General features: G+C 35.0%; 6 protein-coding genes across 8 annotated transcripts; 3 read left to right on the top strand and 3 right to left on the bottom strand.

The window, feature by feature from the left end:
• Positions 1-912: 912 nt before the first annotated feature.
• On the bottom strand, positions 913-5,272 carry LOC107840152 (probable pectin methylesterase CGR3). Of its 2 annotated transcripts, none has more exons than XM_016683900.2 (7): positions 5,053-5,272; positions 3,898-4,023; positions 3,068-3,107; positions 2,839-2,877; positions 1,950-2,324; positions 1,697-1,752; positions 913-1,353 (listed from the first exon to the last, which is right to left on the bottom strand). In XM_016683900.2, exons 2-7 carry the CDS (start codon positions 4,006-4,008, stop codon positions 1,198-1,200), a joined length of 777 nt encoding a protein of 258 aa, XP_016539386.1. In that variant the 5' UTR covers positions 4,009-4,023; positions 5,053-5,272; the 3' UTR covers positions 913-1,197. The 2 variants fall into 2 exon arrangements, with proteins under 2 accessions (XP_016539386.1, XP_016539389.1); XM_016683903.2 differs by having other exon boundaries at positions 5,001-5,140.
• Positions 5,273-15,570: 10,298 nt separating this feature from the next.
• On the top strand, positions 15,571-25,882 carry LOC107840151 (DUF21 domain-containing protein At4g33700). The gene is made up of 11 exons (XM_016683899.2): positions 15,571-16,432; positions 17,163-17,239; positions 17,336-17,419; positions 18,000-18,113; positions 18,272-18,358; positions 18,611-18,750; positions 18,844-18,931; positions 19,785-19,858; positions 25,131-25,258; positions 25,343-25,608; positions 25,716-25,882. Exons 1-11 carry the CDS (start codon positions 16,255-16,257, stop codon positions 25,758-25,760), a joined length of 1,281 nt encoding a protein of 426 aa, XP_016539385.2. The 5' UTR covers positions 15,571-16,254; the 3' UTR covers positions 25,761-25,882.
• A 3,541-nt stretch (positions 25,883-29,423) lies between these two features.
• LOC107840150 (squalene monooxygenase SE1) lies at positions 29,424-33,063 on the bottom strand. Its single transcript, XM_016683898.2, has 8 exons — positions 32,491-33,063; positions 32,301-32,412; positions 32,006-32,189; positions 31,109-31,283; positions 30,799-31,017; positions 30,303-30,584; positions 29,926-30,198; positions 29,424-29,797 (listed from the first exon to the last, which is right to left on the bottom strand). Exons 1-8 carry the CDS (start codon positions 32,716-32,718, stop codon positions 29,702-29,704), a joined length of 1,569 nt encoding a protein of 522 aa, XP_016539384.2. The 5' UTR covers positions 32,719-33,063; the 3' UTR covers positions 29,424-29,701.
• Positions 33,064-35,860: 2,797 nt separating this feature from the next.
• LOC107840149 lies at positions 35,861-39,529 on the bottom strand. Its single transcript, XM_016683897.2, has 4 exons — positions 39,365-39,529; positions 38,188-38,365; positions 36,604-36,865; positions 35,861-36,451 (listed from the first exon to the last, which is right to left on the bottom strand). Exons 1-4 carry the CDS (start codon positions 39,527-39,529, stop codon positions 36,106-36,108), a joined length of 951 nt encoding a protein of 316 aa, XP_016539383.2. The 3' UTR covers positions 35,861-36,105.
• Positions 39,530-41,755: 2,226 nt separating this feature from the next.
• On the top strand, positions 41,756-45,813 carry LOC107840148. Its single transcript, XM_016683896.2, has 9 exons — positions 41,756-42,077; positions 43,059-43,123; positions 43,333-43,394; positions 43,483-44,439; positions 44,556-44,631; positions 44,736-44,852; positions 44,933-44,977; positions 45,055-45,147; positions 45,267-45,813. Exons 1-9 carry the CDS (start codon positions 41,891-41,893, stop codon positions 45,642-45,644), a joined length of 1,980 nt encoding a protein of 659 aa, XP_016539382.2. The 5' UTR covers positions 41,756-41,890; the 3' UTR covers positions 45,645-45,813.
• Positions 45,814-51,244: 5,431 nt separating this feature from the next.
• On the top strand, positions 51,245-69,215 carry LOC107840147 (F-box protein At2g02240). 2 transcript variants are annotated; one of them, XM_016683894.2, is made up of 4 exons: positions 51,245-51,379; positions 64,127-64,398; positions 64,510-64,625; positions 68,432-69,215. In XM_016683894.2, the coding sequence occupies exons 1-4, from the start codon at positions 51,364-51,366 to the stop codon at positions 68,991-68,993; spliced, it is 966 nt and encodes a 321-aa protein (XP_016539380.2). In that variant the 5' UTR covers positions 51,245-51,363; the 3' UTR covers positions 68,994-69,215. The 2 variants fall into 2 exon arrangements, with proteins under 2 accessions (XP_016539380.2, XP_016539381.2); XM_016683895.2 differs by lacking the exon at positions 51,245-51,379 and adding an exon at positions 63,942-64,007.
• Positions 69,216-71,874: the final 2,659 nt, after the last annotated feature.

The following is a 71,874-nucleotide window of genomic DNA, read 5'->3' as shown; positions in this document are numbered from 1 at the left end:
CCACATCATCTTCCGGATTAGTAATACTCATTTTACTCCTAAACAACCTTTTCAAAAGATCATATTTGAGAGATAAAGGAAATAATTGAACCACTATAGGACGCCGACTATATCGCATCGAATCTCCATCATGCAAAACTTCACCACCCAATGTAAATTTACTCTTACCTTATCCATTTTAAAGTAAGAAATAAATAAGATTCAACATATTTTTTAGTTATGAAGTTTAACAATTTTTTTGAGTTGATGCAAGAAATAAATCTCAGCTCACACTCTCTTTATATAGCATCGAGAAGTTGTTACAAGGTAAACATGGGATCCTACCTTATAAGGTTAACGACTCCATTTACCTTGTAGCTTTGCATACACTTTCATATAGATAATAGATAATGTAAACTCACTATTTTACCATATAAGGTAAAATATTTTACCTTATAAGGTTATCTCATCATTTTACCTTATAAGGTAAACTCATCATTTTTGAACTGACGGTGTTAACATTATAATAATCCCTTTTAGAATTTTTCAATATTAGGGTGTCCTTTTGAAATTTTGATTAAAAAAACTTGCCTTTTAGGCTCCGGACTCCAAATTAATGCGTGAATAACAAAAGAGATAGCAGGATGGATAAAGTGATTGTTAATAGACCAAGCTCTAGAGGAACATTAGCTGAATCAATAAAAATCCAATCTCAAAATACAAGTTGACGACTCTCCAGTAGACAAATTGTTAATAGACCAATCTCTAGATGAACATTAGCTCAATCATTAAAAATCCAACCTCGAAATACAAATTAACGACTCCCCAGTAAACAAATACTATCAAATAAGCAATTGTTTCACATAACCTGCATTGCGTGTTCTAATGCAAGTCGGAATTCTAAACAAAATTAATTTGAAAAGAACCCAATTATACAAAATGACAAAAGAATCATAAATTACTTTTTGATTTAGCTTATACAGTACTCATTCTCAGACAATATCTCTGGTCTGGACATGCTAAACCAGCTAATTTTTTGCAGTTACAAGGAGCAATACCAATTGACAGCAAGCTCCTAGCCTATTATACAATACTCATGAATCCTATCATACAGAAACAACTTCCTCCAACAAAAATTGTCAACTTTTCAACACTTGGAGCATGTCATCGAATACAGCTGAAGACGCTTTGCATCTTTTAAACAGAGGCGTTTTACTATCAACGAAGAAGTGGTTTGAGGTGGAAAACTTGGCACGCTGGCTTGTAAGACCTCTTGGCTGCTGCCTGTTCAAATTTCTTAGTTACAGGTTCATTCTCTTCTAAGCTGGTTTGAATGAAAAATCTAATCCACCAGGATGAGCTCCTCAATTTGGCCTACATAGAGAGAAAAATAAGTACAGTAAAGTTTTCATGCTTTACAAAAGAAGAGAACACGCATTAGCCAACAACATCACTCTCTAGCGTGAGAGCAGTTAGGAAACATCAATTACAGTAGCTGTAACTTTTTAAAACCTTTTAGATAGTTGTACAAGTCAAGTTGTCTAGAACAGAACTTGGGAATTAGGTCCGAGTATAGCATAGGAAGTGGAAGAGTTAGCTGTGGTTTAAACAAAGATGTCCTATTGTTGATGAATACAAAATCTACACATAGATAGATGAATATATCATCATCAAATTGTAATTACACCAAATTGAGGAACGGAGATCATTGACTTACCGGTCGGCCAAATTTTGACAGCTCTGCCCCTTTAACCTTTTGCTGACCAGGATAACCTAAAAAAGAATCCAATATTTTAGATAAATGTCAAGCGGTTCTTATTATAACGTCAAAAGTATTTATAAAAGAACTGCCTTCTTACACTAAATAATATCCAGAGTAACCCTACCTCAGTTTTACATCACTAGTTCTAAAATGAAAATCAGCCGATTTATTTAGGAAAATTGAAATGGACAAAGTTCTTAGTGTTTACCAGATAAAAGAACTAAACCATCAGCAGCCACCCTTGCTAACTCTGGTAGAGTTTTGTTAAGGTATCTTGGAGACAAGTAATCCGCTGCATCAGATACTACAACAAGAGAGAACGACTTTGAACGGTAGGGAAGAGGAAACTTAATATCGGCTACTCGCACAATCCCTTTGTGAACAAGAGCCTTGCAGTTGCTATCAGTTTCATCTAAATCGTATGGTTCAATCCCCCAAGCTTCAGTGTCCTCTTCTTTTAATAGTTTAGAGACCACTGAACAAGTGTCAGGTCCTACGTGCAACACTTTCCGCATGTTGTCCCCATATGCTTTCTTCAATACAGGTAATGCTCTGTGAAGCTCAGCTGTGCATGAAGTACCACCTAACAAAGTTTTACGCAAAACAAAACCAATATAAAGTCCAAGGCCAAACATCTAAGACAACAACTGGAATTTTCCTTTAGCAGCAACAAACAATTAAGGAACAGGGAAACTAACAAATAGTGTTTGGCTAAGCATTTCTTAACATCCAGTAAGATTAATATTGACAAATTCCTAGTAGTTACACCAAGCACACATTATATAACGGAGCTTCGAGCCTTTCTTACAAATACCATGTCATAGATATACATGCAATGAAAACTTCAAGCATTCAAGAGAATAGAAAAAATATGAAGAATGTTGCTCATCCCACATAACAATACATCTAGACGAACCACAGCAGCAAGATCATAATTATGCACTACTTATAGAGTCTTGGTTTTAATTTATTTTTCCTTTTTCAAAAGCAGTCTTTTACATCAGTCCCATTGGAAATAGGAAAACTTTCTAGCAACTGAGTCATACACTGTCATGCCAGCAAAAATGCAAATTTTGTTCAGTTACATAGATGGTTACCTTCAAGTCTACTAAAAGCATCTGCTGCACTTCTTCCACCTGTCAGAGAAAACAGTAAAGGGATCGTAATTCAGAAGGCATATAAAAGAATAACCATGTGCAGTAATCTTAGAAAATAATGATAGAGGTGATCATCTTCATCCAGAATCATATGATCAGGAGATTATAATAACATAAGCAACTGCTTATCCGGCATATGATCATTATAAAGAAATATATGGATAAGGACCTGAACCATGATAAACGTAACCAATGATCAGCAATGCTCCCTGAAATTTACATAAAAGTGATCATATCAATGGCTATTATAGGATTGGGATCATTTAACAAGATCCAGAATTTAAGAAAATCAAGACAGGCACACCATCAAAAAGCAACATTTTATTAATATTTAGAGGAATAGCATGAAAAAGAAATGGAGATGCCTAAGCAATATGAAAAATGAGCTCTCGTTAATGGTAAAAGGCCCATGAATGGAGTGATAAATAGAATGCTGATTCAACAAGAGTGGAAACAAGAATATCTATGTGGAAGTAAAATAGATGTATTTTACCATCAAGTAAGGTAGCATCTACATTGAATGGCATTAAGCATAGGTAAGTGAGAACCTTATGCCAATTAAATCAAGTGAAGTACCCCTACGTCTTTGAAGGGATTTTGTTAGTTTCTCATGAGTTTTCTTTACAGTAAACCATACAAGACAAGCCCTCAGTTATATAGGCTTCTCTGACTCTACTTTTTTGTTTCTGCTTTAGCTTCTCGATTTTGGGGATGAATTGATTGGATACTCATAAAGAAGAATTTGCACAGTGAACATTTAAAAGGCATGTTTATGAGTAGTTCCAGTGATCGGGATGCTTCACAATAAGTTCCTTCAGTTATCCTAAAAAACTATAATAAGCCCCTTCTCCTACCAAATTTGAGGGTATGACAGTTTTTCATGATTTTGCTTATCTTAAAATGGACTCTAGTTCCAATTGCATTACTATAGGTACCATTTGATTGACAGTATAGTCAAAAATGTGTTTGCAAGGAAGTAACAAAGAGATTGGCATTTACCACAACAAGTCCTAAGGACAATAAAGGAGATGGGCGTGATTTGGGGTGTAAGGAGCCCACAAATGGAATGCTCCCAGTATCTGCAAAACGGCGAGTTGGCCTTCTTGACATATTGATTAGTGGTAACTGAAGCATATACAACATTAATACAAGTTAATAATAAGGTTATGATTGCTGTTCAAAGTATTGCTATTTCATTTGATGAGTACAGCAATAAAATCAGCACTACTAAACGAGGAAAAAAGAGGTGTGTTGTATAAGATGTCTTATGAAAAGATTGGAGTAAAGCATCATATGAAAAAAAAAAAAATGTTGTATACGTACAAATCGCCATAGAAGACTTTTAACTGTTGAAATAACTTGATAACATTAACTCCCCTATGCAAGATACTTTTAACATTCAATAGTACTGAAAGGCACAACAAGCTTGGTTCTTCATAACAGTATACATAAGCAGATGGAAACAGATCATAGCTAAAAACTCTCTCTTCAGCTGCAATTAACTATCAAACATTCAGACGTCATACAGGACATTCAACTTAAGGGAAAAACATTTTAATAGATCCATATCTGTTTGACCCAAATATGAAAACTTTATGGTTGTTCAAAGTTGGGGATTTCAGTGTTATTATCTAAAATCATGGTGAACTTAGTAGTTGTGCATCGGGTTCTGCCTGAGCCATATATAGAACTGAAACTCAGTAACTTAAAATCTTGGATCCGTCTCTTTCTAACATGTCTATTATGAGATTAGAAAGTAATCTTTGCCAAGTTCTAACTTAGTAATAAATCCATAATAAAATGCTGCAATCATTTCTTATATAGTAACTTTTCATAATAGAAGATCCTCTAAGTCTCTGACTAAACAAACAAGGAAAGGTTGCAACTTAAAGAAAGCTTGTTATTAAAATCAAAATTAGTAAACTAAATAGTACTAAATACTATTCCAATTTCTCCATACTTATCAATTGTAGTTCAAATTTAAGCCAAATAGTAACTGTTCCATTTGCTTTAGTAGATCCTTCCGAATGAAACTACATTGCATGAGAGTTAGTTAATGAATAAAGCATATAAATGAAGCAGTGCAAACTGAAGAGACGAACATTGTGAAGTGGATAAGAATGGAGAATTTTCCGGGTCGGGTTACGGAGCTACCTGGGTTGATAGATCAGTGGGAGTAATATGGAGATGTTGAGGATGAAGGTGGGATCTGGATCTGCTTGCTTTGGATTTTACTCGCCCCGCTAACTGTGTGAAGGAATCATTAAAGAGGGAAAAATGAATTACGCACTCATAATGTTCCTTTTTCTTTTCTCTCTCCTGCGTTATTGCAGGTTTTGGGCCTGTCTGGATCGTTTTTTGGATTAGGACTTCTGGATTGGCAACAATGAACTCAATGGAATGTGAAATATCGGCCCAACACTGGGCCGTTATTAATGAATGGACAAACAACATAAATTTCGATAGTTTGGAGTTTAACTGTAAATTTTTATTTTTTTTTTATATTTGCATGATTACTGAAATTTCAATTTAGAGCTTCGAAGCTCCTAGATGGCCACTGTCCCGGAATTTCAATAATTAAAATATACGAAAATCATGCTTATTTTGCACATTGTTTACTGACTACTAAGAAATAACTCTACGAGTTTGCTTTCTGTTTTATTATAAAGTGTTGTTGTGAATAAAACTGGATCTAGGGGTGTGCAAAAATCGAACCGATCGATAAATTGAATCGAAAAAAATGTTATTGTATTATTGTTATTGGGTTATTAGGTTAACGGTTTTTTAAATGGTTTTATAAAAAAAAATTATTGGGCTATTCGTTCGGTTTGGTTTTTTCTTATTGGGTTATTGGGTAAACCGATAACCCAATAAGAATATATATATATATATATATATATTATTCCAATTATACAATTCTTAATTTCTCCTAACAACATTTAGTTCAAACTTGAAGATTCTTGTAAATTAAAACACATTATATAGGATTTTTGTTTGCAACTAAGATTCTTTTTTTTTTCATGTTAGTTACTACTATTTTTATTTTATGAGTATTTTCTTATCGATTAAACCGAAAATCGAACCATTAAGAACTAAAAACCGAAAATCGATAAAAAAAAATCTTATTAGTTTGGTTATTGGTTTAGCATATTTATAAAGCAAAAATCGATAAACCAAACCAATAATATGTAAAATCGAACCGAACCGATCGATGCACACCCCTAACTGGATCAATAGAATATACCGTGTCACATGATGTAGCCTAAATTAAACAAAAATTATATAACGTGGAGCTTTTTTCATGAGATTATCGTATCAGAGCAAAATATACAACAAGTAATGGTTATTGTGAAATCGATGATTTTAGATGATGGCCTAAAAGAAAGAGGTTAAAATATAATAATTATACTTGGTGAAATTGATTATTCTAGATGATTAAAAAATATAATAATTATACGTGGTAAAGGTGAAAGAAACATAATTTTAAATTTTATTGATTTAGTGCATGATAATTTTGTTGAGTAAGATCGACTCAAGATTATATATCAATATTGACATTTATTTTTTGAGGTTGAGTTAAAGCACTAATTACAATGTCATAACCACCACATAATCTAGGTTATTTGACCGTTTTACTCGCATTTAATATAAATTTGGCAAGTTACCAAACAAGGCAGTGGGGTTTTTTTTCAGCCTAGCATATGTTACTTGTTTGTTTTGAATTATTAAGTGGACCATGTTCCATGTTACAACTTGAATAATTTATATGAACAGTTTATATAATTAACCAAATCGTAACAGACATTAGGTGGACCCCGACATTTTTGTCTAGTCCCACCAGAAAAGGTCCAGCTTTTAATGACAAAAAATGACAATTACCACGGTAAAAGAATGTTTGATAGAATATATAAGAATAATATTGAATAAAATGTATTAGTAATATATGTATTATTAATTTAAATATTAATAATGTTTGTATTAATTATATAAAGTATCATTTTTTGTTTTATACAGAGTGTTTGATTCAATATATTACAAATAATATATTTTTACATTTTATTATAAAAAGATCTCTATTTATCAAAATACCTTCTTTTTTACTTCTCTTTGAAGAACAGCAGCAGCTACTGTTGGAAAATCCGATGACGCACCAGCAATACAGCTAAAAATCAGCTACAATCCGAGGACGCACCAGCAATACAACTACAAATCAGCTAGTAGCAGCAACTTCAGCACGCAGGGAGCCAAATATCTTCATGGAGGCAGCAGCAATACAGCTACAAATCAGCAGTAGCAACAAACAGAGAAAAAAAAGCTGAAAAAGAAGGGTAAATTTGTCATTTAACAAATTAATGCATGTGTTACAGATTTTGTATTACTAATACATGAGAAATGGTGTATATTATCAATACACCTTTCAATACATAATAATGTGTATAACTAATTCTTTTATTAGTTATACATAGACTAAATATTATATCAAACAAGGTACTTATAATAAACATTAATTAATACATGCACTATTTTTTTCAATACACTCTATCAAACGACCCTAAGAGTGCCTAGATTACATTCTTAAACATGCTTGATAGTTAGTAATTAATAATAGTGAATCAATATTAATATTTGATTATGTAGTTCAATAATACAATATTATGTACTTTTACTTAGTTGGGTCTCAGCTGTCTTACTTGTCAAAGGATTATCACCACGAGACCAATGTGAAAATCAAAAGTTTGAGGTGTTGAAATTCGGCTAAAATAATACTCCTTTTTTTGGTAGTAGCTAAAATAATATTCCTACTCAGGAGCGGATCTATTAAGACCCGTGAGGGTATCACATCACCCGCAAGCTTCAACGAAAACTTTATATATATAGGTGTGTATGTATACAGAATATAGATAAATAGTAAAGTGTCACCTTGGGAACAAGGTTCTCTTTGATGTGAGTGGCAAGTGGTTATGTTATCTCCTTGAAGTGTGTGGGTTCAAATCCTGCTGGAAGTATTTCCTCCGTTTCGAATTTGTTGGCCCTCCCTCTAAAAAAAAAAAAAAAAAATTTGTTTCAATTTACTTGTTCAACTTATTAAATTAAGACTATTTTACATAAATTCTTTCCATTCTATTCTTAATAGGTAATAAATATAACTATACTTTTCAAATTTTTGAAAATAACACTTATATTTTCAATAAAAACTTTATGAAACTTGACTTTTTTTCTTCTTTGCAAGGAGTACTATTAGTATTCCTATAAGATTTTCAATTCATGCATGCATATGCTACAATTTTCCATGCTTAAATAATTATTAAGTCTTACAATGTTAAGAAGGGTAAAAAGGTAAAATATACTCTTAATCATTGGATTTCTTAATGGTGTGTCAAGGTTGAAACGATCATCTAATTTAAAACGGAAGAAGTGTTATTTTGTACGTTTATTGATTCTCAATTGTGTCCATATTATCGACTAGTGCTTCGTCTATATTATCCGTAATTAATTATTATAAGTTATTTATATATTAGAATTAATAATATTTTTTATTATATTACCTCTAATTAATTACTATAGGTCATTTATATATTAAAATAAATAATATTTAATTAAAAAAAAAGATATTTATGATGTTTTTTTAAGCTACTTTAACCGTAATTTTATTATATCATCTCTAATTAATTATTATAAGTCATTTATGTATTAAAAAATTAATAATATTTAATTAAAAAATGGATGACGTGTCTGCCTATATTATCCCTAATTGCTCCGTGATATATTATATTATCCCTAATTAATTATTATAAGTCATTTATATATTAGAATTAATAATATTTCTTTATTATATTACCCTTAATTAATTATTATAAGTCATTTATATATTAGAATTAATAATATTTAACTAAAAAATAGATATTTATGACGTTTGTTTCAGCTGCTTTAACCGTGATTTTACTATATCATCCCTAATTAATTATTATAAGTTATTTATGTATTAAAAAATTAATAATATTTAATTAAAAATAAATGACGTGTCTGCCTATATTATCAGTAATTGCTCCATGATTTACTATATTACCCTAAATTAATTATTATAAGTCATTTATATATTAGAATTAATAATTTTTTTTTACTATATTATCCCTAATTAATTTTTATAAGTCATTTATACATTAGAATTAATAATATTTAATTTAAAAATAGATATTTATGACGTTTTTTTCAGCTGCTTTAACCGTGATTTTACTATATCATCCCTAATTAATCATTATAAGTCATCTATGTATTAAAAAATTAATAATATTTAATTAAAAAAATAGATGGCATGTCTGTTGCAGCTGTTTCAACCATAATTTTGCTAAATATCACTTATAATTAATTATTATGAGTCATCTAATTGTTAAAAATTTAATCATATTTTAAAAAAATAAAATAGATATAAAATGATAAGTTAACTCTTGATGTATTAAATTAAGTTGACCTCATTCAGCCGTCATTTAACTGTATCACCCCTAATTAATTATTATAAGTCATTTATGTATTAAGAAATTCATAATATTTAATTAAAACATTGGTTTCGACATGGTTGCTTCAAGAGTTGCGCCGTGATTTTACTATATCAACCTTAATTAATTATTATAAGATATTTATGTATTAGAAAATTAATAATATTTAATTAAAATAAGAAAAATATGCGTTTATGACATGTTTGCTGCAGTTGCTTCAACCATAATCATCTCTGAGAAGATGATCCAAGACTTTATTGTTAATTGAAGTATATTTTGTTCTAGTTTTTATATGAAATAATCATATGAATATTAGTTCTACGTCTTTTCTATATTTTGTAACATGTCTCAATCTTATCATCAAATAATTAAAATAACCCGACTACACGACACATCATATTTTTTTATCATGCGATAAAAAACTATCTTATAAAACTTCACTCCTTAGCGAGTGTCGTCAAATAGTTATTATTTAAAAAATTATCGTTTTAAATCAATATACATTTATATTTGTATCTCATCAATATCAAATGTTGATGTTAAAAAATATCTAGAGTGTTTGGCCCGTGGTGATACGGGCCATGTACCTCTAGTTTAACGAAGAAACGTAGGTATTTTCTCAATTGTTTGATTAGTTTTTTCAATTAAACTTAAGTATTTCCTATACATATATTTACACTGATGGTAAAATTTTAAAATTATAAATTTTATATTTCAAATAAAGAAGAAGTTATTGTACTGCTTTTGATAAATTATTAAAATGTAAGTTACACGTTAATTATGTATTGATGTTTACTTTTGAGTAGGATGCAATTTGTCTATTTATGTGAATTGTTTATTTAATTTGTCAATTTATTTCTAAACTAGAAGTGCAAGGCTTGTGTCAGTACGGGGCCATAGAACATGTAAATTGCAATTTTTAAGTTTTAAGATTTATCTTGGAGAAGAAAGTTTAAGCAGTAGAATATTTTCATTAGTATGATTGAACTGCAGGAATCACAATTGAAACCTTTTTTTAACCTTCTTGTTGAATTTTACAATCAGAAATATAAAGAAAGAAGAGACACAAATCTGATGAAATAGTTTGAATTAAATATCCAGCAGATTATTGATTTTCAATATCGCAAAGAATAAGAATCATGTAAACTTACCCGATAAAAAGATTACACACCTTAAATTCACTATTGTTTTGTTTAATTATTATTTTTAACACGGAAAAGGAGTTGTTTTTTAATAGAGAAGGAAGAGTTGAGATTTTCTTTTCTTTATTTTATTTTTAAAATAGAGAAATGTTAATTAATATTGAGGAGCTATCAAAAGTTGAGAAAGATGGCTACACATATTTGATAGAAAATTTGCTAATGTTAAGAAAGTGCAAAGTGTTTGATAGCAAATTTGTGATAGATACACGTTTTTTGTACCTAAATTTACTTTATTTATATTTAAATTAGTTTGTAAAAATCTTTTAAATAATCTTTATACTTCTTTTCTTTAATTTCTTTAAAATATAGTAATAAAATTTACTCATGCTTTATTCTTCTCACACTTTACTACATATATTTTATCCTCTTTAAATCTCATCATGCCATTTTACCCTCTTTAAACATCACTGTACATTAAAATTACGATTGAAGCAGCTGAAACAGAAATCAGTCAATTTTTAATTTTTTTTTTGTTAATTATTGTTATTTACAATATTTTTTATTTCATTTTCAAATAATATATGTTGCTTTATATCTTCTTCTGTCCGTCCCAATTTATGTGGCACTAATATAATTTTGATAGTCAATCAAATATTTTATATTGACATATCATTTTGTTATTCTTATTTTTCCAATACATAAATGACTTATAATAAGGAGTGATATAGTAAAATCATTCTTCGAAAGATGAAAATTTAATTTAAAACATTAAGAGTTAATTTCTCATTTTATGTCTATTTTATTTTTCATTAAATATTATTTATTTTCTTAATACCTAGATGACACGTAATAATTAACTAAGAGCGATTGATTACGTTATTACTATAAAAATTAATATAATTTTATCATATCCAATAGTAATCACCGATAACTCACCGAATAGTATATTAATTAAACACGGGATGCTATATTTGCATATACAAAATATGATATTATTAAACATTATTGATAGTGCATTATATTTATCTTTCACAATAATAAAATTTTACTATATATTTTTCTTTATTTCTTTTTAACTTGATATACATTGACCCAACACAAATTCTAAGAAAATATTCATTAGAAATTTATTTTATTAAATTAAATTTATTAATTTTGTACTTTAAAAACTTAAAGTTAAGTTTAAATATTCGTATTTCTATATAATAAAAAAATAATTTAAAAATTTAAATTTACTAAAATAAATAAATAAATAAACATATTAACTTTTCTATATAAAAGTCAATCAAAATAATAAAATTGATGTACTTTAAATATTTAGTTGCAATTAATTAAGATAATTTTTTATTTTGTCATAATTTATGCCGCACCGATAAAATTTTGAGAGTTGAATAAAACTTTTATCTATTTTAAAAAGTATTTTAACTTGTTAATTATTGTGATTTATAGTAATTTTTACGTAATTATCAAATAATATATTTACTCCTTGTGTCTCAATTTATGTGGCTTCGATACAATTTTGAGAGTCAACTAAAATTTTTATACATCTTTTAAATATTTTAAGTTGTTAATCATTATGATGTGCAATACTTTTTCTTTTATCTCAATTTACGTGGCATTGCTAAAATAATGAGAGTTGATAAAGTTTCTATATGTCTTTTAAATATTTTAAGTTATTAATTATTGAGATTTGTGGTAACAAATTAGTTTTGAACATGATAACCAATTAAATAAAAAAAAATTACTTTCAATATGTAGTTATAGTTAATTAATATAAATTAATAGAATATATTAAATATTTAAACTATTATGATAAAACAATGGAATAATTATATATTGGGGTATTATATGTAAATAAGTGGGAGTAGAGGAGTTTTTTGGTAATTGCATAAAAGGTGGTCAAAACCAGCTCTTCTATATAATAGAAATTTAAATATTTTAAATTGTTAATTATTATGATTTGCAATACTTTTTCTTTTATCTCAATTTATGTGGCATTGCTAAAATAATAAGAGTCAATAAAATTTTTATATGTCTTTTAAATATTTTAAATTATTAAATATTGTGATTTGTGGTAACAAATTAGTTTTTAACATGATAGCCAATTAAATAAATAACAAAATTTTACATCAATATGTAGTTATAGTTAATTAATATAAATTAATAGAATATATTAAATATTTAAATCATTATGATGAAATAATAGAATTATTATATATTGGGGTATGATATGTAATTAAGTGAGAGTAAAGAGGTTTTTTGGTAATTTCATAAGAGGTTTTGGGAGTAAAGAGGTTTTTTAGCACTAAAATTTGATATTGATGAAATACAAGCATAAATGTACATTGATTTAATTACATATTATTAAGTCTGATATATAAATGACTTATAATAATTAATAAGGGGTATTATAGTAAAAAATATTATTAATTCTAATGCATAAATGACTTATAATAATTAATTAGGGATAATATAGTAAATCACGAAGCAATCAGGGGTAATATAGGCAGACATGTCATCTATTTTTTAATGAAATATTATTAATTTTTTAATACATAAATGACTTATAATAATTAATTAGGGATGATATAGTAAAATTATGGTTAAAGAAGCTGAAACAAACGCCATAAATATCTATTTTCTAAATTAAATATTATTAATTCTAATATATAAATGACTTACAATAATTAATTAGGGGTAATATAATAAGTTTTTTTTATTAATTTTAATATATAAACGACTTATAATAATTAATTAGGGGTAATATAGTAAATCACGGAGCAATTAGGGGTAATATAGGCAGACATGTCATCTATTTTTTAATTAAATACTATTAATTTTTTAATATATAAATAATTTATAATAATTAATTAGGAATAATATAGTACAATCACGGTTAAAGCAGTTGAAACAAACGTCATAAATATCTATTTTTTAATTAAATATTATTAATTCTAATATATAAATAACTTGTAATAATTAATTAGGGGTAATATAATAAAAAAATATTATTAATTCTAATATATCAATGACTTATAATAATTAATTAGGGGTAATATGTAAATCATAGAGCAATTAAGGGTAATATAGTAAATGACGAAGCAGTGGTCGAAACCAAATGACTTATAATAATTAATTAGGGGTAATATAGTAAAAACATATTAGTAATTCTAATATACAAATGATTTATAATAATTAATTAGGGGTAATATAGTAAATTACGGAGCAATTAGGGGTAATATAGACAAACATGTCATCTATTTTTAATTAAATGTTATTAATTTTTTAATACATAAATGACTTACAATAATTAATTAGGGATGATATAGTAAAGTTACAATTAAATCAGCTGAAAGAAACGTCATAAATTTCTAGTTTTAAATTAAATATATTAATTCTAATATATAAATGACTTATAATAATTAATTAGGGGCAATATAATAAAAAAATTATTAATTCTAATATATAAATGACTTATAATAATTAATTAGGTGTAATATAGTAAATCACGTAGCAATTAGGGATAATATAGTAAATAACGAAGCACCAGTCGAAATCAGTGCAGGCAGGCATGTCATCTATTTTTTTAATTAATTATTATTAATTTTTAATACATAAATTACTTATAATGATTAATCGGGGATGATATAGTAAAATTACGGCTAAAGCAGCTGAAACAAACGTCATAAATATCTATTTTTTAAATTAAATATGATTAATTCTAATATATAAATGATTGGTAATAATTAATTAGGGATAATATAGTAAAAAAATATTATTAATTTTAATATATAAATGACTTATATAATTAATTAGGGATAATATAGTAAATCACGGTACAATTAGAGGTAATATAGTAAATGATAGGAGTAGTATAGTAATTTACTTTTGAATAAAATATTATTAATTTTTTAATACATAAATGATTTATAATAATTAATTAAGAATGATATAGTAAAATCACGGTTAAAGCAGCTGAAATAAAAGTCATAAATATTTATTTTTTTAGTTAAATATTATTAATTTTCTATAAATGACTTCTAATAATTAATTAAGGGTAATATAATAAAAAAATATTATTAATTCTAATATATAAATGACTTGTAATAGTTAATTAGTAATAATATAATAAATCACGAAAAAATTAAGGTGTAATATAATAAATAATAGGGGTAAAAAAGTAAATCAACGAAGAGCTGGTCGAAACCAGCTCTTCTATATAATAATATTTTAAATATTTTTTTTTTTATAAAATCTTATTAATTAAATCAATAAACGAATCAATACAACAACAACAACATGCCAGTGTATTCCCACCTAGTGAGGTCTGGGGAGTATAGAGTGTACGCAGATCATACCACTACCTCAAGAGAAGTAGAGAGACTGTTTTCGATAGACCCCGGCTTAGGACCAATAACAGTATAACAAATACAAAAAGTAAGCGGATACAAACTAGTATAGTACACAAAACAAATTAACAGTATAACAAACACAAAAGATAAGTGCATAATAAACTAGTACGGGATAGAAAAAAGTCAACACTACTAACTCCAAAAACTCCAACCCAACACTACGAACTAGAAACTCCAGACTCAAAGGCGTACTCTCCTATTACTACTTCAAAAATTATACTCCCTCCATTTCACAATAAATGAATTATTAGATTTTGGTACACGTATTAAGTAAAAAATATTAAAAATATAAATTTAAAACAACTTTTCATTTTTACCTAAAAAAAGAAAAAGCTGACCTTATAATACCTTTTAAAAAGTTAATTGGTTGTCAAATTCTAAGGATAAATTTGAATTTTTTTTTTTAAAATTTAATAATTTACTTATTTTGAAATATCAATAAATATTCTAATAATTTACTTATTTTGAAATATCAATAAATATTCTAATAATTTACTTATTTTGAAACGGGGAAAGTATATCTTAATAAACTTCAAAATATGATTTATTCACCTCCTGAAAGTGATAAGAGCGTAATATAAGAAGGAGTATATTCTGGTACACTCCTAAATAACTTTGCGATACTTCGACGAAAGAGGAAAAGAGAGGTGTAAAGTTTGAAAAAATGTCAAGCGAAGGTCATAAACCGACAAAAAAAAATACTAAACAAAACAAGAGCAAAATATACATGTGTAAGATTAAGCTTTATATTATTTTCCATCACTATATATAATAGCAAGGACAAATCAATATCAACTGTTCAGCTGTATCATTATCATTTCTCTTCACGAACTGACACGTCACCTCCCAATCTCTCCGGCGAATATCTATCCATAATCTCCACTGTAGTTGCCGCCTCCGGCGAATCCATCTTCTCCCTATATATACACAAATCTATATACCCAAAAAGCATTATATTTTTTAATAAAAAATTTAAATATATACTGTATACTATATACCTTTACGGTTCTCCAAACTACCGTTTCGATTCTTCTCTATATCTATTGATAAGAAAACGAGGAAATTGTGAACTTTGAAAGTACTTGTACTGTTTTGTTCTGCTGCTGTCTTTTTTAGGAACGCATTTTTTGCGTGAAGCTATTTTGGAGGAGCTATAAATTTGGGGAGATACGAGAATGGAGGTGTTTCAGTACTGGCTTGTATTTCTCTAACATTAAATATTTGACGTTTTTTGGGGGATTTTAGGGTTACAAAGTTGGTGGAGTTGTTTTTGGATTTTCATTTTTTTGTTGGGGGAGGAGACGGTGAATGGCGGTGGAGTATACATGTTGCGAGCCAGGGTTCTTCATACATATTCTAGTTATTTTTTTTCTGGTACTTTTCGCTGGGTTGATGTCTGGCCTTACACTAGGACTCATGTCCCTCAGTTTAGTTGATCTGGAAGTCCTTGCCAAATCTGGAACTCCAAGTGATCGTAAAAATGCTGGTATTGTTTCGTTATTCCTGTTTTCTATTGTTGTATAACATTGTGCCGATGTGTGTGTCGTTAAGTTAATTTTTCTCTGTTGCTGATTTTGGCTGCTATGGTGAAGTGGATTTGTTAGTTTGATTCCTTTTATGTACTTTTGCTATAGCAAATACTGTCTATTTTAATGAAAACGCGACATCTTTGAGCAATAAATTTAGTTTCCTTCAGCTTACAGAGAGAGTAGCAGTCAATATGTTTAAACTTTGTATGGACTAGGGACCGACCAAAAATATCTGCGAAGAAATGAACTTTGAATCAACCAAAGAATAGTCTGTGCTCCAAAATCGAAAAATAGTTGGGGTCGGTTATATGAATCCTCTAAATCAACTTTGCGAAATTTGGGTTTATTTCCAATAATAAATAGTTTATCTTTTAATGCAAATTAGGAGCGCAATCTCATAAATAAATTTCAATAGTAGCTGTAGTAACCTTGAAGGCCAAACTTATATTTGTTATGATACTGCTTGTCCGCACATAATTTGTGGTTGCTTTTAGTTTGTCAATCTGGAAAAGAGGGATTTTGAGAATGATGAATTGCTAGCAGAGAGAACTAGGCATGCAATAAGTGGTTTCATTTGCTGTCAATATGTTGTCTTAAGGTTTTGAAATAATCTGGTGGCATCCTATCACAGTGATTATTTAAGTAATTATGGTGTCACAATTCAGACTTTTGCTTTTATCTTAACAGAGAAGATCTTGCCTGTTGTCAAAAATCAGCATCTTTTGCTTTGCACTCTGCTTATTTGCAATGCTGCTGCTATGGAGGTATATATGCAATATTCTGATTGTATGTTTCAACAAGCAATTCTTGCACTATTTGGATATTTATTTAGCTCTTAAAGTTGTGTGATACTTTTCCAGGCACTTCCCATATTTCTGGACGGCCTAGTTACGGCTTGGGGTGCTATACTGATTTCTGTCACGTTGATACTTCTGTTTGGTGAGGTGAGGATTTTTTGTTTCTTTTTTTGAGTATATGCTTGAAAAATGACTAAATTAGGACATGAATTTACGGATGACACTTGGATGGGACAGGTGGCTGGGTATTCCTGTCATCCCCTGCACCCACTTAGCTGGAGTTGCTATATGATTATTTTAATAATTTGGGATGAAAATTTGTTGTCACTTCCTCCCACTCAACTAAGTGCCATTAAGTCTCTTTAGTTTTGAAGGAAATATATAGTAATAAACTTTTGCAGCATTTTTTAAATGAGCAAACAAGCTTCTGGGTTGGGGGTTACTTTCTGCACCTCATTACCATCCATGGATTGTTGCCTTAAGGTGCTATTAGGCTTACTGCACAGTCTGGGTGGCCTGTAAACACCTAGTGAAAAATGCCTCTTATTCCTTGTTCTGTGCTGCTTGTTTAATGAAGGAGAAATTTGAGAAAGATGTATTCTTCTTAAAAACACAATTTAGCTAAAGTTCAGATGTAGTAGTTTCCTTTAAAGTGAAAGAATTAAGTTGTTTGGTGAGACTACATGATGAATTTACATGTGCTACTTTCTACTATGTGGTTGAGCAGATCATACCACAATCTCTTTGCTCAAGATATGGACTTGCCATCGGTGCAGCTACAGCCCCAATTGTTCGTGTTCTTGTTTGCATCTGTTTTCCAGTTGCATTTCCAATAAGCAAGGTAGACTCATTTATGCAATGATTTATGTGAACTTTCCATCCAGCTGAAAGTTGTCTTTCAGAATTGTGTGCCAACTCCGTTCCGAGTTCGATTATCATGTTGGCTTTGGGACGATAGTCTTTTATTTTAGTAACTCATTTAGTTTCTGTGGTTTTCAGCTGTTGGACTTTCTGCTGGGACATGGAAATAGAGCTCTTTTCCGACGAGCTGAGTTGAAAACTCTAGTAAATTTGCATGGGAATGAGGTAATTAATTGAAGCTACGTGGTTGATACAGTTATGTGCTTGTGCTTCTAGTACGTTGCCACATAGATCTGGCTGTTTTTATTTCCTATATCATCTAATTGACTTATTGTTTCCTGTAAACTACTTGGATTAGGATTCTACTTGTTTTTCGATCTAGAGAATCTGTATTGATAAACCCACTTGAGTTAGGATTTTTACTTACCATGTGTTGATTATTTTATATTTCTAATACCATGACTTCACTGTAAACAGGCTGGTAAAGGTGGAGAGCTTACACATGATGAAACAACAATAATTGCTGGTGCTCTTGAGCTGCATGACAAAACAGCTAGTGATGCGATGACCCCGATATCTGAAATCTTTGCCATTGATATTAATGCTAAGCTGGACAGGTTTCTATATCTTTTGGTGTAATCATAAATTGTAGATATATGTATCATTGCTTCTTCAGCTGCTTGATACTCTATTCCCCCATTTGTGTGCAGGAATCTAATTAACTTGATTTTGGAAAAAGGGCATAGCAGGATACCAGTCTACTATGACCAACATACAAACATAATAGGGTTAATTCTGGTAATTGTTGATTTATTTGTGCAGTTCCCCACGACGTGGTTGGAAGCATCTTCTTGCCTAATTTCGGCACAAAGATATAACAATTCCTCTCCACGAACTTTGATTCCACTTACTGCATGTTGCCAACTTTGTAACGATTCTGTCTCTATGTTTCATGAACTAAAAGCTATTATCTAACAAATCCTCCACTTCCAATTCATGGTTCCACTTGAATCGTGATTTTGACTTTGTAGTGACTCGGTATGTTTCTATGAAACCACACAAACTGTTGAACTTTGTTAGGAGAGATATCATTACACTTTAAAGTTTATGGAAAGTCTCCTCTTAGGAACCAGCCTTCTCTTTACAAAAGCTAAACACTCTGGCTGTGTAAGGCCAACTAGGAGGTTCAAGGGCTTACATGAAGCTGGAGGAACTTGATGGCTTCTTTTGGAACTTTTAGGGCTTGTGATATCTTTTTCCCTATCATCATTTCCTTGAATCATTTTTACCCAATACAAAAATGTGAGTGATTGTACTTAGAATGACTTCCCCACATGGTTCAATAACTTCCAAATTCATCAAAGAATTCAGTTGAATTAGTTCGCCTTCAATCATGAAATGCTTGAGATTCTGCATTGAGTGTTGAGATATGCAATGCCTTCTCTCAACTCATCATGATAAACTCTGGCTAAATGAAGTTCCTTATCACTAAAGTTTGTCTCAGATTCAAGTGTATTCGCAGAGCTAAGCTTGCTTTTGTTATGCCTTTTCATATGTATAGTTCATTGTATTCATCACCATCTGCCTACTATCTACAAACAAGTCTATGTTCGATTTTCGTCATTAATGCCTACTTGTTTAATAATTGTAGGTCAAGAACTTGTTGACTGTCCATCCAGAAGATGGAACTTCTGTGAAGAACGTTACCATCCGAAGAATCCCAAGGTATGTATTGTATTGCAAGTGTTGGAGAAATGTTAAATCTTTACATGGCTGCAAAAGCAAATTACTCTTATGCTTTCTTTGGTTTGTGATTGCCTCTAGCATATATATAACTTATTGTGATCAGTTAGCAGCGTATATATAGTTAAATTCAAGTTCTTTTTGCCATCTTCTTTTCAGCAGCTCAGGTTCTTTTGCCATGTAGCCTTTTGATTTCTGTTCATCCTAGAGCTGGTGATTCTGAAAATCCCCAGAAACTTAGAAGTGAAAAAAAACTTTTGTAGTTTTAGCTGCCTTTCCCGCCTGCTCAGTTAGTATACAAGATGAGGAAGACTATAATTCTGATGTTTGTGTTGTATGCTGCTAATTGGTAAACTCTTAGTGTTTTCTAGGTCTAAAATATGCTTAAAGTCTTGTCATGTTGGTTTAAGGTACATTTTTCACAATTCACAATTGTCTGTTGTCTGTTGTTGCTGTTGCTGTGGTCGCTGCTTAGTTTTGCTTCGGGAGTAGTCCTTTGAACGTGTGTGTGCCCTGTAGCCCCTTGCTGCTGCTTTGATATTGCCACCGGGCATATCCCTATATTTTCCTATTTTTTCGTGTAGTTGTGGCTGTGGGTGGTAATGGGTGGCTAGGGTCATGTCCGAGGGGGTTGGGGCGTGGGGCTGTGGCGGGGGCGGGAGATGGGGAGAGAGCGGGAGTGGGTGGGAGGCCAAGGTTTGGCCGAGGGGGGGTAGTGGGGGGCGCGTGGATAGCGACGGTAGGCTGAGGGTTGGGTCGTGGAATATAGGGACCCTTCAGGGGAAGTCCATAGAGCTGGTGAAGATTCTTAGGAAGAGAAGGATCAACCTTGCGTGTGTCCAAGAGACCAAGTGGGTAGGGTCTAAGGATAGGGATGTGGACGGTTACAAGCTGTGGTACTCTGGGAGCGACAGGCGTAGGAATGGAGTTGGCATCTTGGTAGATGAAGAGCTTAGAGGTCAGGTAGTGGAGGTGAAGCGGATCAACGATAGGTTGATGACTATTAAGTTGGTCATTCGGGGGTTTACCCTGAACGTGTGTAGTGCCTATGCGCCGCATGTGGGATCGGAGGGGGAGGAGAAGATGCGGTTCTGGGAGGCTTTGGAGGACGTGGTGAGAGGCGTGCCCAGTTTGGAGAAGATTGTTGTAGCAGGGGATTTCAACGGGCATATCGGGGCGCTACCGGGAGGCTTTGGGGATGTGCATGGTGGTTTTGGTTTTGGGGAGAGAAATGAAGAGGGGGCGACCCTATTGGAGTTTGCGAGGGCGTTTGGGCTGGTGGTGGTGAACTCGGGCTTCCCGAAGAAGGACGAGCACCTGATCACTTTTCGGAGCGCGATAGCCAGGACCCAGATTGACTTTTTGTTGCTTAGGAAAGGGGATAGGGCGTTGTGTAAAGACTGCAAAGTCATCCCGAGTGAGAATCTTTCGACCCAACATAGGCTCTTGGTTATGGATTTGGGTATAAAGAAGAATAGAAAGAGGAGGAGTAAGGAGTGTAGACCGAGAATTAAGTGGGGCGGTTTGACGCCAGTGAATGCGTGGGAGATAGGGGAGAGGTTGGCGGGAATGGGGGTCTGGGAGTGTAGGGGGGATGTGGATAATATGTGGGACAGGGCGGCAACGTGCATCAGGGAGAATGCAAGGGAGGTGTTGGGTGTTTCGAGGGGCCGGGCCGGACATCATCGGGGGGATTGGTGGTGGAATGAAGAGGTGGGGAAGAAAGTGGAGACCAAGAAAAAGGCGTATGCTAAGTTGGTGGAAAGTAAGGACGAAGAAGAGAAGCGGGTAAACAGGAGAGAGTACAAGCTAGCGAGGAAGGAGGCGAAGTCAGCGGTCACGGCAGCTAAGACGGCCGCTTTTGAGAGCTTGTATGCAGGGTTACAGGGGAAAGGAGGGGAGAAAAAGTTGTTCCGACTCGCTAAGGCTAGGGAGAGGAAGGGTCGTGACCTCGATCAGGTGAGGTGCATTAAGGGGGAGGACGGTAGAGTGTTGGTGGAGGACGGCCACATAAAGAAGAGATGGCAGTCGTACTTTCATAGGCTCTTGAATGACGAGGGGGACAGAGCTATTGTGTTAGGGGAACTGGAGCACTCAGGGGAGTGTCGGGATTTTAGCTATTGTAGACGTTTTAAGGTAGACGAGGTTAGACAGGCAGTCCGCGGGATGCGAAGGGGTAGGGCGACGGGGCCGGATGAGATACCGGTGGAGTTTTGGAAGTTCGTTGGAGAGGCTGGTGTAAGGTGGTTGACTGCATTGTTCAATGAAATTTTCAGGACGGCAAAGATGCCCGAGGCGTGGAGGTGGAGTACCATGATCCCCCTCTATAAGAATAAGGGGGACATTCAGTGTTGCAATAACTATAGGGGGATTAAGTTACTGAGTCACTCTATGAAGATCTGGGAGAGAGTGGTCGAGGTGAGGCTGAGACGGATAGTGTCTATTTCGGAAAACCAGTTCGGATTTATGCCCGGCCGCTCGACGACGGAGGCAATCCACCTGGTACGGAGGTTGGTGGAGCAGTATAGGGAGAGGAAGAAGGATCTGCACATGGTGTTCATTGACCTGGAAAAGGCGTACGACAAAGTCCCCAGGGAAGTGCTCTGGAGATGCTTGGAGGTGAGTGGAGTATCGCAGGCATATATCAGAGTAATTAAGGATATGTATGAGGGAGTGAAAACCCAGGTGAGGACGGCGGGAGGAGACTCAGAGCATTTCACTGTCCTGACAGGATTGCATCAGGGATCTACTCTTAGTCCCTTTTTGTTTGCGTTAGTAATGGATGTGTTGACGCGGCGTATCCAAGGGGAGGTGCCGTGGTGTATGCTTTTTGCAGACGATGTAGTCTTGATAGATGAGACTCGAGGGGGTGTGAATGACAAATTAGAGTTGTGGAGGCAAACTCTGGAGTCTAAAGGGTTCAGGGTGAGCAGAACCAAGACAGAGTATGTGGAATGTAAGTTTAATGACGTGAGGCGGGAGAATGAGGTAGTAGTGAGGCTAGAAGCACAGGAGGTTGGGAAGAGGGATAAGTTCAAGTATCTCGGGTCCGTGATCCAGAGTAGCGGTGAGATTGACGAGGATGTCTCGCACCGTATTGGGGCGGGATGGATGAAGTGGAAACTCGCATCGGAGGTGCTGTGTGATAAGAAGGTGCCGCCCAAGCTTAAAGGCAAATTCTATAGGGTGGTAGTCCGTCCGGCCTTGCTGTATGGAGCGGAGTGTTGGCCAGTTAAGAACTCCCACATTCAAAGAATGAAGGTGGCAGAAATGCGAATGTTGCGCTGGATGTGTGGACTGACCCGAGGGGATAGAGTTCGGAATGAGACTATCCGGGAGAAGGTTGGTGTGACTTCAGTGGAGTGTAAGATGCGGGAAGCACGATTGAGATGGTTCGGACACGTGAAGAGGAGGGGCATGGATGCCCCGGTCCGTAGGTGTGAGAGGCTAGCGTTGGATGGTTTTAGACGGGGTAGGGGTAGACCGAAGAAGTACTGGGGTGAGGTGATTAGGCGGGACATGGAACAGTTACAGCTCACCGAGGACATGACCCTAAATAGGAAGGTCTGGAAGATGCGAATTACGGCAGAGGATTAGGGCCAGTTCGAGTCGCTAGTGTAGGGAATTAATTGGTGGGGGGTATTCCTGTTAGGATTCCGTATTCAATGTTCCGTGTTCCGTGTTCCATGTTTATTACGAAAATGTGTGCTGTCCTCTGCTTTATATTCCTGCATTCATGCTTTACTCTGTTTTATATTCCTTATGGGTGCCGTATCTATGTTATGTCATCTGCTTCTGTGCTGTACTATGTGTTTGTGTGATATCTCGTTACTTGAGCCGGGGGTCTTTCGGAAACAGCCTTTCTACCTCAGCAGAGGTAGAGGTATGGACTGCGTACATCTTACCCCCCCCCAGACCCCACGTAAGTGGGAATACACTGGGTTTGTTGTTGTTGTTGTTGTTGTACATGCTTCTTTCTTGTGTGAGTTTTGTAGTCTTGAGTCTGGACATCCATTTTCCAGAATTATGCGTAATAGACATTTGTGGAGTTTACGTACAAGTTAGAGATCGCCAAAAAGAAAAAAAGAGCTTCAACCTTGAAGAATTGATAATGAATGGACATGTCCGGAGTTATTCAATTTTTGAAAGGGTGCTATAAAGAGTGGACTAGTACCCTACCTGATACTTGCGATATATAGCTGCAGATAAAAGAAGTCCTAGGTAGCAGGTAGTAATGGGCTTCCAAGTTTCCCTCCCAATTCAAGCTAGACAACTACCTTACACATCTGTCTCACAAGCATCCGTGGTAGGTGATGTTTCCACGTGTGCATTACAATTTACAACAGGAGTGAGGAAGAAAGCACATACGAGAGTGCACACGTGTTTGAATAGGTTTTATGGTTCACACTTGATTTTTGTTTGATACTAAGTGATCTATAACAACACATAAAAAATTAAGGTAAAATATTAAGTTTGTGGTGTGTTTTTGACTGACCTGTCAGTTTTACAAGTAGTTTAAGCTTATATTCCTGCTGTTTGCGAGCCTCTTAATAGTTAGAAATAGGAAAGAAGTGGTTTCATGAGGGAATATCTCCGAACGATTTGAGTGGAATGGTTTCTAATAAAGATGGATGTTCAATTAATTTAAAAACCAAGTTTGAGTGGAAGGAATTCTGTATGAGGTTTGTTCAATCAATTCTAAAACCAAGGGTATATGATTTTCCAGATCCCTTGAATGAGTCTTATTCATTGTTGTATAGGTATATAGCACAGTTGAAATTCTTTTCCATGATATATTTCACCATATCTCGAACTTCAATGCTTCCAAATTGAAGGACATTACTCCATTCAGTGGGAGTTGCTTCTACTGGTATCCTAACTAAAATAAAAAAATGATTTACTTTTATTTGAAGGAAGTTTATTTTTTACGAAGATGGGTAATTTCACTTTCAAAAATATTTGAAAATGCATTGAGGAAAATGATTAAGATAGGCTCATGGAAGTGAACATGATATTCAACTTCAATGTAGACAGGCAACTTAAATGTGGTTCGTGATACTGTCATGTGTATTCAAGAAGAAAATATTTGAGTCTTGTATTTTATGTCATATAACCTTTTCTAAGAATGGAAGGCGATCTGGTTTGTGAATGATGCTGCATTCATTTTAGGTTGCAGTTACTATGTGTGATGGTTGTTCTTATGCTTTCAATATCCCTCATAAACATCTTCATGATTTCCGTTCTTATGGTGCAGGGTCCCAGATTCAATGCATTTGGATGACATCCTGAATGAGTTTCAGAAAGGTCATAGCCATATGGCTGTGGTTGTAAGACAGTGCAACAAGGATATGGATCAGCCCGCTAGCAAATCCCCTGCAGAGGGTACGTTTTGCCTGCTCGGCTTATTTTTCTTTTATCGCATGTAAACCTTCTTTAATTGGACACCATCTTTTCTTTGCTCTCCAGATCCTGTGAAAGATGTCAGGGTAGACATTGACGGTGAAAAGCCTCCCCTTGAGAAGAGTCTGAAAACAAAGCGATCATTGCAGAAGTGGAAGAGTTTCCCTAATGGTGGAAATGCTTCATTCAAAGGTACTAGGAGCAAAAAGTGGACAAAAAATATGTACGCGGACATTCTGCGAATAGATGGAAATCCCCTGCCAAAACTCCCAGAAGAGGAAGAGGTTGTTGGAATAATAACAATGGAAGATGTTATTGAAGAGCTTTTACAGGTAAAACTTAATTCAATTTGCTACATGTTGAACTTTCATATTTTAATACTTTTCTAGACTTCTACAGCTCCAAGGTATCTAAATGTCAATTCTGTTACTTTTTGTAGGAGGAAATCTTTGATGAGACGGATCACCATGAGGAGGATTCATGATCGTAGTAGTTATGTGGCTAATACACAATGTATAATTAGAAATTTTTGATGCCTTATTTAAGGCATATGTTTTACTGGACTTCAAAACAATTATAATAGAACATTCTAGACATTTTGAACCAGACTTGTCTACTGAAGAGCCGATGACGACAACAACAAACCCAGTGTATTCCCACATAGTGGGGCCTGGGGGTAAGATGTACGCAGTTCATACCACTACTTCAAGAGAAGTAGAAAGGCTGTTTCCGATAGACCTCTGGCTCAAGACAAGGAATAATAAACAAATACTTAATAGAGTATGGAATAAGATGTCAAAGATAAAAATACATCAGTCACAATGAATAATAAACAAAGAATAGTAAACACATTAGTAATAAAGCATACAACAAAGTGTCTTAGCAAGAATAATACATCTACCAAGTAATGTCCTATCCCAACGACTCAAATTAGCACTAGCCTTCTATCCTAATTTGCGCCCTTTAGATCTTCCTATCTAGGGTCATGTCCTCAGAGAGCTGTAACTGCTCCATGTCCAGCTTGATCACCTCTCTCTAGTATTTCTTCGGCTTACCCCTACATCACCTGAAATCATCCAAAGCAAGTTTCTCACACCTACGAAACGGGGCATTCGTGCCCTTTCTCATCACATGTCCGAATCATCTCAATTGGGCTTTCCGCATCTTGTCCTCCAACGAAGGCACTCCAACCTTTTCCTGAATAGTCTCATTTCGAACTCTATCACCCCTATTAAGTCCACACATCCAACGCAATATCTGTATTTCCGCCACCTTCAATTTTTGAATGTGAGAGTTCTTGACTGGCCAACATTTCGCTCCATACAACATGACCAGTCGGACTGTCACCCTGTAGAATTCGCCTTTAAGTTTGGGCGGCACCTTCCTATCACACAATACCCCCGAGGCAAGCTTCCACTTCATCCATCCCGCTCCAATACGATGGGAGACATCCTCGTTAATCTCACAATTCCCCTGAATCATGGACCTCAGATACTTGAAACTATCCCTCTTACACACCGTCTGGGAATCCAACCTTACTACCTCCTCATCTTCCTGCCTCACATCATTAAACTTGTATTCCAAATATTCTGTCTTGCTACTGCTCAACCTAACCCTTTAGACTCAAGGGTTCGTTTTCACACCTCTAATTTATCATTCACACCCTCTGCGTCTCATAAATCAAAACTACATCATCTACAAAAAGCATACACCAAGGCACCTCTCCTTGAATATGCCGCGTCAACACATCCATCACCAAAGTAAACAAAAACGGGCTAAGAGTGAAATCCTGATGTAACCCCGTCAAGACAGGAAAATGCTCTGAGTCTCCTCCCATCGTCCTCACCTGAGTCTTAGCTCCATTATACATGTCCTTGATTGCTCTAATATACACCACCGGTACCCTACTCACCTCCAAGCATCTGCAAAGCACCTCCCTAGGGACTTTGTCGTACGCCTTCTCCAAGTCGATAAACACCATGTGCAGATCTCTTTTCCTTTCCCTATACTGTTCCACCAGTCTCCGCACCAGGTGAATTGCCTCCGTCGTCGAGCGCCCGGGCATAAATCCAAATTGATTTTTCGAGATAGACACTATCCTTCTCAACCTCAACTCGACCACTCTCTCCCAAATCTTCATAGTGTGGCTCAATAACTTAATACCTCTATAGTTATTGCAACTCTGAATGTCACCCTTATTCTTATAAAGAGGGATCAAAGTACTCCATCTCCAAGCCTCGGGCATTTTCGCTGACTTGAAAATGCCGTTAAATAATTCAGTCAACCACCTTAAGCCAGCCTCTCCAGAGAACTTTCAAAAATCCACAAGGATCTTATCAGGCCCCGTCGCCCTACCCCTACGCATCCTGCGAACAACCTCTCTGACCTCTTGTACCTTAAAACGTCAACAATAACTAAAATCACGACACTCCTCTGTGTGCTCCAGCTCCCCTAAAATAATAACTCTATCCCCTTCTTCATTCAATAACCTATCGAAGTACGACTGCCATCTCTTCTTAATGTGACCATCCTCCACCAATACTTTACCATCCTCCCCCTTAATGCATTTCACCTGGTCGAGGTCATGACCCTTCCTCTCCCTAGCCTTAGCAAGCCTAAACAACCTCTTTTCCCCTCCTTTCTCCTCTAACCCCGCATACAAGCTCTCGAACGCTGCCGTCTTAGCCGCCGTGACTGCTAACGTAGCCTCCTTCCTAACTATCTTGTACTCCTCCCTATTAGCCCGCTTCTCATCTTCATCTCTACTCTCACCCAACTTAGCATACACCCCCTTCTTAGTCTCCACTTTCTTCCTAACTTCTTCATTCCACCACCAATTCCCCGACGATGGCCGGCACAGCCCCTGGAAATACCCAACACCTTACTAGCAGTCTCCTTGATGCACCTAGCCGCCCTATTCCACGTACCATCCACATCCCCCTGCACTCCCACACCCCCATTCCCGCCACCTTCTCCCCTATCTCCCTCTCATTCACCGACGTAAAGCTGCCCCACTTAATTCTAAGTCTACCCTCCTCACCCCTTCTCTTCTTATCTCTCTTAATACCTAGGTCCATCACCAAGACCTTATGCTGGGTCGAAACATTCTCACTCGGGATGACTGTCAGTCCTTACAAAACACCCTATCCTTTTTCCTAAGCAGCAGAAAGTCAATTTGCGTCTTTGCTATCACGCTTCGAAAGGTGATCGTAGCCTCAAAAAGTTGCAACAGCGCTCTTTCTGAGTTTCGCTGTGTATAATTTCCCGATGGCTAGTGTGGGATATTTGCAACATCGTATGATTTCAAAGTGTAAACTACTGAAAAAGTGAAACTCGTGCAAGCAATATTTGCCCACTAATGTTCAATTTTCATGGAGTGAGATAAATTGCTGTTGATAACAACTTAACATGGTGTTTACAATTAAATGGGTTCTTCTGAAAGATCGAGCCTTTGATCTCATATTGGATCCGAGTTCTGACACGTAATTTCATGGAAACGTGCTTAGATATTTCCACTCATTGACGGCCACCTACTTTAATTGCCAGAGTTCTTTTCCGTTTTCTTTCATGGTTAGGTAAACCTAAGGCTGCATACACATTATCTTTCTGAATTCTACTTGCGGGGTTGCACCGAGTATGTTGCTATGGTGGTGGTTGTTGATATCCAACTGTCTATGGCCTACGGTGGTGGTTGTTGATATCCAACTGTCTATGGCCTATGTTCCTTCGTCCTTTGAACTTATGTATCTCAATATTATGTCAAATATTCTTTTTTTTGTCTCCTCATTTTTCAAAATTGTATAGCATACTGTTTATTGAAACTTAGCTATACGATGGCTCAAAGCATCCGAAAACAAGAATTGTAAAGGTTTCTGAATTTGCAAAGTTCTCGTACAGCAGCATCAAGCATGTCTGGTTTATCTCATTAAAATCTTATGTTCTTCGATACGCTATGTTAGCTTTGCACGGTCATGTCCTTAAATTTAAGATAGGAAGGTTAAAGCCAAAGAATTATCAAATAAAGGAATGTATCGCTACATTTCGACAGTAAATATGCAACTTCTTTTTACCAGGCTCGCGCGGAATAACTATCACATAAAATATTAAGGAAATATATGAAAAAACAAAACAAAAAAAAAAAAACAACTCAAAAAAGAAACTAGTGCAATTTATTTCGTGGTGGGGATCGACATTGATTCTACCACACACAGTATTACTAAAACAATTACAAAGAGAGACTTAAACCTTACCTTCAATCCTAATGCTAGTTGAATAAAATTAGTCAACTGTAACAAGATTAAAAAGTCAACCAAAGAACTTATATAGAGGGGTGGGCTAATTAGAACGAAGGAGACATATATATATGTCCGCAATTTTTAAGTCTTAATTTGATATGGCATATACAACCTCTGGTTTTCAAATTCATTAGTAAGTCGTATGGTGGGGTAGAAGAGTAACTGGAAAGAACATTTGTCTAATTCCTTCTGCTTTAATAATGGGGAGAATCATACCAACTGCAACCTGAAAAATCAAAGAATCAGATCAATCTTAAGTATAAAATAGATGGATAGGATTTCCTGTTCAATGATGGATTAGTGACTGAATACTTTTTCCGTTGCTAAATTAACGTTTGGTTTAGTTATACTTACAAAAAGAAGTTTGGCGACGCGCCAAACAGCCATTGGAGAAGGAAATGGAAATAATGAACGAGCAGCGGCATAGAGTCCCAAAGCAATGAAATGAAAAGCCAAGCTGAGAGGCCTTGGATTTAGGCCAGCAACCATAGCAGCTAGTCCATTTTTAAATATCCCTCCAAGGCTTATATAACCATAACATGCTTCTCTAATCTCTTTTCTTGATGGATCAGAGAGGACTAATTGGTATAATACGTCAGCCACTATGTTAATTGTTGATGCTAGCGGCTACAAATTCAACCACGTACAAAGAAAAAAAAAAACGTTACTCAAACTCACATCCTTAGTAATTAGAAGTAAATTAATTAGTTTTGTTATATATATACACTCACTTTTCTGAGAGTGTAGAAGCGTTGAAGAGAGCTGGAGACGGCATTTGCATCATTAAAGTCAGGCAGAGTTCTAAGAAGATCGCGAAGGACAACTATGTCGGAGAGAGCAACAGTCATTCCTCCACCTGTTATAGGGTGTCTCATGTTAAATGCATCTCCAATGAGTAGACAGCCTGGTTTTGTCTGAGAATTCTCTGCAGGCATGCTTCTGAGTTGCATTCTTCTTATGTTTTCCTTGTCACCTGCTGCTGCTAGGAATGCATCTCTCATTTCGCCAGGCACCTAGCGTACAACAACAAACGAGTATAAAAACCTATTGTTACTAACTGACGTGGCCGGGATAATGTACCAGATGTTCGTAAGGCACACTAGATGCACGTGCAGCGCACATGACATGAACTAGTTTTATTGAATACACTTGTACCTTTTATTAGGATTTGACTTTAGACTACCGATTTTCTTGAGCCACTTAGGTACGATGCAGGAAAATACATACCTGAGGAGCTACGACAGTTTTCAAATAGTTGACCATATCTCCGTTGGCGATGGAAGGAGCTGTTTGATCAGGAATAAGAATCATACAACGTATCTCAGTGCTGCTTATTGGATAAATTGACATTGGTGAGGTGTCTGACATGATAAGAACTGAATGGTTCTCATGTGGGAGATGACAATCTTTTAGAATTAATCCAACAAAACTAGATGAAACATCCACCTACATATATAACAAAACATTTGTTAAATTTTATAGACCACATATATGTATAACTAACTTATAAGATGAAAAGAAGTATGAGAGGGAATACCTTTGAATTGCACAAGGAGCGTCGTAGATTTGAAAAACAACCATCGCAAACAATAGTAAGAGGGGCATAAGCAGTTAGCTGTCCTCCTCCAGTATCTTTTGTCTTGTAGTTTACACCTTTTACACTTCCCCTTTCTTCAATCAAAGATGTTACTGTTCCTTGTTCCAGTCTTACACTACATATATTAACCATAAAATAAAAGAAATATATATGATGTTATGGTCGGATAGAAAATAAGCAAAGCACAAGCAAAAGAAAAAACAAGAACACACATATTTACGTGGAAATCCTCGTGGGAAAAACCACGGGCAGAGGCAGAGGAATTATATTCACTATAATGGAGAGAGAGTACAATGTTGGAGACGATTTTCGTGTGTATAAGAATGACCCGAAACAGCCCACTAAATCACACTTATATAATACGTACATACAAATAGGTTTTAGGCCCAAAAACATAAAGGTCCATACATTGAAAATCACAAATATGGGTCGCACCGCGAAACTTTCAGGGCCGGATCAACAAAATTCGGGTCACAACTCTTTAACATATGACACAACTAAGGAGTTGGTTAAATTGCTTAAAAGATGATCAGCAATTCAAAAATATCATTCAAATGGTCATACCATGCAATAAGAAAAGCATACCTTCAAAAGAGTACTTCCTTTGCAACCTCAAAATTATAATTTTCGTCAAAGAAATTTATGGTCAACATCATTGTTTTAATCCTCGATAGTTAAATTTGATTGGTTGAAATATAGTGTAACAAAAGATGCAATTTATAAACGATGTTTTCATGTACATATTTGTTTACTCAATTCACCTCACAAGTACTGCTTAAGAAAAATCTTATGTGCGATATGTGTTTACATGGGATGGGCAATTGACAACTTACGTACTTTGGAAGGGTGACAAGTTTCTGTCTCATCTTTTGGATGAAACGTCCATTGTGGAAACATCTTGCAGACACACCTGCATCTGCATGAAACTTCTCTAATGGATATGACAACATAATATGCTTTCCCTCCTCGTTGTAAAGAGTTTGTCCAACTACTCTTTGAGCATCTATATCTTTCAAACAATCTGCATGTTCAAAATCAACATATAAATATCAATCTATACATCTATACAATATATTTTTCGATGAATGGAGTTCGGTTTGAGTAATGTATATCGAGATCTGCTTATATGCACCTTGAAGGCCTAAGTCAAGTAATTTGAGATAGCCACCAGGCTGTAGAAGTTCACCAACCATTCTATCTGGTTCACTCAAGTCCCTCTCTATCACGTGAACTCGTCGCCCATCCTGCAAATTACATCACATAAACATTTACATGACCAGAAGGATTTATGTTACTCAAGCATATTTTTTTTATGGACGAACCTTGGCAAGAGTGCAGGCTAAAGCAGCACCAGCAACACCAGCACCAACAATGATAACATCTGTTTTCCCTTCATCATCTAAACATTCATTATCAATTGCTACTCCTAAATTATTTGAAGTTTTGTTGCTCTTCATTATAATTGTCTTCCTAATGAGATTATACAACAAAAACAGTCCAAAAAACAAAGTGATTAGAGTAGAAAACAGATATTCATGAAAAATCACCATCTTTCTTCTTCCTTCTAGCTTATTAATCAACAAAATTATAGTACTATACTCTCTTATTAATTAATTAATTAATTAATAGAGAGAAGTAGAGGTTGTTTATTTTTTGTTTCGTATATCTCCAAAGAAAATGGCTCCTTTTATAGAAAAGGAACAGTAAGTCGATACCGAAGTGCATGGACTTTAGGGCGTGTTCGGTACGAAGAAAAATCTTTTCTAGGAAGTTTAATTTAGAGAGATTTTTCTTTGTTCGATATATAAGTAAAGAATGTTATCTTAAAGATATTTGTATGTAATCTAGACAAACACATACTCGATCACTACTAAAAATTCACTATTTTTCCCATTGAAAGATGTTCAGTGGGTATTCCTATAGATATAGATATTTTGATAGAGGGAAAAGAAAAAATAGTAGTGTTTTCATAAGGAAAAAATAGGAATCTTGTCTCAACTCTCAATGACTAATGAGAATCTGTTACGCACCGTGTGTTTTCCTAGTGAGCTGGTTCGATGAGAAATGAACAAGAAATTCATGTTTAATAATATAAACTCTCTATTAATTAATTCGTGATGGAAAAAATCTTTATTTCATGTAATGATGAGAGAAGTCCTGAGTTAAGTGTGAAAGAAAAAATCTTTATTTGTGTAGTGTGAAAGAAAAAAGCTTTATTCCTTGCAGTGAGAGAACTCCTAAGTCAAAGTGTGAAAATTATTATTTTTAAACTCTTAAGAGTGCTACAACGAAGTACTAACTGAATTTTATCTTTATCAAAATCTCCTGCAAATAATAAATTTAAATTATGATTGCGAAAATTGATCAAGTTGAGTCGCACCGAATTGATAATTGTAGAGTAATTAATACTCAAATTAGACGGCCAAACCTATCCTACCCCTTTCGAAACTCAAGTCATTACAAAATTGGAAAATTTCAGTCAACCACGTATTTTGTTGGGTTCGAAATCGAGAGGGCGTCGTGCAGAAGCTATTAGTTGTTGCAAACTATCGATGTGATAATTCAGAAGATAAAGAAAAATATGCTAAAAAACATATTATTGATAAAATTTGATCAAGCGACCTACATATTGAAAACTAATATTGAAAATCCTTTTCAAGTTTGAATTTGTTCATTTGGAATCTGAGTTCTTCTACTTCATATTTATTTAATATGAATATTTTCCCTCTCTTTTTTTTATATCATTCCTTAAGTCCCATAGGTTTGATCCTGTAGAATTACATAAAATCTATTGGGAGAAATCTCCCCCTAAACAAAGACTCTTTAATGACTACATTGTGGATGCTATTGTGTTATGGTATGAGAAGAGGATCTTCTATTTAATTATAGAGTTTCAAAACCTTTCCTCCAAGAAAGGGGTTAGCCAGATATGAAAAAGTTTTATATTTTCCTTTTAGGAATAGTAAAAATATTTATGGTTACTTTTATTTTGTTTACAAGAAAAAGTAAAACTTAATTTTGGTAAAAAAATTAGGCAAAAACTCTTAACATGTATTTCCTTCGTTCATTTTTACTTATCCAGACTAATAATAATGGTCTAACTTTACTTGTTAAGTTGCAAAATCAGAAGACAATTTATCATTTTTGTCTATTTTATCCTTGTTAAATCACTACCCAATGTATTTTTTGATGTACTGAATTTATTGTTTTCAAATTAAAGATTGATATATATACTCTCTCTCTATATATATTATTAGTTTTTAGGGATGGCGCTAAGTCAAATATGAATAAGTAAAAATGAACGAAGAAATACCTTTTTGTCTTCTTTCTTTTCCCTTTATATTATGTGATATTTGAGTCAAATCCGATCCAACATCAAAACTTAGAACAGCCGCCTATTTTCTATCTAGACACGAACATGCATGAACGTAATCAATCTAAATCAACTCATAATTATTTTACGTATACAATTCGTCAATCAATTTTAAATAACTTACGTATACAAAAATTGTAATGATACTTGCTAATAGATGACTTACCGGAATATTGATATTTTCTAGATCTCAAAAGTTATAATGATGCTAATAGTGCTTGCTCATGGACATCTATAGTGTATGCCTAACATTGAGTAAATGATGAATTGGAATGGATTTGACTCTGATATCATGATTAAAAAAAAAACAAATTTTGAGCTTAATTCAACATCAAAAGCTAGCTAAATTGGTGATAGCTTACTGCTATATAAGGAGACCAAATTCTCATCTCCACGCAATATCAGGACCGAACATCTGAAGTGTGAAGATTATAAAATGAAGTTCCGATATTGGATAAACAATAAATTAGAATGGCCTAACTCTGAATTTGGAATGCCAAATATAGGCTCTAAATAACTACTTAGCTTCCAAGCTATCTGAGCAAGCTAGCTACATCTTATTAATACCAATGGCAACTAAGGGTGCGCTTGGTAGGAAGGAAAATACATGAAAAATGTTTTCTTGGATTTTTTTAAAAGCGAATTTATACCACTAGATAGTATGTCTAGTGGTCATTTATTAATTATAAAAATTAAACCTCAAAGGGAAAAGTAAAAAAACAAGGGGTAGACCTTGTCTTACCATTCCTAACGAGGTAACAAATAAATAGGGTTCTTAATGCTCATGGAGCAGTGACACTAGTGTGAAAAGTGATTGTGGAACTAATGGGGGTTGTGGTGGAATGATGAGTAGTTCTTCATTCTTAACTAGAAGTTTTGGATTTGAATCTTGCCGAACACCAAGACTTCCCGGGCTTTAATTAGTTTGTGGTAAATTCTGAGGTGCAAACTAAAAGCATTAGATCATCAAAACATACTTGTTGGCTGTTGCGGTTTGAACATAACAAACTAATCCAATCCTGTTGAGACCTTGTAAATCTGTCTTCCTCTCTTGTTAAGTACAGCTGAAGGACAATCCAAAATAATCCAAAACCCATCACTAGTATTCATTTATTTCTTTGACATGAACAATGCCCAGGTAAAGCTGAAAACATACATTGGTGTCAAAAAGGAAGACAATTTGAGCACACCATATCTACAGATATAGTTAGGTCTGCTCCAACCTTAGTTAAACTAGAAGAGACAGGCAAGTTGAGGTCAGATCAACTAGGTGTCCAGCCATTCTTACAAGATGCAATAAAAGAGTTATACTAAGACTGTTTCTTGAACAAACTTAAATTGATTTCTGTTGATGGGAGTGAGAAATGGAAGGTCATCTTTACAGGAGAAACGTGCAAAATATACAACAGGTACACAACAAATGGAACTTAAGCAAAGCAGGACTAAGAGTTGCCGTTTAACATCTGCGTGAACCTATAAATTAAAAAAGACCGAACAAGTTGTCATATAAGGGTACACTATTTTTATTTTTTTTTTGATAAGGAAAGGGTACACCGTACACTATTTATCTGTGGCGTTTGATTCTTTGCTCCTCTCTTCTCCTCCTTTTACCCTCCTTGTCTTTGGACTTCTTTTTTGATCTATGTTTCCTACAATGGTCATGGTGCTTACTGGATTTAGCCTTCTTTGGGATCTTCATCTTATCATCTGACAAAGATTCATTTTCTGAAGAACCAGTGGAATTCAGCCAGTCAGGTTTCTCTGGACCAATTACGGCATGATATCTGCCTACTTTGTTTAGTTTCATATCAGGACTTGCCGACTCTTTTTCTCTGGGATCCGGACTAGAAGGAAGGTAAGGACCAGCTTCATCCATCCTTGACCCAACAGTTCCCCTGCCCCGCTTGACCCTGCCAATAACAAGATGTTCAATTAGCCAGTTAAGGCACATTTGAGTTTTGACACCCTAAAGACAAGGAAGTGAAAGCTTAAGACTCGTCAGATTTCCTCCATCACTTTCTTTTGTCGTTGCACAAATAGATGTTTTGAAAGAAAGACTAACCTAGAATGTAAAAATTCCTCAATTTCAGCATCTCCCAAGCCTTCTTCTTCACCTGAATAAGAATCTTGTATCTCCCTTTTCTTCGATCTACTTGTGCCTGAATCAGTATCACATCTCTCACGTGACCTCCTTTCCGTGACACTAAAACTAAGACACGTTGTATCACTGTTCTTATCTGCTGACTTCCGGTTGAGCCTGTTTTCAAGCTCCAGCTCTTTCTGCCTTAACTTCCACATTTCATTCACTTCAACAGCCCGGTTAGCTGCAATTGGTAAAATTTCAGATCACAAAAGATGCAACTAGAGTACTAATATATTAAACCTGCCCATTATATGTGCAGACTAAATTTTACCCTTCGAATAATCTATTTTTGAACATTTTCAGACTGAAAACCATAGTGTTCATGTAGGTTCTTCACAAGTCAGGTTCTACACAACCAACTAATGCAGCAAAAAAAAAAAAATCATACAAAAACCAAAATTGCAAAGAAACAAATAATCATATGCATGAAGTAGTTCTTATATTATCTTTTACACAACTTGAATGTATGTGCTAGGTGCTTATGTAATCACTTGATTTCGTAATACTCTTGCAGGAGATACCTTTTCTTTAAGATGGGTAAAGGATTTCATATATACAGTGTGCACAAAGAAAACCAAAAATTTACAAGAAAACTCATTTCCTTCACATTACTGTAGGAAGCTGCGAAATTCTGACATAACATCCACTGTTTTTTTAATAAGGTTAAATTTATTGAACAAGGTACCAAGAAGGTATAGAAAAGTATAAATTAAGACATGCGGAACAGCTGTTACAATCAACTCGGCATATCCAAATACTGAAATAAGCTTGCACCTACGCTTTCCTTGCAACAAAATAATAATTTTGTAGAAATCTATTCAAAACATATTTGGTTTATTTCCTTCCATATCATCCACCAAATGCAAGCCATAACCGTATCCCCGATCCTCCTCTTATGTTCCCAACTTCTTTGCCTATCAAGCATTAAAGAAGCTACCTAATAGTGCTAGGCTGCTAGCCATAACCCAACTGATTTAGAAAATATTGAAGAATGAATTCCAGAAGTGATATGTGAAGCTATAATGTAAAATAAATGCCAAGCATCATCCGCTTGCGGAAGATACTAATGACACAGTAATTCCTGTATGCACACAGTGGAAAAGAAACTCTTTCAACAGACCGCCCTTTACTCCTCTACGTGGTCTTTTCCCTAATTAATAGGAGGCCTCCTATTTCTTCTTCTATTTCCTTCACTGACTGATTCTTTCGTAACTAGTCTTATAATGCTCTTGACGTTAGCTTATGGACTACCAACTGCAAAGCCACAACAGATCATACTCTAAGCTTCCATACTTAGTTTTGACTTAAAAATCTTTTGCACAAGTCAGCTATTCTATGCTTTCGTATTTCTTGTCAATTCACTCTAAATTTATTCAGCGATAAGCTGGCAGCATGTAGCACCAAATTTCTAACTAGAGAAAGTTAAAGCAGCTGGAAAATAAGAAATAATGGATAAAGATAACAAAAAGCTAGAATTAGATAGGAAATAGAAGTGATGCTTGCCTTGTTGTACTCCAAGAACAGTTGCTGTTAAGAACCGTGAATTTGGTCTCCCCCTGACATTAGGCCGATGAAGATAAGAAAGCGCACCCTCTGACTCTGCTTGTCGCCGCAATTCTGCAGCCTCTTTCAAAAGAATTGACGCAATTCTATTTTCTGTCTCCAAATCCATAATCCGACCCTACAACATTATACAAGAGACATGGTTACTATGAAACACCTCAAATGGTCCATAAAGAAGTCTTGCAAGCAGAAACAGCATTTAAGCAGCTCTGACTGCATATATACCAAATCTGAGAAGAATCTTGTAAATATGTATATATTTAAAATGATGCGGTCATTGCCAATTATGTCCAAGATTTGTCCGTCTGTACGTGACATATAAAATTAGAGGACTCCATAACCTTAGGTTGTCTGAAATACAACATACAACAACAACAACAAAACCAGTGTATTCCCACAGCGTGGGGTCTGGGGAGGGTAAGATGTACGCAGTCCATAGACCCCCGGCTCTGAAATACAACATAAATGCTTTAAATATGCAAACCCGTAAATTGCCCAATAAAAGCGGCTTATTCTCTTCATAGATAACAATCAAATCAATCAAAAATACTCCATTCCTAACACTAGTTGGGTTTGACTATATGAATCCTTTATAGCAATTCTGCAATTCAGGCAGATTCACTCCAGTACTCAAAAATTTGTCTTTGAGATAAACTAGGATTCCTACAACTAGAGGTATCTTGCATCTATAGGTTCCAAAATAGCTATCAACGAGCTAAACAACCCAAAACCCGAATCAAGAATAGATAAAAATGGAATCGTTACACAACGGTTGCACAAAAATTATCAAGTTTTGCAGTAAAACCAACCCATTACAAATATTATATTGAATTCCTAAAAGATAATTTTTTAAATTTATTTTATAAGTAAATGGAATTCATAAAATACTTGAAATTTGAGACTTACATCAATCATAATATCCTGGCAATAGAAAACACAATTTTCAAAATTCCTCAATTTTCTTTTTTCTTAATGATAAGAATGGCAGTCTGATGGTCTGACTTGTTTGTGCAGTGAGATTAGACACAAATCATTGTATAAAATTCAAGATTAAGCGATCAAACATGCAAAAAATGAATGAAAAAGAAAACCGGATTGGGGTTTTAGTTCAACTTACAAGTTGAGTTCGCAGGAGAAAGATCGCCGGAGAGAGAGATGGAAAATCGGAGAAGAAAAGAGAGTGCCCTAATTTCAGAAATCGGGGCACAGAAATTATTTGGGTGCTCTGCTCTCTATTTTGGGCCTCTCTGTGTTTTAAATCCATTGGGCCTTCTGCTTTCATTCGACGCTAATAGTACTGATGAGCAACAAAGCAAAAATAAGTTTTTGCACGGACGTCCCTGTATTACGTTGGTCTTTTGTTTTTGTTCCTCGAATTTGTCATCTTTAATTTTTTCCTTTATGCTTATTCAATGAAAATTTGTTAGCCCTAAGTACCTTTAATTATGATCTAAAGAATGTTTGTCATGAGACAAAAGTTTTGTAGCATTTGATTCACAAGGAAGACTTTTAGAGAATTTTCGCCTTGGAACATACAATGTTTGCAGCTGAATTTATGTTTCGTGGTATAACTTGTGTCACTGAATTTATGTCTTGGGACATGACTTATACCTTGAGCTTAATTTCTTTTGCCTTCCAAGCTTAACTTTTTGTGTTAGCGCACTTATGCCTTGAAGCGTAAGTTGTGTTTGGATACTCCTCGTTTCATTTTATTACTCATATTGACTTGACACTCTTTTTAAGAAAACATTTATTAAGGGTTCATTATATTAAACTAATCTTATAAATTGTGATTTGAAAAGCAGGTATTCTACGGAAGTTGAGGTGCGCACAAACTGATGCGGACATTATGATTATAAAAAAAAATATGATTTGAAAATCTAAATTTGAGTACAAATTCTTTATATTGTCACTTAATTCCTTCATTTCCTTAATAAGTCCTCTTTAACCTTTTTATTTGTTCCTAAACAAGTGATCTATGATCCTTTAGATAATCAAGAAGACATTAAACATCATTCTTCTAATTTTATCCTTTTTAAATAAAGATGATTTTACAAACCAAGAAACTACTAAAGAGTTACTCCATCAATCCAACAATATTCATCCATTATGACTCGACACATACACTAAGAAACATTAAATAATAGGGATAATTTTTTGTATTATCTTTTAAATGTAATAAATTTATTGCTTTGAAAAAATTTATTGCATAATGAATAATATCTAATAGCAATGGTAGAATGAATATAAATGATAAGTTATTTATTGATTTTTTAAATTGGATAAATATTATTGGACAACTATATACATTTTTTTCAAGATATTTATATAAAGTAAATTAATAAAAATAGTTATTTTCTTCTAAAAATTGTACTACCTCTGTCTCATTTTATGTGTCGCCAAGTGATGACTTTGTAAAGTTCACAAAATAGCCCCTCTTAAAACAACAACAACAACAACAACAACATCAAACCCAGTGTATTCCCACACAATGGGGGTTGGGGAAGGTAAAATGTACGCAGTCCATACCACTATCTCCGGAGAGGTAGCAAGACTGTTTTCGATAGACCCCCGGCTCAGGACATAGAATAATAAGCAAATTCATAATACAGCACGAAATGAAATAAGTTGGCACAATATAGAAGAGACACTCACATAGTAATACCTTGTACTAACAAATCAAAGGCACTCCCACCCACATACCCTCACCTCAAAAGCTCTCCTAGCTACTGACTGCGGCCTACCCACAGGCACTAACCTTCTACCCTTATCCACATCCTTCAAACCTTTCTATCTAGGGTCATGTCCTCAATAAGTTGTAACTGCTCCATGTCACGTCTAATCACCCCCTCCAATATTTCTTCGGCATACTTCTACCCCGCCTGAAACCATCCAAAGCCAGTCTCTCGCACCTACGAAATGGAGCATCTGTGCCCCTCCTCCTAATATGTCCGAACCATTGCAACCGAACTTCTCGCATCTTGTCCTCTACCGAAGCCACTCCAACCTTCTCCCGGATAGTCTCATTCCTAACCCTATAAACCCACATATTCAACGCAATATCCGCATTTTCGTCACCTTCAATTTTTGGATATGAGCGTTCTTCACTGGTCAATACTCCGCTCCATACAGCATGGCCGGACGGACTGCCACTCTGTAAAATTTTTCTTTAAGTTTGAGCGGCACCTTCTTAAAACTATTTTAATATTTACTTTTTAATTATCTTTTTTTAATAATTGAGACCCATTAAGAATAAAATAAAAATAATACTATTAAATAATAATCAAATAAGAAAAAGTGTCATTGTTTTTTGGACGATAAAAAAGGAAATGGGGACACGTGAATGGATGGAGTAATAAACTTGTCTTGATAATGAAACAACGTGAGTATCTGGATACAAGTTACAAATGTTGCCCTGGATGTTGTTGAAATAACAAAAGTGCCACTTTGTAACGGCTAGTTACAGACATGTCCAGTTCAGTTATTTAAAACTCAATCCGCCTTTCTCGCTTGTCATAGAAAAAACACCAACAAAAGCCACACTGTTTCTTGCCTTTCTCTCTCTCTCTCTCTCTCTCTCTCTCACACACACACACACACACACACACAAACACAAATCACTGTGTTGAAGACGCTCCAGTTAATGGCAGACGAGGAGAAGCATCACCCCGAAATCGGGCCCCAGATGGACGTAGACGAAGGAGGGGATGACCAAGACGAAGAAGACGATGAAGTTTTCTACGAGGGAATCGAAGCCCCAAAGTTCGTCGACTTCTCCACTCCTGACCACTACCGCCCCGATGATCGTTACTGGTTCTGTCTCCGTGTTGGTATGTAAACCTTAATTGAACTCTCTCTCTCTCTCTCTCTCTCTCACTCTTATCTGTTTTTACTTAAATGATTTTGACTGATAGTTTTGAGTTCTCTTTAATATGTGCTGCAATTCAGCTTCATTGTTTCTTTAGATATCAGTAGATCTGATTCTTGTCCTGATTTTGACTGCAATTGATAATCCGATTTGAATATTTGGACTCTTCTTCTGTCTTAGATGATTTATTTAACCTAGGTCTAGTTTTACCTACGTAGCAGGACCTCAATGCGCGATTACACTAGGTATGTTGTTGTTGTGGTTTTACCCGTGAAAGTCAAATGTAAGGAAGGAATTTTGATGATCTAACTAGTCAGCCTTCACGTATATTATAGTACAAGTTAGTGGAGATGGTGAGTAGGATTTTGGATACTAAGTTAGTTGATGCAGACTATAGCACCACACCCTATATTGTTAAAATTTTCAAACTGTAAGGACCTAAGTGGAGCTAAAGGTGGATCCACAATCCGCACAAACTGACAAAAATGTGTTATTCCAAACTTAAAAATCCTAATTTTTAGTGGCAGTGAGGAGTGAGGGGGAGGGGAATGGGGGTTTTGAGTTGATGATTTGGGTAACTTATTGGTTTTTGGGTAGTGGTAGTAGTAGTAGTACTGCCCAGGTAGTTTTTTGTCTTTGATTTATTTAGTATATGTTGTTTCTTGTACTTCAGTTATTGTAGTACTTTGCTTTGTTATTCTTTCACTTCTGCTACTTGTTTTTCTGAACTGCATTGGACTGTTTTTCCTTGAACCGAGTGTCTACTGAAAACAGCCTCACTACGTTAAGTTCGCCTGCTTCCACTCTACCCCCAGACTACACTGGGTAATATTGTTGTTGTTGTTGTTATCAGTTGTTGGGTGGAAAGATGCCAGATTAACAATTTGTAGAACTTTTTAGCTGTTGGAACTCCAAAAGTGTATGATTTCTGTTCTGTTTTCAGGCTGCGACCAAAAACACGAAGAAGAAATGGACTCTGAGAAAATCTACAAGGATTTTGTTCTCCGAGTAAGTTCCTGGTTTGCAATTTTTCCCTCTGGATATAATGACTAACAGGAGCTTAAATTTAAAGGAGCTATAGCTATATGGACAATAAAGAATTCATGTAGCCAACCCCAATTTGCTTGAGATTTAAGCATAGAAGTCGTAGTAATATAGTGATGATCTCATTGATATTTCTGAATTCTAAATTCTAATGTTGTTTTCTTTATAATCAGGTAATGGCTGCTAGAAGCCCCAATGTGAGACTTCAGAAAGCACTAAGCAGACATGCTGCAGGGTATAATATATCAAATACTAATAAAGTTAATGTTTCTCTCATTGTTTCCCTACTTCACAGTTGACATCAGTTTACTTTTATATTTCAGCAAGAACATAAAGTGCCCACTAACAGTGCCAGCAAAAGCTTCAAAGTCTAGACTCTCAAAGTTAGCTGCTGTTTCAAACATTTCTCGTAAACTGATTGAAGACAAAGAGAAGGTCAGCTATCCATCAAAGCCCACTTCAACTCCTAAAATCAGAGGAAAGCAAGTTGCTTCCAAGTATCTTACTACCCCTAGGAACAAAAAGTGTATCCCAAATCCAAATTCCTTTCGTAGTGTGCAAAATCCAAAACCTGCAGCACTTGCTGTTCCAAAGAATAGAACTATAGCAAAGGCTTTGGTCTTCCAATCCCCAAAGAAAGCCATCAGTTTGAAGAAATCAGTGGAAACTCCCTTAACCAAATTATGTCAAGGAATCAAGAAGCTAGAGATAACAGATCAAAAGAAGCGTCTACTAGATTACTCCGGAAAATCAAAGGATACGAAACCTAATCACAGAGATCCTTCGAGGAACAGAAATTCTCAGAAGGACAAAAACAAGACCCACAAGAATAGCGGAAAGTCTCAAACTCGAATACCAAGGGAAGCCAGACCTGTGCACTCAACTAACATTCAGAGCCAATCTAAATTGGAAAAGAAGTGCCACTCCAAGAACATGGCAGAAAATGAATGCAGCAAGGCAGAGGTTGATTTAACATTGAGAGACAGTAACAAAGACAACCATAATGATTCTACACAGCCAGAAGCTAATGTATGCACAGCAGATGCCATGACAGATGAATTGAACTGCGATGCTGATCAGAAAGATTTGGTGGGAAATGACCTTCCACAAAGACAATTACCAAGAGGAGGGGATCATGATAGTACTGTTGGAAATGGCACTGAATTGAACTCTATGGACCATTCTATTTGTTTCCAGACTGCAGAAGGGGCAGGACATCACCATAATGAAGGCGTGGACAGTGATGACAAAGAGAATGTTTCCGTCCCTTATGAGAACAGGTCTAGAATCAGCTTGCTTTTCTTGACATGTTTTAATACACAATCTCATCAAAATATCTTTTACACAACTATTTGTCACATTGGTGCTTATGTGTGTGTGTCAAATTTGATTGCAGAAGTCTCACCAACAATATAAATCAGGCTGGACAAATAGTTCTTGGTGTGCAGAAGATGCCAAAAGTCATTAAGACGGTATTTTCTTTTCTACCTTTACTTTCAGCTTTTCAGCCTTCAAATGAGATAATTTTGATGAATGCAATGTGTTGACCACTGTGTAATGTTATTGATTCTTATAGATTGCTCAACCAGCGGCCAAGAATCTTAACCCTCTTTCCACAAATGCTGGTGCTTCAGGGATGAAGCCCAAGAAGCCAAAGCCTACAAATCCTAAACCTTTCAGGCTAAGAACTGATGTAGGCAATTCTATCCTCTATTCTATTTGATTTAATGGTAAGTATTCTTAAATGCTTATGACTGAGCAAAGGATTTTCAGGAAAGGGGAATTCTAAGGGAAGCTGATCTACAGAGAAAAAAACAGGTGGGTTATATTCAAGTAATCTTTTCGAATTCTGTCACCATGGTAAACTAAATCTTCTTTTGAATGTGGGTATTTAGGGCAATGTTGAAGATCCTGACACTGAAAATAGATGCTCTGAAGATAATCCTGAAGGCAATGAGAGAGATTCAAAGGGCTTGCGAAATGTTTTTGTAAGTCTTCAAGTATCTAGAGGGTTTCTTTATTTTGTTAGTATGTTTTTTTACCAGAATCAGTTGGTTATTGAGAGGTAGGAAGATTTCTGAACCTTGTCATATATAATGATTTGCAGACTGAGAGTGGGATAAAAATCAAGACTTCAGACGGGAAAGTGAGATTGAGGAAATCCAGTATAACACCAGAGAGATCTAATGTTGCACAAGCCAAAACTACCAACTTAAGAAATACTAAATCTCCCATGGGTTCATGTTTGAGACAAGGGCAACTCATGGTAATACAAGAAGCATCAGCTGATATTTCCAAGCCAAATAAAGTAGGGAAGCTTCATGAAAACGGTTCAGCAGCCCTTCCCCGAGCTAAAGCATTGACGCCTTCCAGAGTGTTATCTCGTGAAAGAAGGCCTCTGACAATCCCAAAGGAGCCACACTTCCACAGCACTCACCGGCCCAAAAGTTGCACAAGAAACTTGGCGGAACAAGTGCCCTTGTAAAGGATTCAATTAATTTTTTGAGTTGTGTGTATGTACTTCAAATGGTTCATTTGAGAAAAACATTAAGTTTTGAGCTGTGTAATGCACAAAAGTTGCAGAAGAAACTTAGCATAACAAGCCCCTTGTAATATTCAAAGTTAATTGAATTGATTCTTGAGTTGTGTATGTACTTCAAATGACTCATTTGAGTCAAACCTAAAAAAATTTCGACATTCTCTAACATTTCGTCGCCTATCTCACTGAAAATGTGAGGACACGACAGCATCAGATATATTCTATATATATATATATATATAATATACTTTAATTTCAAGTTAGTGGTGCCAATCTTTAGATAATCTTGTGGTGCCAATCTTTAGCTGCACACATTTTCAACTAACCCTGGAGAAAATAAATGTTTTTTGTTTAGGTACCAGAACTTTTGTTCACCCTGATAAATATGTATTCTCTACTAAGAAATACAACTTGGAACTCTGAAAATACCTGCAACTGAATCATTAACCCTCATAACATTATTTACTTTCTGAGGCTTCAATAATCATAATGGTTGCATATGGAGATGGGGAGTCAAGCATAGAAATGGTCAACTCAACTCAACTACTATTTTATTTAGTCATAAAAACTCTAACACAAACTTGTATCCCAAGAGGTCAACTACCTTGGAGGCTACGGTTTCTGGTGCTTCTTTTAATATTTAAGAAAAACAGCAGGAACATGGCGGCAAGCTAATATTAAAAAGGTGCATACTAGAAGTTCCAGAATAAACCTCTCTTCATCCATTCTCTTAACATGGGTCATCAAAAAAAGGAGGAGAAGCTTGACAAACCTCAAGAAAAGGCTAAAAGTTTTGTAGAGCCATGGCCAAATCTCCCTCAACAGCTCCTCAACTTTATCGGAAGGCAACAGCCCAATGAAACCGGCCATCTAATGCAAAACATCAGCTTCTTTGGTGTTACTAAATCATGGAGAGCAGCACCTAAGCAATGTAGTGCCAACACACGATTTCCCTGGCTTGAAATTGCCGACAAAGATTACTACCAGTACTCCAAGACTCAAGAGCATACCCTCAACATCCCACTTAGACCAGGTGAATATTGGTGGTTCAGTAGAAGGCCATGGGATGCTCCTTGGACGCATTTCCATGGATGTTCACACGGGTTGATTGTCGCTGGAGGGAAGGATCCTGCAGAGTACTGTCTCTTGATTCCTACAGAAGGAAACTGCAGTTATTGGACAATTCCGTTCAAGTTTGCAACTCTCTCTTCAAAGCCTTACAACAATTACAAGAGCTGGTCTGTGTTGGTGTTAACAGGATGTTCCTATCCACTTTTTGTGGTTTTTCAGCCGGGATATAAATGGATGAAACAAACAAGAAGTCTCGTTGATCCAAATTGTTCAAAAAGACAACTTATGATACTTACTAATGCCGTTGGCTTTGAAGGTAAATTCAGTTTGCTAGGCACTTTAGTGGTAATTGAAGGAATTAAATGCAAGTTTCAAATCACTAAATTAAGCAGAAGCCGAGCTGTTCCATCAGTTTTCTCAAAACACTTCAAAGAGTATCTTCTTGAATCCAATGGAGAGATCTTGTTGATTTTCTTGATATCAGAACAGTCAACTAGGAAGGTGGACAAAGTGGAAGTGTTCAAGCTCCGTATGGATGATCATATATCATGGTTAAAATTGGACAACCTTGGAAATAGAACATTGTTTGCAGGGACTAATTGTTGTATGGTCAGTTAATGCAAGTCAATTGGGCTGCAGAAGCAACTGTGTCTATTTCATTGAGCATGCCACTAATACTTGGCTGTTTTATGATATGGGAAGTGCTACTATTTCGGCCTGTTTTGATGATTATGGTTCTCAAACAAAAAGTCCAGTATGGGAAGAGCCAGTAGTGGAGAACAAATTTCTTGTAAGATGAAAAAGAAAAGTGTTGAATCCAGTTTTAATTTGTGTATGTTGTATTACCAATAATTGCTTGTAACATGAAAAATGTGTCAATATAAATGCCAGCCGAAGGGTAGCATTCAATGATCCAGCTGCAGCCGGATCAACTTGAAGCTCTTCATCTGCCATTATAGCTTACTGAAAGCTCACTAATTGTACCGTTATTATCAATAATACATAAATCGTTCTTAGATAATAGTCATTGCTCACAAACACAATTTCTATTGCCAGTTTAGTCCCCGAAAGCCTTGTGTACCGGTAGTGGTGGAGCTAGGTTTTTCACTAAAGGGTTTACAATATGAATAGTTACACATGTAAAGAAGCCAAGGGATTTAATACCTACGATCAAGATCAGATGTGGGTACCAAGTAAACAGTAGCCTCCAAGGTAGTTGATCTGTTGAAGCACAAGGTTGGTGGTTGTTTCTTTCAATTAAATAGTTAGAGTTGACCATTTAGATGCCTAATTAATTAATTAAGCACCCATATGGGAAGAAAAGAATTGCATTTAATCTTTGTTTTCGTAGTATATCATCTTTGAAAATGAATACTGCTAATCAACATAAGTAGCAAAGGAGTCTGCAAAAAGATTAAACTGTGGAGAAGCACTCCATTCAAGATAAGCTTGTTAGCATTTGCCTTGAATAACGTGATTTTCTACTATAATTAGAATTACTTTTCTTTATCAAAAAAGATTTCCTTATTGGAAAAGACCTTACTATTAGTTTTTTTTGTAGTTATTTCCCTTCTCAAGTCATAACAAAATCCACAATGTAGTCGTTAGCATCACAATGTAGTCGTTATGAGCCCTTTTTTAGGAGGAGATTTTCTTCAAATAATTTTTATATTTTTTATATTAGTTTTTAATATGTAGCTCGCTTGACCAAATCGTATCAATAATATGTTTTCCTTTGTCGTCTAAATTATCACCACAATGATTTACAACTAATAGCTTCCGCTCTCTTGATTTTGAACCCAACAAGTGGTATTAGAGCCTATGGTTTAGTCACGATATGAAGACAGGGTGAAGGCGATTTCAGTTATAGCTGCAAGCAATTTGATGATAACGGAGGTTTTTGTCTAGTTTAAAGCATATTTTCAATCTTTAAAAATAAAATTAAGATATTTTTTAAACCATTTTTAACTCATAATATTTTAAATTTTATTTTTAATCATGACAAATAGCAGTAATGCATATTATATGAAGAAGATCAAAATTGATTTACCGAAAATTCAGACAAGGGGAGATTTATTATAACTTGCCCTAAATTATCACCATGATCGTTTTCGAACCCAACAAAGCTGAAGGTTGACTGTGTAAACTGCAAGTTTAGCATCCTTTGAAGGTGAAGTGTGATTTCATTTAGATGAAAACATTAAAATTAAAATATGTTGGAAGGAATGGACACTCAACCTATAAAAAGAACTCCTTCAAATCACAGTTGTCCACTTCAACTTATTGCATATTTTCATATATCCGACCGACCAATAAAACATAAATGATAAAATTATATTTGAAGAAGTCAACTATCTTATTTCTTGGAGCCAAAGACTAATAAAATAATTAAACTGCTGAGGGAGGGAGGGTTAGTTTATAAAAGCATTATTTGGATCGTCATACAAGCTCAGAGTTAAACTTTGTTCTTATCTAGGACATGACTCCAAATGATAAGATGAAACAGAAAATTTCATCTAAAGAAGAGTCTTCCTATGTGGAACCATGGCAAAATCTTCCTGAAAAGCTACTCAACTTTCTCAAAAAGCCACGGAGAGTACATTCAAATTTAAGAGAATCCATAGGTCCTGCCGGTGTTACTAAATCATGGAGATGTGCTTCCAAGAAATGTGGTTCCATTGCAAAGTCACCATGGCTTGAGCTTTCAAATGAACCTCAATACTATTGCAAAACTCAGCAGCATACCTTCAACCTCTCATTTGCAGATTCTGGTTTCTATTGGTGGCATGGTAGAACAAGGCCACGTTATGATCCTTGGAAGCATTTTCACTGCTACTCACCGTTGTCGATTCTGGACGGAAAAAAGATACCTATTGATTACTGCTTTCTAAATAGTTCCAGAGGACGCTATGGTCATTGGGGTATTCCCCCCTCTGATCGCAAAAAACCATTTTCATTTCCCTATTCCATTTATAGTTGGAGCTGTTGTTGTTTTCCGAAATTTGTGGTTTATCACTTAGGACAAAACCAAAAATGGATGAACCAAGAATGCAATCAAAATGGCCTTATTGATCCGAATGATCCTAAGGGGCAACTCATACAATTCAGTAATGCCATCTTCTTTGACAGGAAGTTTTATGCACTAACCTTGCAGGGGACCCTTGCAGTAATACAAGAGAGTCAGGAATATCAGTTTCAAGTCACGCGATTAAGTAGAAAACAAGCCATTCCGTCAAACTACTCAAAGCATTTCATAGAGTACTTTCTTGAGTCTGACGGGGAAATCTTGCTCATATTCCTGATATCAGAAGGATCAAACAGGACGGTGGACAAAGTGGAAGTGTTCAAGCTGCAGATTGAAGATCTTTCATGGTTAAAGCTGGACAACCTCGGAGATAGAACCTTATTTGCGGGGATTAATTGTTGTATCTCAGTGCCCGCAAGTCAAATTGGCTGCAGAAACAACTGTGTCTATTTCACTCATCGTCTCATTGATGGTTGGAGAATATATGATATGAGAAGTGGTTGCATTGCCCCCTGCTATGATGACACTGGTTGTGAGGTAGCAAATCCAGTGTGGGAGGAGCCAATAACTGGAAAATCATCACGACGACGAAAAAAGTATTTATGATTCAGCATCCGATCTATGCTTATCATCATTCTAACATGTTATTAACCCTGTTACTGTGTGAAATAAATTGGACATAAAGTATAAATTGCTGAAAACCATTCACCTATTTGTACAAAAATCGTTAGTCCCTTTGATGGTTATTCTGTATTACTGTTATTTTCTAAGAATGACCTACACTCTAAAGTCTAACGGTGCCAAACTTAGGAAATTAAAGTGCTTTGTCATTCAGAAATAAAGGGTGTCAATTAAAATGATCTCATGATTGTTGATCTATTAATGCAAGTTTGCAACCAAAGACATAAACAATAAGTACATATACTTGTACTTATGATTGATGTGCTTATTATGTTTTGGCCCTTTTGAGTTCAATTAATGGATTTCTACTTCTAATAAAGGGTGTGTACATTATCGTGTTTGAGATATTATAGGATAAATCTTAATGAGACATTATTGGGCACAGTAAATTAAATGTTTTATAGTTTGTAAATCTTGTATGATATGTTGCTAATTTGTAGTATATGGAAAAGAATATGTAGCGCAAAATTATGTATAACCGTCATTGCCTTAGTTTTTTGGTCATATTATGGTATATATGATGGGTATTATAAAAAATGTGTGTTTTTTGTGCAATTAGTGAATATATGTCATTAAATATTAGTGTTATTTGGTCATTAATCCAAATGGGAGAATAATAGATTTCTTATTATTTTATGCGTGACCCAATTAATGTAAAATCCATAATTGATGTGTAATGAGGAACAAATCTTGTCTGCCAAATCGATTACTTGATGGACGTACAGGATTAAATCTCAATCTCTATAAATTAGTCTTTCCTCCACTCGTTAGGGTTATCACATATTCTCTGAATAATCCCATCACTGGCGGCGCCTACGAAAACATAAGTCTAGGGCAAGGAGACAAAACTAATTTTCAGTTAACGCTTTGGCTCCTCTATGTGTGATAATGTCTGACCTTTCAGGTATGAGCTTTGTAATATCTTCTAGTAAGATCATCATTTTAAGATTCCGATATCCATTTAGTTTATGTAGATAGCATGAATGTTTATGCTTAAGCCTTATGTTTACATCTTATATGATATATACATAAAATAAATTATACATTGAATTCAAATTAACCCTTTGCACCTACCTGACTTTGCCCTCGTGTATCGACATGATCATCACGAGAATGTATAGATAAGCTTTCTTTACTATTCATATTTAGTGAAGTAGGTAAACGTATTCGAGAAAAAAATGATTTTTATGTGGAAATGAAAATTTACTTTTGTGGGAGAATTGACGGGATGAAAATCTAGAACGAATGTACAAAGAAATTTCAGGAGTATCTAATGAAAATTTTAAAATTCAACTTTTGACACGTTAAGATATCCTTAATAGCCTACCTAAATAGATATTGTATTTACATGTGATACGAATGTCTACATCATTACATTTCATTTAGAATTAGGATTATACATAATTTCAGACAATAGGAATAAAAAAAGTAAATTGAAAACATTATGAATTTCATTCCATCTCATTTTACTTGGTAGACACTTCGACATGAAATTTCATATTACTTGAAATCATGAGATGAAATTTGCATTTGGACATGCGATTTCATCTCATGATTTAAAACCACAAAAAAAAAATTTTAAGTTCTCCAAAAAGTTTGATTTGAAAATTTTCAAATATACCCACAAATTTATATTTTGTAGAAAAAAAAAACGTCATTTCGTATCTACCAACCATTTATTTCACATATAAGCAAAGTTATATTTGATATTATTATATGCATGTTCAACGTAAGAAGATTGTTCGTACTATGTGAGAAACTTATATTAAATATTGTATCTCTTTTTAGAATAGATTTGTGATAGTGTATTAAACTTTTGTTATGAACTTTTATACCATTTAAAAATTGAAACAATTTTAATAGTTTTTCAACTAATAGAATTTCTATACTTATGAGAAAATATACAATTTCAAAAGTTTAAATTGTATATTCAAACAAAACTTCAACTTTATCTTAAATGATTTGAAATCGTGATTTCTCTTACCGGTGGCCAAATATCCATCTCTTCACTTGCTTCGCTCATTTTAGTATTGTTTGCCTTAAATATCCTTGGATTTGCACTTTGTGTTTTAAAATATACCACTCCCTCTGCTTTATATTAGTTGATTATTTTTCTCACACATATATTAAATAATTATAAATAACAAGATAATTTTATTAATTTACCTGGTAAAAACTTCTTTGAGAACTTTACAAATAAGTATGAACAATTTTAAAAATAATTAATTATAAAGATAATACTAGTATAGTACTCACGCGCGATGCGCGTATTGTATATCATAACTTAAGACCCATTTGAATTGACTTATTTTAAGTGCTTTTAAGTTTCAAAATAATTTTTAAGCACTTTAAAGTCTTTGTGCAAAATTAAAAAGTGCTTATAAGAATTTATTTTTAAGCTAAAAAGATAAAAATAATTGGATAACCATAAAATAAGTACAGAAGTTTTAAGTCCGTCTAAACATCAACTTAGACTGTCTTGTTATAATCTATATGAGCTTCTTTTATCTTTAAATTTACATTTTTTTTCGCTTATGTTCTAATTACATGTAACCTAAATATATGAAAACACATTCTTTTTAAAAGTCATGCTCTATTCACTCTCAATATATGTTAGTACCTTGTAATCAAAATATTGAGAATAGTTTTTTTTCCAGACATGCCTAACAAACCACAGGAAATACAGAAGTAATAAATTATAATTGATACTACTTAAAATGTCACCTTTAAATTGTCATCAATTATTCCGACACAGTATTTAAAAGAAGTAAGAAAAAATTATCTAAACATGATATAAAGAATCATTAACAAAATAATTTTTTAAGAGAAAGCATAGAAGACAGAATGTGTTGATGGTGTTGACAAATAGAAATTCATATTTTCTAAAGACACAATACCATATATCGTCACAGGTGTCTGCTATCCAAAAGTTATAGTTCACACTTGGAGTGCATTTTTCACTCTAAGTTGTATAAGGAACAACAAACCTTTTGTATTAAGAGTTTTCCTCCTAAGGAGGAAAATTTAGATATACACCTTCTCACCAAGTCACTGCAATGTTTGTGAGCTAGTTAGAGCATAATGTATTTTATGATTTCACTTTCTAATGGATGGTGTCATAAAGGATTTCCCACAACCACATAACCTTTTTAAAGTTGAAACTAATTAATAAGAACGCAAATTTACACATAAGATCATAATGGTTGTAGACACCATATGAAACGGGCATCTTTGGACACCAAATGTTAAATGATTTATCGGCGCTAGAAATAAAATAGAAATTGAGTTAATATTTGAGCAAGTATTTTCTACATTTTCCTCATTTTTTAACCACTTTCTCGACCTTGATACTTGAGAGTAGTGAATTGAGATCATTATCAACTTCCTTCACATATGATATGTATCCAAATCCAAATCTACTTTTCTTGCCAAGGTCTCTTTGGAAGAAGGAGAGATCATGCCATTATCAACCGTGAAATCCTATAAAATGAAAATAGAAAGTTTGTGAAAATGAATAGTGCGCTCTTTATATGCGCCCAAGCATTGTGGTCATGAGATTTTTCGTAAAGACAAATAAAATAATAATTGAAGAAATTAACTTAAAACATTTAAAAGAGAGGGTCGAAATTACCATGAAATATTTATCTCCCTTGATGAATTGGCAAACAACAATATCCATATGCTACAAGATATGAAATTAAAACAACAGACATTTAATGTACCTTTGAATGGAGAAATATAATTGCATTATAATATCCTCATCATTGCTATCTATATAAACATCAGCAACCGCCTCAACATTGAAGAGATTAACTACCACTTTAAACACGACCATTCTATCAAGAACAGTATTCATCTCCATAAATACTCACAATCATTCTCTCTGACAGTTCAAGCTCATACTTTAGCATTAGAAAGTAATTATAATCCATAAAGATCATTGAAAAAATAACATAGCGTACTTGATAATTTGATCAAATAAGACATCTAATATCTTCAATTGATTGGTGTATCTTATTATTCTCGTGCAAAGGAAGCAAATTTCCTCACATATTGCTATTGCAGTTTTCATCCGATGTCCATGAAAGATGTTTGAATTGAATTTGCTTCTACAAAATCAAGTATTTGCCAAAAGTATTGAATAACAATTCAGAAACCCTCAAATACTACATGACTTATTACATTACAAACATCTGCTAGTATTTCTAGGTGAAGATAAGGGTCAATGGAGGATAAAAAAATTTTACTGTGTATTTTACATGCTACCTAATTGAAAAATACTGTGAAAATTGATAGTGCGAAAGTTTAGAGAGATTATTCATCATGAAATCAAGAGAGAAGTGCAAAATAATATTACACGAAAGTAATATTTTGGACATACATCTAATTAAAACTCTAAGATTTAAGCCTTTCACTCGAATTAGTAACTTCCTTGAGAAGCTCTATAATAAGTCGAGACATATATACCTAAAATGAATGAACTATTATATTATTTAAAGTTAGCACATGAGTTCAAAATATATTGACAATGGTTAGAGAAAACAAACAAAAAAGGGCAAAGAAATATAACAATGATTACCACAAAGCAAAATAGAGATTCGATATTTTTCAGGCAAAGATGTGTAATAAGATGCCTTCAAAAGGCAGTAAGATATCATTGAAACTTAATGAAAGAAATATTTCTTGCACCAATAAAACAATGTATAAGATTGATTTTGTTGAAAGATTATTAGAATGAGAGATGTTTCATACATCTACCAAGGTGACAGGATAAAACTATAACAAAGTTGTCATATCATATGCTATTACGAAGGGAACATTCACCAATCGAGCCAAAATTCACATGGCATTCTCAACACTACAATATTAAGTTAGCCACATATCAATACACTTTGACACTATGAAGCAGATATAATCATTAACTTAAAACTACTGTAACTTCATTATATCTCATCAAAGGATATATTGTTATTTCAAAAGAGGGCATTTTCAAATAAAATCTTTATCCTCTTTGAAAGCAAAATGTTTTTAGATTTCACCACAAATGGATAGTATCTATGAAAACCAACATATTAACGTGATTAATGAACAAAGATCCATTCTTATTTCTTACGGATTTTCTAAGCAAATACGTAATAAAATATATCTTTGGATGAGACAATGCTCAGAAAAGCACTACAAATGTGACATTTTTTGTGTGTCACTGCATAAAAAAATATTGACTTCTATTTTCACTAATTTTTTGAGAGTTTGATATCCATTGAAATTAATCATAACATACTCAGATATTAATATTGCTAAAATCTCTTCACAGATGCATGTATACTACTGCTATGTTGATGAACCCTCTAATATAAGACCAAATGCAATTGTTCTATAATATTTCTTTCAGGGGAATTTGAAAAATATATATTTTTTAATATTGAAAAAAACTCTTCACAGATGCATATTTACTGCTGCTATGAGGCTACAATATACTACATGATAATACCCACAACATGTTATTTCCACAATATATTTGGGTATGCAGAATCTGTATAGCAGAACAAAAACTTTATCTAGTTCAAGTTTACAAACAAGAACACAATGAAGTATATCAATACCCTCAACACAAGATCAAAATGATCTTTTCAAGAGGTGTATTTATTTTTCCAAAAATAATAAATGAAGTAGAAATGAATAAGGCCAAGTCATCCGAATTCACGGAGTTTCCTTAAGGAAATAATTCCCCTCACTGTACCCGAGGTTGTGGAATTTTTTCTCCTAGGATAAAATGGCCTTCAATCCGACTATAGCAGTACCTCAAATAGGCGGATTCTATGAATGCACTGAACGATTTAATGATCACAGCAATAGTTTTTTCAAGAGAAGAAGAAGAGTTTATAATCTGAAATTTCTATCTCAAACCTGTGGATGAAAATCAGGTTATTTATAGCCACAAGATGCCTCTTTAGAAATGAGGCAATGGTTCACTCCAAAGGTTGCACCTTTGCTGTAAGTTCATGTTTGTTCATCAAAGATTGCATCCTTTCCTGAACAGTCATATCTTTCCATGAATCAGTGTGTCTTTTACTGAATGGTTGCATCTGTTTGTTCAACCAATGCATCAGTTCGGTTAAAAAGCAGAAAACAGTGCATCAGTTCTGAAGTAATGCAACATTTCCGAAGCAGTGCAACTGTTCTGCGTCACTGTTCACGTAAAACAGTAGCATCAGTTCCTGCGTCACTGTTACTGCATGCATATATACATACGTAAATGGAGGATTAAACACAGAAAATATTTACTGTGTTTTCTCTTGGCATTGTTCAGAATTCAAATAAAGTTTGTCCAAAAAGATAGATCTCATCGATCGATCATTTGACAAATCCAAATCCAAATCCAAATTCGAAGCCGAGGCCGAGCTGAGCGAGCGACAATGATGACGCGAGGCATTTCTATTTTCTTGCCTCACTTATTCATGTGGAAGTGTGTTTCACAATATAAACACTTTAAAGTTCTCTTCTTCCACCAATATGGGATAAAAAGTAAACTTTCCAAGTTTGAGTACACTTTCCATTTTGGTGTAAACTCAATTTTTCTCTTCCACTTGATTTCTCTATTTTCCATTCAACACACATATAGAACCCAACAATCCTCCACATGAATGAGAATGGCTATTTTTCATAAAAATTTTACGGACAAGTATGTGATCATCAAGCAAAGACTGATTGCATCTGGATAAGTGAGTTTCCTTTTGAACTTTCCGTAGTGAACATGCATTGGATTCACTCGGTCAATCGGTAGATTTGATATCTTTGAACCATCGATCTTTAATGTACACCCAGACAACACATATCACACAACCAACCTTTTACCATTTATGGTTCTTACGATTTTGTTCTTTTTATCCATGAACATGTCCCGATTTCATGAGAGCTTAGAGAATGAGCTTTACTAACATTCTCTTTGAAGCGGCTTCCACTTCGCTCTCGCATAGGTGATTTCTAAACGTTCAATCCTGTAGATTAAACTATTTGGTCAAATCTGCCTAATTTAGATAATCATTAAAAGACTTTTCACCTTAAGTCTTATCCTAGTTTACTATACATTGTCTACATCATGAGAATGGGTTGGGTAATTGACAATGTTGAACCTATCAGACACAACTTTGTTTGATCTCCGTGAACCTAGCTCTTGGGATCTCCAGTCTGCCAGGTAGAGTTACCACCATGCTGACTTGTCCTAGGCCTTAAACCCATTCCCTTAGATGTCCTTTCTACTCCTTCTCAAGATAGGCCTTTTGTAAGTGGATCCAACACATTATCCTTTGACTTTACATAGTCTACAGTGATAATTCCACTAGAGAGAAGTTCTTTAACGGTATTATATTTTCGTCTTATATGATGAGATTTACCGTTGTACATCATGGTCCCTGCCCTATCTATTGTCGCTTGGCTATCACAGTGTATACATACTGGTGCCACTGGCTTGGGCCAATACAGAACATCTCCTAAGAAATTCCGGAGTCATTCTGCTTCTTCACCGGCTTTATCTAATGCGATAAATTCAGATTCCATTGTAGAGCGAGCAATACACGTCTGTTTGGATGATTTTCAAGAGACTGCTTCTCCACTGGTAGATTTTACTTCGTTCGATCCGGTGATCCAATTTGCATCACTATATCCTTCAAGTACCGCAAGATATTTATTATAATGCAAAGCATAATTTTGAGTGTATTTAAGATACCCCAAAACTCTTTTCATTGCCACCCAATGAGTTTTGTTGGGATTACTCGTGTACCGACTCAATTTACTGATAGTGCATGCTATGTCTGGTCGTGTACAGTTCATTATATACATTAAACATCCCAATACTCTTGCGTACTCCAATTGTGAGTCACTTTCATCTTCATTCTTTCGAAGTGCAAAACTCGCATCCAATGGAGTCTTGGCAATACCGAATTCCATATACTTGAACTTGTCAAGTACCTTTTTGATATAATGAGACTGTGACAATGCCAACCCTTATGGAGTTTGATGGATTTTTATACCTAAGATCACATTTGCAACTCCAAGGTCCTTCATATCAAACTTGCTCTCGAGCATTTGTTTTGTTGCATTTATGTCAAAAATGTCTCTACTGATAATCAACATATCATCCACATATAAACATACAATGACTTGGTGGTTTGGAGTGTCTTTAATATAAACACATTTATCCCATTCATTTATTTTGAATCCGTTTGCCAACATGGTTTGGTCAAACTTCGCATGCCATTGTTTTGGTGCTTGCTTTAGTCCATATAACGACTTGATAAGTTTATACACCTTGTTTTCCTTTCCTGGAACCACAAAACCCTCAGGTTGTTCCATGTATATTTCTTCCTCCAAATCTCCATTTAGGAATGCGGTTTTTACATTCATTTGATGGATTTGAAGATCATATACTGCCATCAAGGCAATTAACATTCGAATCGAGGTTATCCTTATTACTTGCGAGTATGTATCAAAGTAATCAAGGCCTTCCTTCTGTTTGAAGCCTTTTATTACAAGTCTTGCTTTGTATTTGTCAATAGTACCATCCGCCTTTATTTTCCTTTTAAAGATTCATTTAGAACCCAAAGGTTTATTTCTGGGAGAAAGGTCAACCAATTCCCATGTGTGGTTGCTTAAGACTGAATCTATCTCACTATTGACTGCCTCTTTCCAAAAGGATGAGTCTGACGACAACATTGCTTCTTTAAACGTTTGAGGGTCATTTTCTAAAAGAAATGTTACAAAATCCGATCCAAACGAATTTGACGTTTTTTGACGTGTACTACGTATTGGATTTTCTTTATTATGTACATTCTCATTTGGTTCATCTCGAGGTCGTTTAGATCCTCCACTAGACTGTTCATGTCTAAGTTTATACGGGTAAATATTTTCAAAGAATTCAGCATTGTCTGATTCAATTACCGTATTTTCACTAATATCCGGATGTTCGGATTTATGAACCAAAAATCGACATGCTTTACTACTTTTAGCATATCCTAAGAACACGCAGTCCACCTTTTTAGGTCATATCTTAACCCTTTTAGGTATAGGAACTTGAACCTTCGCTAGAAACCCCCACACTTTAAAATATTTCAAGTTAGGTTTCCTTCCTTTCCATTTTTCGTAAGAAATTGATTGTGTCTTACTATGGAAAACTCTGTTGAGTATACGATTGGCCGTACGGATAGCCTCCCCCCATAAGTTTTGCGGTAAATCAGAACTTATAAGTAAGACATTCATCATTTTCTTCGAAGTTCAATTTTTTCTTTCTGCAATTTCATTAGATTGAGGTGAATATGGGGCCGTAGTTTGATGGATTATTCCATTCTCTACACATATTTGCGCAAAGGGAGATTCATATTCTCCGTCCCTATCACTTCTTATCATTTTGATCTTTTTGTCTAACTAATTTTCAACTTCAGTTTTATATTGCCTAAACGTATCTATTGCTTCATCCTTACTACTTAGCAAGTAGACATAACAATATCTAGTGCAATCGTCAATAAAAGTTATGAAATACTTTTTCCCACCACGTGACGGTATTGACTTTATATCACAAATGTCAGTGTATATTAAGTCTAAGGGATTGAAATTCCTTTCAACGGACTTATAAGGATGCTTCGCATACTTCGATTCCACACACGTTTGACACTTAGATTTATTGCACTCAAAGTTTGGCAAAACTTCTAAGTTAATCAGTTTTCGTAATGTTTTGTAATTAACATGGCCTAAACGTTCATGCCATAAATCATAAGACTCAAGCAAATAAGAAGAATTTGGACTTTTATTTATTTCAACAGTCATTACATTCATCTTATAAAGGCCTTCGGTCAGATAGCATTTCCCTACATACATTTCTCTTTTGCTAATTACAATTTTTCTAGAAACAATTACACATTTGAATCTGTTCTTATCTAGAAATGAAACAGAAATTAAATTCCTACGTAACTCTGGAACATATAACACATTGCTTAGTGTTAAGACCTTGCCGGAAGTCATCTTTAAGCAAATTTTTCTTGTTCCCTCCACCTTAGCAGTAGCGGAGTTGGCCATGTAGAGCATTTCTTCTGCTTGAGCCGGAGCAAATGACGAGAACAACTCTTTGTTGACGCAAACATGGCGTGTGGCACCCGAATCCATCCACCATTCACGTGGATTCCCCACCAAGTTGCATTCCATGAACATAGCACACAGATCATCATATTCTTTGTTGGACTCAATCATATTCGCTTGGTTCCTTTTCTTGCCTTTCTTCGGGGCTCGACAATCCGTGGACTTGTGGCCAATCTTACTACAGTTGAAGCATTTTTCCTTGAATTTCTTCTTGGGTTGATTGCTTCCTTGTTCAGCTTTCTTTCTCTTATTAGAATTGTTTCGACCATCTTTTACAATATGTGCTTCATTAATTGTAGAATTTCCCTTTGACCTTCTTTCGACAGCTTTATTGTCCTCTTCAATACGGAGTCAGACGATAAGATCTTCAACGGTCATCTCCTTGCATTTATGCTTTAAGTATTTTTTGAAGTCTTTCCACAACGGTGGTAGCTTCTCAACTATCGCTGCTACTTGGAAAGTATCATTCACAATTAAACCTTCTGCTAGGAGATCATGTATGATGACTTGCAACTCATGTACTTGAGAGTCAACAAATTTGCTATCTATCAGTTTGAAATCCAGGAACCGTGCAACAAGGAATTTCTTAATTCCCGCATCCTCTGTTTTATATTTTCGTTCAAGTGTCCCCCATAGTTCCTTTGATATCTTGGTTCCACTATATACATTGTAGAGGTCTTCTTGGAGACCACTCAGAATATAGTTCCTGCAAAGGAAGTCCGAATGTTTTCAAGCTTCTACAAAAATGAAACGGTCTTTGTTCGAGGTTCCCTCGGGCACCTCAAGAGCGTCTTCGCTAGTGAACCGTTGTAGACATAAAGTGGTGAGGTAAAAGAACATCTTTTGCTGCCACCGCTTGAAGTCAATGCCCGAAAATATTTCGGACTTCTCCGACGGTGCCATCGTTGGCGGACCATTTGTGCGGCTTGATGAAGCAATATTGTTTGCCCCCACAGTCATGGCCACATCATGCGTTTGACTTTCAGTTGTCATTTTTCCTGTCACCACAAGACAGAAAACTTAGTATTTTTTCAGAATACTATTTATAAAGTTAAATAACTTGAAACTCTTCTTCTTGTTTCTAGTTAACGATGAAGTTTTTATTACTTCGAATCGTCAACCGAGTGAACCTTAACTTGTGATGAAGATTTTATGTCTTCTAATCACTAGTTAAATTCAAGCAGAGTAGAAAGCTTAAGCTTTAATCTCCAAAAACAAGTAATACAGATTCTGTAAACATTATTTCCTTAAGATTGTTATTTCCACAATATATTTGGGTATGCAGAATCTGTATAGCAGAACAACAACTTTATCTAGTTCAAGTTTATAAACAAGAACACAATGAAGTATATCAATACCCTCAACACAAAATCAAAATGATCTTTCCAAGAGGTGTATTTATTTTTCCAGAAATAATAGATGAAGTAGAAATGAATAAGGCCAAGTCGTCCGAATTCACGAAGTTTCCTTATGAAAATAATTTCCCTCACTGTACCCGAGGTTGTGGAATTTTTTCTCCTAGGATAAAATGGCCTTCAATCCGACTATAGCGGTACCTCAAATAGGCGGATTCTACGAACGCACTGAACGATTTAATGATCACACAAAATAGTTTTTTCAAGAGAAGAAGAAGAGTTTATGATATGAAATTTCTGTAATTTCTATCTCAAACCTGTGGATGAAAACCAGGTTATTTATAGCCACAAGATGCCTCTTTAGAAGGGAGGCAATGGTTCACTCCAAAGGTTGCCCTTTGTTGTAAGTTCATGTCTGTTCATCAAAGATTGCATGAACAATCATATCTTTCCATGAATCAGTGTGTCTTTTGCTAAATGGTTGCATCTGTTTGTTCAACCAGTGCATCAGTTCAGTTAAAAAGCAGAAAACAGTGCATCAGTTCTGAAGCAATGCAACATTTTCGAAGCAGTGCAACTGTTCTGCGTCACTGTTCACGTAAAACAGTAGCATCAGTTCCTGCGTCACTGTTACTGCATGCATATATACATACGTAAATGGAGGATTAAACACAGAAAATATTTACTGTGTTTTCTCTTGGCATTGTTCGGAATTCAAATAAAGTTTGTCCAAAAAGATAGATCTCATCGATCGATCATTTGACAAATCCAAGGCAGAGCCAAGCGACAACAATGGCGCAAGGAATCTCTATTTTCTTGCCTCACTTATCCATGTGGAAGTGTGTTTCACAATATAAACACTTTAAAATTCTCTTCTTCCACCAATGTGGGAGAAAGAGTAAATTTTCCAATTTTGAGTACACATTTCATTTTGGTGTAAACTCAACTTTTCCCTTCCACTTGATTTCTTCATTTTCCATTCAACACACATATATAGAACCCAAAACAACAACCATTATTCGACATGCTGAGATGTGTAATCAAGATGCCTCAATCTTAATGAAATCAAATGAGATCTAACTTCCACTTATAAACGTTCTAATTCAGATGAGGATGAAATCAACAAATATGATTATTGAATGGTAAAAAATCCACCGAGTATTTTGAACACGACATATAACACACAAAATTGGATGAAACTTTTTTTTGTTGTCGGTCATTCTGTTTGTTGTACCAATCTACCATATTGATATGGATATACTAAAAGTCAATTCAACTTTCAATCACAAGTTAAATAAATATGAAAAAGGAAGAGCAAAGAACCTAATATCTATATATTTGAAAAAAGTTAAATTTTGTGCGTACAACCATAAATAGGGTCATCTTCTTACTCAATCTGTCATTAGCATCGTTGATTCTTCATTGTGATCATTACTTGTACAACTATCATTCCATTCGTATAATGCAAGCAATATAAAAATATATGGTTAGTCGATATGGTCATCATTTGGCCATCAATGATTCCAATAATCTGCAATTATCAAAGAAAACTTATTGCTTTTCAAAGTGATTTTTCCTATAAAAAGAGAGAGCAAAACTACAATGAGCAATTTCGAAATGGAGATAGGAGGTTTTTTTTTCTCCTAGAGTTTATATGACTTTTGAAGTCCACAATTTAAAAAACCATATCATTTATCCTTTTAATAATAATGGGGTAAATTCAAATCAATAGAATAAAATATTAAAATATTTATTGTAGCGACAGTTTTTGATGTCCTAATGGAATTTAAAATTCTATTGGCTAATTTAAATAAGACACTTGGATTTACAGTTGTTGTATAATAACTAACAACTAAACTAACTGATTTATAGGGTTAAGATGTCAAATGGCTTATTAATAGGATGCCACTTGGCTTAACATGGAGGCTTTATCCTCTCCTATTAATAATAATAATATATATAGATATAAATTTTTAATTTAATAAAGTGATCAACTAATATAAGATAATTATATATAATAAAATGAACAACTAATATGAGACCATAAAAGTAATCCGCTAATATAATTTAACATGTTGTATGATTTTCTTTATTTACTGACTCTTTTAATTCAATACTTACCTTACACATGGTATTTTAAAGAACATTTGTTTATGTTTGTTTTGCAGTGAATTGGAATTGTGTGTTTTCATTGTTACCGTATGATTGTACTGGGAAGATCTTGGCCTTAACAAGCCCTGTAGATGTTTGCCGCGTGTCCCTCGTCTCTAAATCACTTCAATCCGCTGCTGATTCCGATTCTGTTTGGGAGAAATTTCTGCCGTCTGATTATGAGTCCATCATTTCGGGATCAGTGAATCCCATCCCTGATTTTGCTTCAAAGAAGGAACTCTATGTTTATCTCTGCCATAATCCCATCTTAATCAATGAAGGTCGCAAGGTATGAACAATAGGGAAACATTAGTAATTATTGCTCCCTCCGTTTACTTTTATTAATTACAGTGTAATTTTACTAAATTATCCTTATTTATGTGTTTCTACTTTCTAACAGTGTTTCTCGCTGGACAAATGGAGTGGAAAGAAATGTTACTTTCTAGGTGGAAGGAATCTTAATATTTCATGGGATACACCAAAATATTTGAAATGGATTTCATTACCTGATTCCAGGTTTGCCTTCTCTTTTTACGGGTGGATTTTTATGTGAAGCTGTGATGTAGTTTAAATAATTTTTTCTTTTGACTATAATTTTCTCAAGTTAATTTTCTTTTGGTAACCATGTAAAGTATCATTAACCAACAAAATAATACACCTAGAGAGCCCTTACCGTTTAACCGTCTCAAGCAGTACTAAGGGTAAGCCTCAAGTAGTATATTTACACTTCCATCGGCATCTATGAAAATATATATATATATATATATTTTATTTTTTTTTCTTTTTTTAGATATTATGAATTATTAGCTTATTATGTGATATTTTGCCTTCGGATGGACCAGGTTGCCTAATGGTTTCAACAGAGGTCAACAGCAATACAGTAAATAATGAACATGATAATTTTATGTGGAAAACACGACCTGTACCTGTACAGGATTTAACTCTAACTACACTAAAGATGATAAGCCTCTCAATAAAAGATTACAAACTCTGTAAGCTATGGAATTATAAACTCTAATTCCTAATGTTCAATAACTGTTGAAACCCACTTCAAGTTCCTCACTTGAAAATCAGATTATAAAACTGCAGCAACCCTAGGAATTAACTCTTATTCCTAAAAACACACTAACCTCCCAAGTTTTGAGTTATCCCAACTGACAGACGAAACTTCTAAACCTGTTTATAACACACTGGCACTAAGAAAGCATGAAAAATTACAACTCAATAAACTTCCTAATACATAATAACTAGAATTGAAGACTGTAGACACATGGATGAAACAAGTTCGTCAATCTAGTTCTGGTTCACTGTATTAGGTTGCAAATATTATTCTTGGTTATATGCTCGTGTTCTACCTTTTTTCCTCTCAATATATGCGCATCAATTTCGTTTTAAAAGTTCTTGAATATTTATAACTTCTATTGATCTTCACAACCAAGTAGACTTTCAACTCCACAAGGACTCTCATGCTTCTTGGACTCTTTTCCTGAGTGTTATAGTCAAACACTAACTCCTGAAATAACAGCTTTCTTTCCTTTATTTTTGCTCATATGAATTTATCAACAACAAAAAGTCCTCTTGCAAGTTGAACTCTTTTGAAGCAGTTTTTCATGAACCAGCGATGCTTACTTGTTCTTGTCAATCATCAAAACTTCACAAGTCTTAACAAATTCCCCTTTTTGATGATGACAAACTCAAGCCTTTGTCCATTTCATTTTGATATCAATATCTTGACCCGTGAATACTAAAGCTCATGCTTGAAAGGAAACTCATGCTCAATACAAACATCTTCACCTGTGAAAGCTAAAGCATGGAACATTTGAATGAGCCAGGTTAGTTAATTAGGTTATAAAATTTACAACAACCCTCATCTTCCCTTTTTGGCATCATCAAAAACTGTTTCAACCATATGGATGACAAAGAATTATAGACTCTACATGATAGGACAGGTAATAGAAACATGTGTCATGTTCCTGGTTCATCACTTTGTCAATCATCGAAATCTATAAATCCATCAGAAATCTTACTTGACAAGGATGTAACACCCTAACTTAGGATAAGGAGTTCCGCATTGGCAAAACATAGGAGAGATGTTGGGTATGTAAGTAAGCAAGTCTTACTCTCTAGTGACGCGTTTTAAAGTCGTGAGAGCCTGGGCCCAGAGCGGACAATATCACTAGTGGCCAGTGGGCTGGGCTAAGGGGTCTCTCAGGCCTTTGTGGTTCGAGATGCCAGTCGCGGCTAGGACCTTAGCTCGGGTCGTGACAAGAATATGTAATACCCCAACTTAGGATAAGGAGTAGTGACGCGTTTTAAAGCCGTGAGGGCCTGGGCCCAAAGTAGACAATATCACTAGTGGGTTGGAATAATGGGTACCTTGGGCCTTCGTGGTTTGGGATGCCCGTCCCGGTCAGGTCCTAGCTCGGGTCGTGACAAGAATGGTATCAGAGTAGTGACGCGTTTTAAAGCTGTGAAGGCCTGGGCCCAAAGCAGACAATATCACTAGTGGGTTGGAATAATGGGTACCTTGGGCCTTCGTGGTTTGGGATGCCCGTCCCGGCCAAGTCCCAGCTCGAGTCGTGACAAGAATGGTATCAGAGTAGTGACGCATTTTAAAGCCGTGAGGGCCTAGGCCCAAAGCAGACAATATCACTAGTGGGTTAGAATAATGGGTACCTTGGGCCTTCGTGGTTTGGGATGCCCGTCCCGGCCAGGTCCCAGCTCGGGTCGTGACAAGAATGGAATCAGAGTCGCTCCTGTGTCAGCCCTGCCAATATGGACCACAAATCAGCCCTGTCAATGTGGGCCACAAATTCCGGTAAGGCAGGGCAAACCTCAGCGAGGACGCGATGCTAAGTATATAAGTAAGCAAACCTTACTCTCTAGTAACGCGTTTTAAAGTCGTGAGGGTCTGAGCCCAAAGCGGACAATATCACTAGCGGTTTTGGATAAGGAGTATCTCGGGCCTTCATGGTTCGGGATATCCGTCGCGGCCAGGGCCTCGGCTCGGGTCGTGACAAAGAACTCTCATCATCTTAGATTCTTGAGCCTGCATATTTGTGGACTCCTTATGTGGATATGGTTTGTCCAAGTCTGTAAGAACTCTTGCATGACAAGGACTCTCATCTTACTTGGATGCTTGAGTCTGTACATTTTTCGACTCCTGTATTGAATATACTTTGTACAGACTTCATGGTCTTTTACTTTTTTATTCAAAAAGTCCTTATACAAGTTAGACTCTGGATGCAGGTATTGTTATTTTATGGTGTTTTCGGGTACAAGAATCCGTATTTAGGCACGACAACTTCAACACTAGTTCAAGTTTAAAACAAGAACACAATGAAGTACAAAAACACCCTCAACACAAGATCAAAGTGATCTTTCTAAGAAGTTTGTTTTATTTTTTCAAAAATTAAGATGAAACAGAAATATAAATCAAGTCCCAACTTCACGGAGTGTCCTTAAGGAATAATTCCCCTCACTGTACCCGAGGTTTTGGAATCTTCCTCCCAGGATAAAATGGCTTTCAATCCAACTATAGTGGTACCTCAAATAATTGGATTCGTTGAACTCACTCAACGATTTGATTGATCACAAAGAATGTTTTGAAAACAAGAAGAGTTTTTTATTTCAGAAAATTTTTCATTCATATCAAACCTGTGGATGAAAGCAGGTTTATATAGCCATCAGATGTCTCTTCTGAAAGGTGGCAATGGTTCACTTAAAAGATGTATTCTTTGGAAGAGTCATGTCTGTTCATTCAAAACATTGTGTCTTTTTCTGAACAGACACAACTATCTGAACAGTCACACCTTTTCCAAAACAATATGTGTCTTTTGCTCAAAGATTGTGTCCCTCCATTTTCCATTCACACCAATTAAACCCAACAGCAGGAACATGTTGATCAATCTGTTCCATGTACGTATTCCACTGCTTTGTCAATCATCAAAATATACATGAGCTCAATATTATGACTAAGTAAAACTTCTGGGGTAGTTTTTAAATATTTTGCACCTTCCATTCCAGTTTACATGTCACCGTTTAACCATCCATGTAGTTTGTAAAATAAGGAAAAACTTTGTTATGTTTAGCAAATTGTCCAAGTGATTAAAGTCACTTTAATGCTTATTTTCATATGGATGTTTTTTTACGACAAAGTGCTTATTTTCATATGGATGTTTTTTTACGAAAAAGTGTTAAGGATAAAATGGAGATGGTGTTGAAATTCCTTCACATAAAATGGTACAGAGGAAATATTCTTTTTTTGGGAACAAATATATGCATTTGGATGACGTCTGTGTTTTCCCATATTGTCAAATCAGGTTCCCAGAGGTGGCTAAGCTGGACTATGATTGGTGTCTTGATATTCAGGGCACAATAAGAGCTGGAGTTCTGTCACCTCGGACATCCTATGCAGCTTACTTTGTTTACAAGTTGAAAAATGAATCTGAGTTTCATCTTCGACCAGTGAATGTGTCAGTTGGAATTTTTGGTGTTAAATTGGAAACACGATTAGCATTTCTGGTGCCGGTGAAGGACAGACCTCAACATCGTAATCACATTGATGCAGAGGACGTGTCCGAGCCCAAGCCCAAGCCCGAGCAATTGGATGATGATTTTGAGGAATCAATTGCAGAGAAATATCGAAGGCTACTGGATAGGTTGTGGCAGCATATCCCGGAGAATGCTACTGGTTCCGTGCGATCTATTGTTCAACGCCCTAAGCTTAGAGATGACGGCTGGTTAGAGGTAGAATTGGGCGAGTTTTATACTGAAAATGAAGAAGATTGCATAGAAATGAATTTGAATGAAGTGGACGACTGTGCATTTCTAAAGAAAGGCCTTATTATTGAAGGAATTGAGATTAGGCCAAGAATGGGTTAATTATCACTTCTTTTATAAAATATTTTTTTTCCATACAGCCACATCTATTCCTAATAGAACATGTTTCTATTTGGAGCAGTCATATTTATTTCAAGTATGTTTTGGTGCTATGGAGACTAAATACATGGTTGTTCTCCAGTTTGAACATTTGTAAGCATAAGATGCAGAACTGTTTTTCAAGAATCATCCTTGTTCTACTCTTTTAATTTCAAAGTTTTAAGTAGCAATACGCGACAAAAGTTTAATTAAGGGTGGGGGCGAGTAATAGTTGCTTGGTTGATTGCTTATGTTGTATTGAGAGAAAAATTTACGTAATTTAGCCTAGTGTTAAAAGCAAACTGACCTTGTACATGCTTTGCCCATGGAAAATCGAAATACTACTGTGATATTAATCAGGAAAAAGAGCATTACAGAAGGGACTTCAACTAAAGTAAAACGCTTATGGTGATCAATTCATCATCGAAGATTCAATACGAAAAAGGCTGCATTGAGGAGCTGGTAATATTGTTTTTGCTTGCATGTCAAATAGCCACCAGTTTCCACCTGTTTGCTGAGTAAAATGTATTCAGGATTGTTGGCATTAATCCACATACAACTTTCCTCTTCGACAAACAATGTTCTATGCCCAAGGCTCTCCATCTTAACCCACCACAGCTTTGGAATATCAAGCCTGTAAATTTCAACATCATCCACTTTCATAATGGTTCTTCTAGAGATTAAGAAAATCAATAAGATTTCCCCTTCTGATTCAACTAAAATTTCCTTGAATTGTCTTGAAATAATTGAAGGGACAGCTCTGCTTGAGCTGATCTCAGTGACACTCGAGGCTAGAAACAATTTCTTCAATAACTGCAAGGGTTCCCTGCAAACCCAATGCATCGAATTTCCCACTAATGCCAATGGCATTTATGAACTGGAAATGTTAACCTGAGCCAAAAGGATCAGTGACATTAGTCTTGTTTTGTCCACACACATTCTTTTCTTAACCCCCGTTTCACAGAACACAAAAGCTGGAGAAGAAGTTCCTGTTAGCACCATAATTATACAGGTTTTCCCATGGTCTTTGAAACGTATGGTATGACATGTAGATAAAGTTGCAAACGTATCATAAGTTAGAAGTTTACAGTAAATCGTTCTGTAGGATTTCCACAGAAAGATATCATCTGGACAGCGTCCAAATGCTATTAGTGCACCATGGGAATGACCCGGGTCCTTCCATGTTCGCCATCTTCTACCGTAAGGCCAGTAATATCCCCTATGAAACCAGATATGGAAGCAGTGAGAAAGATTCTTGTTTTGTTGACTTTCAGTGAGTTGTGGCCATAGAGACTTCCCTATTGGGCTACAATTTTGACTTTGCAGATCTCCAAGACTTGGTCACACAGCTGATCTCTTCAACTTATTGCATACTTTTATATATCCAACTGACCAATAAAATAGAAATGACACTCTGAAGAAGTCATCAATCTCGACTCTTGGAGCCCAAGACTAATAAAATAAACAGCTGGGATAGGGAGGATTAGATTGTAAAAGCATGTTTTGTATCGTCATACAAGCTCAGATTTAGACCTAGTTCTTATCTAGAAATGGCTCCAAATGGTAGGAGGAAACAGAAAACTTCTTCTAAAGATGAGTCTACCTATGTGGAACCATGGCAAAATCTTCCTGAAAAGCTACTCAACTTTCTCAAAACGCCACGGAGATATTCAAGTTTAATTGAATCCATGGGTCCTGCTGGTGTTACTAAATCATGGAGAAGTGCTACCAAGAAATGTAGTTCCACTGCAAAATCACCGTGGCTGGAGCTTTCAAATGAACCTCAATCCTATTGCAAAACTCAACAGCATACCTTCAACCTCTCATTTGAAGAATCTGGTTGTTATTGGTGGCATGGTAGAAGAAGGCCACGTTATGATCCTTGGAAGCATTTTCACTACTACTCACCGTGGTCGATTCTGGATGGAGAAAAGATACCTATTGATTACTGCTTTCTAAATAGTTCCAGAGGAGGCTACAGTCATTGGGGTATTCCCCCTTCCGAGCGCAAAAACTCAGTTTTATTTCCCTATTCCAAAGATGGTGGAGACTGTTGTTGTTTCCCAAGTTTTGTAGTTGATCAGTTAGGACAAAACCAAAAATGGATGAACCAAGAATGCAATCAAAATGGCCTCATTGATCTGAATGATCCTAAGGGGCAACTGATACAATTCAGTAATGCCATTTTCTTTGACAGGAAGTTTTATGCACTAACCTTGCAGGGGACCTTGCAGTAATACAAGAAAGTCGTGAATGTCAGTTTCAAGTCACGCGATTAAGTAGAAAACAAGCCATTCCTTCAAACTACTCAAAGCATTTTATAGAGTACTTTCTTGAGACTAATGGGGAAATCTTGCTTATTTTCCTGATATCAGAAAGATCAAACAGGACGGTGGACAAAGTGGAAGTGTTCAAGTTACAGGTTGAAGATTTGTCATTATTAAAGCTGGACAACCTCGGAGATAGAACGTTATTTGCGGGGATTAATTGTTGTTTGTCAGTGCCCTCAAGTCGAATTGGCTGCAGAAACAACTGCGTTTATTTTACTCATCGTCTCATTGATGGTTGGAGACTCTATGATATGAGAAGTGGATGCATTTACCCCTGTTATGATGATTTTGGTTCTGATATTAAAAATCCAGTGTGGGAGGAGCCAATAACTGGAAAATCATCACGACGATGAAGCACATGTCTATGATGTATTATCATTTTAACATGTTAGTAACCTTGTTACCGTGTGAAATGAAATTTGACATAAAAGTATAACTTGTTGAAAACACGTAAAAGTATAACTTGTTGAAAACAACTCTTATATTGAGAAGATCCACCTATTTGTACAATAATT

This window comes from Capsicum annuum, chromosome 8 (assembly GCF_002878395.1).
Source record: "Capsicum annuum cultivar UCD-10X-F1 chromosome 8, UCD10Xv1.1, whole genome shotgun sequence".
NCBI lineage: Eukaryota > Viridiplantae > Streptophyta > Magnoliopsida > Solanales > Solanaceae > Capsicum > Capsicum annuum.
The sequence above is the reverse complement of the archived record's forward strand: the minus strand, read 5'-3'. Positions and strand labels throughout refer to the sequence as shown.

Coding starts and splice junctions, on each gene's coding strand:
- LOC107840152 (XM_016683900.2), bottom strand. CDS start 4,008: ATGTCAAGAAGGCCAACTCGCCGTTTTGCAGATACTGGGAGCATTCCA. Junction 3,108..3,897: donor TGTCCTTAGGACTTGTTGTG/GTAAATGCCAAT, acceptor TGTAAATTTCAG/GGAGCATTGCTGATCATTGG. Junction 1,753..1,949: donor TGGTTTAGTTCTTTTATCTG/GTAAACACTAAG, acceptor ATTCTTTTTTAG/GTTATCCTGGTCAGCAAAAG.
- LOC107840151 (XM_016683899.2), top strand. CDS start 16,255: ATGGCGGTGGAGTATACATGTTGCGAGCCAGGGTTCTTCATACATATT. Junction 18,114..18,271: donor TTGCATTTCCAATAAGCAAG/GTAGACTCATTT, acceptor TGTGGTTTTCAG/CTGTTGGACTTTCTGCTGGG. Junction 18,932..19,784: donor ACATAATAGGGTTAATTCTG/GTAATTGTTGAT, acceptor TAATAATTGTAG/GTCAAGAACTTGTTGACTGT.
- LOC107840150 (XM_016683898.2), bottom strand. CDS start 32,718: ATGGTGATTTTTCATGAATATCTGTTTTCTACTCTAATCACTTTGTTT. Junction 32,413..32,490: donor TAGCCTGCACTCTTGCCAAG/GTTCGTCCATAA, acceptor TGTAATTTGCAG/GATGGGCGACGAGTTCACGT. Junction 30,199..30,302: donor GCTTCTACACTCTCAGAAAA/GTGAGTGTATAT, acceptor TTGAATTTGTAG/CCGCTAGCATCAACAATTAA.
- LOC107840149 (XM_016683897.2), bottom strand. CDS start 39,529: ATGAAAGCAGAAGGCCCAATGGATTTAAAACACAGAGAGGCCCAAAAT. Junction 36,866..38,187: donor TGTTCTTGGAGTACAACAAG/GCAAGCATCACT, acceptor TACCAATTGCAG/CTAACCGGGCTGTTGAAGTG. Junction 36,452..36,603: donor GAGGAATTTTTACATTCTAG/GTTAGTCTTTCT, acceptor TGTTATTGGCAG/GGTCAAGCGGGGCAGGGGAA.
- LOC107840148 (XM_016683896.2), top strand. CDS start 41,891: ATGGCAGACGAGGAGAAGCATCACCCCGAAATCGGGCCCCAGATGGAC. Junction 44,632..44,735: donor TGCCAAAAGTCATTAAGACG/GTATTTTCTTTT, acceptor TGATTCTTATAG/ATTGCTCAACCAGCGGCCAA. Junction 44,978..45,054: donor ATCTACAGAGAAAAAAACAG/GTGGGTTATATT, acceptor GTGGGTATTTAG/GGCAATGTTGAAGATCCTGA.
- LOC107840147 (XM_016683894.2), top strand. Junction 64,399..64,509: donor TAATCAATGAAGGTCGCAAG/GTATGAACAATA, acceptor ACTTTCTAACAG/TGTTTCTCGCTGGACAAATG. Junction 64,626..68,431: donor ATTTCATTACCTGATTCCAG/GTTTGCCTTCTC, acceptor TTGTCAAATCAG/GTTCCCAGAGGTGGCTAAGC.